General features: G+C 31.3%; 1 long non-coding RNA gene across 1 annotated transcript; it reads left to right on the top strand.

The window, feature by feature from the left end:
- Positions 1 to 16,803: 16,803 nt before the first annotated feature.
- LOC119767573 lies at positions 16,804 to 28,881 on the top strand. The gene is made up of 2 exons (XR_005277594.1): positions 16,804 to 17,044; positions 28,800 to 28,881. It is a non-coding gene; the product is annotated as an uncharacterized LOC119767573 (long non-coding RNA).
- The last annotated feature ends 43,208 nt before the right edge of the window (positions 28,882 to 72,089 follow it).

The raw sequence follows: 72,089 nt of genomic DNA, 5'->3' as shown, positions 1-72,089 counted from the left end.
GCTGCAAAAATTTATTATTTTTGATCAAATTTTCGAACAAATCAGCAACAAAGTTTGAGTCAAACTATACTTAAAAGTTAGTGTTGTTATTTGTTTTGCAAAACCGAAACGAAAGTGCCAAAAATATTCGTAATAGAGTTATCTAAGCCCGATCTCACACACACTAGCACACCATTTGTTTTGCTGGCTGGTACAAAATTTAACCTCACTTTTTTTCGTATACGTACACGCAATACATGCGCACGAGATCTGCAGAGAAGCCCTAGATTGGAACCCGCAAGGACAACGTGGTCGGGCAGACCAAGAGGCTCCTGGCGGAGAAGCCTCCACCAAGAAATCAGAGCTGTGGACGCTTCGTTGAGCTGGCGCCAAGTGAAGGCGAAAGCTGAGAACCGTCAACAGTGGAAATCCTTCAACGCGGCCCTATGCTCCACTGGGGAGCAGGACGCATAAGTAAGTAAGTAAAGCAAGTTGAATATCAGAACATACAAGAATGCATTGAATTGCATGCATGCAGGCGCATTTGCGCGCGCCTGGGCGACTGATAGAATTCATCCAATAAGAGATGAGAAGAATTGAAAGCTTTCCCATTAGAAATGAGAACTTACGAAGAATTCGAACAACAATGCAACGGTCTTTACCGCTCGCCTAGGGTGGATCCTCAGACAATTCACCTTCCCAAAAACCGTCCAACTCCAAGCGAAACTTACTTGAGGATACCGTGGAGATTTTCCCTTAATACTCTGAAAAAATTGAAGCATCAACACTTCCCGTCTTCCAAATCCCTTTCCTTGTCCCTGGTGCGCGGTGGAGATGGGAGCAACCTGCAATGGACGGCTGCCATGGTGGTGAGAATCTGGTTCAGGTGGAATTGGTTCTATTCCCAATTATCGATTCCTAGGCAACTTGGGCTTAGACAATCATCACATCACATGGCAAAAATCCAGTCTGCAATCCGTTAAATTCACCGTCTCCTAGCGAAGCGAACCCACACCAACAACTGCGTTACGTAATAAAAGAATGCTCTTTTACGCTGCGTGGTGGTATAGCTGCCTCGTTTATTACACTGTGAAAATATCTAGGATTACAACACAAAAGTGTGTAATCCTACTTGAACCTACTGCCCAGTCCACTCAATCGGAATTCTGAAACGGAATTCAGTTTGGTTGTTAGGTTTGAAACGGAATACTCAAACGATTCGAATTTAATTCCGATTGAGTTGACTGGGTAGTACCACGGCTATAGAGTTATCTACGTGCGCATGTATTGCGTGTACGTACACGAAAAAGATTGAGGTTAAATTTTGTACCCGCCAGCAAAACAAATGGGGTGCTGGTGTGCGTGAGCTCGGGCTTAGATAACTCTATTAATTCGTCCGCAAACATCGACCACACACATACTAATACAAAGCTCCACCAAGAGGCAAAAGGTAATTACGAATATATTTGGCACTTTCGTTTCGGTTTGGCAAAAACAAATAACAAAACTAACTTTTAAGTATAGTCTGATTCAGGGTTTGTTCAAATATTACGTCCAATGATTTTCGGGATTTTAGACCCCCTCCCTCCCCCCTGTCACGCACTTTTCCTATACCTTTAACATGGGCTGTCACAAACCCCAGACCCCCCCCCCTCCCTCTATTCATGGACGTAATTTTTGAACGAACCCTTCAAACTTTGTTGCTGATTTGTTCGAAAATCAATATGGCAACTTGTATTAGAAGAAAGTGAGGCATTTTCGCTAGTTTTAACTGTTCTGTGTTCTGCGTGCACATCCACAAACATCGACCACACACATACTAACACAACGCGCCACAAAGAGGCAAAAGGTAATTACGAATATTTTTGGCACTTTCGTTTCGGTTTTGCAAAACAAATAACAACACTAACTTTTAGGTATAGTTTGACTCAAACTTTGTTGCTGATTTGTTCGAAAATTTGATCAAAAAATAATAAGTTGTTTTGCAGCATCTCTTTTGAACGGACATTTCTTTTGCCACCTTTTGGTTCCTTAGATTAGCCATAGATATTTTCACAGTGTAATAAACAGGGCAGCTACCACCACGCAGCGCCACACTGAAAGCCCGACCATGGTAATTTTTAAAACATTAGCTAAAAATGCTGCTTATTAAATTAACTGCGGCTTTTTGGTAAAAGTAAACGCAAATATTGAGTTGACTGAGCAGTAGATTCAAGTAGGATTACACACTTTCGTGTAATCATAGCATAGCATTGGTGTCTACCCGTAGCTGCTACTTCGTTATTGACCAGGTCCCCCAAACATTGCTCCGTGAACCACAGATGAAAAGTAGGAACCAATCATCACCCCTTCGCAATTTTCAAAGGTCCCTATCATGCTGATCAATACCGACGCCGGCCACGACCAGAGGTAAGACACGGGGAAGTGGATGGGAATGTTAGTTCGATACTTGAGTGATGGGACCGCCAAATCGACTGCGTCTCCGACAAAGTATCACATGAGTTTTGAGGTGTTAGTAAGATGGGTATGAGGTCAGGATTCACTGTGGTAGGTGATGCGACCATAAGCAATTTGTTTATCGGTTGAAATTTTAAAAATCTTAGGCAGCCGGCTGCGGAAAGATAGCTATCTAGGGATTTAAATATAGTATTAATTCGACCGCGATTCTCCAGAAATTCTCCGTCGGCGTGCCTTCCGATCAACGGTGATGTAGGAAGGGCTTCATTCATTGAAATGATTATTGAAATGATATAGAAAGGGCTTAATCCAGCAATACGACTTGCTAGTCTCAAAAAAATAGGTGCGTTTTTATAGAAAACTATAAATATAGAACAACACAAAAAACTCATCGGCCAACGAACGCGAGTGGAAAAAAAACAATGAAAAAAAAAGAAGGTAAAAAAACAGAACTGCGCGTCCCGAAAAGCACCACACTACTGATGCCTTTATTTAATTATAATAGCGAATCACCCCATGCACTCGAACAGCGACACAAAAGAGACGGAAAATAACACGAAAAAACAGGACTGCGCGTCCACACAGGCACCGCACTACTAATGCCATTATTTAATTATAATAGCCAATCACCCCATGCACTCGAACAGCGACACAAAAGAGACGGAAAATAACACGAAAAAACAGGACTGCGCGTCCACACAGGCACCGCACTACTCTAAAATACTAAAATACTAAAATACTAAAATACTAAAATACTAAAATACTAAAATACTAAAATACTAAAATACTAAAATACTAAAATACTAAAATACTAAAATACTAAAATACTAAAATACTAAAATACTAAAATACTAAAATACTAAAATACTAAAATACTAAAATACTAAAATACTAAAATACTAAAATACTAAAATACTAAAATACTAAAATACTAAAATACTAAAATACTAAAATACTAAAATAAAAATGCTAAAATACTAAAATACTAAAATACTAAAATACTAAAATACTAAAATACTAAAATACTAAAATACTAAAAATACTAAAATACTAAAATACTAAACTAAAATACTAAAATACTAAAATACTAAAATACTAAAATACTAAAATACTAAAATACTAAAATACTAAAATACTAAAATGCTAAAATGCTAAAATGCTAAAATACTAAAATACTAAAATGCTAAAATACTAAAATACTAAAATACTAAAATACTAAAATACTAAAATACTAAAATACTAAAATACTAAAATACTAAAATACTAAAATACTAAAATACTAAAATACTAAAATACTAAAATACTAAAATACTAAAATACTAAAATACTAAAATACTAAAATACTAAAATACTAAAATACTAAAATACTAAAATACTAAAATACTAAAATACTAAAATACTAAAATACTAAAATACTAAAATACTAAAATACTAAAATACTAAAATACTAAAATACTAAAATACTAAAATACTAAAATACTAAAATACTAAAATACTAAAATACTAAAATACTAAAATACTAAAATACTAAAATACTAAAATACTAAAATACTAAAATACTAAAATACTAAAATACTAAAATACTAAAATACTAAAATACTAAAATACTAAAATACTAAAATACTGAAATACAAAAATAAGAAAATACTAAAATACTATAACACACTGAAATCCCGATGATTTGAAACCAACTGTTGTCAAAGATTACACACTTTCGTGTAATCATAGTTGAACTAAAAAAAGTGTAATGCTGTTACTCGGTGAAGTAATAACGTTGCCCAGGCACGAAATATTTTAGCAGAGCTGGTTTTGTAAGAATCCTGCTAGAATGTCACTACATTTCTGTTAGAATTCTATAAGAAAATGGAAACTGTGTTAGAACTCGGCTAGAAACCAACCAACGAATGCCTGCTCATTTAGGTACACTTCTTTTATTACGTAACGCTAAAATTTGGATTTTTTTGACCCCCTCGCCCTTCGTTTAAAATGTCCATACAAATTTAAAAAAAAAACTTAACTCGTTCGAATCCCCACCCTCTCAACCCACACCAACAACTGCGTTACGTAATAAAAGAAAGAAAGTGAGGCATTTTCGCTAGTTCTAACTGTTCTGTGTTCTGCGTGCACGTCCGCAAACATCGACCACACACATACTAATACAAAGCGCCATCAAGAGGCAAAAGATAATTACGAATATGTTTGTAACTTTTTTCAAAATAGTCGCAGTTTTTCATTTTTTTAAATTAGTGCACATGTTTGCTCACATATGAAAAAAATAATTATGAAAAGCTGAGAAAATTCTTTATATTTTGCTTCATCGGACTTTGTTGATACGACCTTTAGTTGCTGAGATATTGCAATGCAAAGGTTTAAAAACAGGAAAATTGATGTTATAATTGGCCTTTTTGAAATGTTAGTCTTGATTTGATAAAAATATTGTTTTTGAAAAGATCGGAAAATTTCACAAATGTTTCATACTTTAACATTGAAAATCGGACCCTTAGTTGCTGAGATATCGACATTGAAAAATGGTGGGCTGTTTGTGTGAGACTTAGAAAACATCAATTTTCCTATTTTTAAACCTTTGCATAGCAATATCTCGGCAACTAAAGGTCGTATTAACAAAGTCCGATGAAGCAAAATATAGAGAATTTTCTCAGCTTTTCAAAATATTTTTTCAAAAGTGAGCAAATATGTGCACTAATTTAAAAAAATGAAAAACTGCGACTATTTTGAAAAAAACTTACATAAAAATGGCTATAACTTGAAAACGGTACACTTTATCAAAATTTCACTTAAATACTTTTTGATTGCAAATTCAATTTTACATCAAAAAATGAAGTTGAAAAATTTTTGCGACCAAAATTTTTATTTTTGAAAAAATAGTAATGATTAAAAATTCATAACTCGGTCAATGATTTTTTGCACAACTTGGAAATTTCTGAAAAGTTGGCTTTTTATGTCCTCTAAAACGAGATATAGTATGTGCCCAAATACGTTAATACGCCTCTCTCGTATAGGTTGTTTATTTCGGCAGAAGTGGAGGCAGTTTGAAATTAACGCAAAAGTGTGTGTAATAAAATAATGCTCTTTTACGCTGGTAAACTGAAAACCCAACCATGGTAGTTGCTACCATATTAAAGGGTTAAATTGAGAACACGCACCGACGTATTTTTGCTAAAAACATTCTGTGCTTGGATTGACTAATTAACGCAGTCAGTTTTACTATGTCGTGAGCGAACCGGCTCCGTGGCTTAATGGTTACGGCTTCTGCCTCACAAGCAGATGGTTCAGGGATCAAATCCCGGTCGGAACATTTGAAATTTGGAATCAGGAATTTGAACTTTGAATATGAACAAAAACGAAAATGAATCAGGTGGGATTCGAACTCACGCCTTTGGATTGGTGGTCTTGGACGCTAAGCAGTCGGCCATCAGAAGGTTTACACCAGGGGTGCCCAACCTTTTAAAAATGAAAAACAGAGATTACATTCAAAATTGTGTTTATTTGACTTATTTTAATTTTTGTTTGTTTAAAATTGTATAGATATTGTTTTTGACGATTGCAATCAAATACGACATCCGAATCGTTGCAATTTTTGAAGCTTCTGAAACATTTTTTAATATTTTAAAAATATTTCCAGCGATCTATTTTCAGTATGAATAATTTGATTTTTAAACTTTTTGAAAAAACTTTTTGAAAAACTTTTTTAAAAACTTTTTTTAGTTGTTCTGGAAAAATACCTAAGTTTTGCTTGCTTATTTATTAAAAAAAAAGAAAATAGAAAAAAACTTCAAATTGAAGCAGTTGAAACTGAAAGAAATAACATTTAGTCTCTTTTTGTAAATTTTAAGACAACAATCCAAGTTTTTTCATAAATTTCACAATTTTACGAAATGGATTATTTTGTTTTCCTGTTAGTTGAAAAATATCAATATAAAAATTATAAGAATTAAATTCAAACATGAAGAATGTTCTTATAATATGTTAAAATTTGATCTCCAGCTTAATTTTTCAATTCATGCAATAATTTTATTTATTTAATACTTCATGAACAGCCTTAAGGGCCGGTCATAGAAATATTTTAAAAGCCGTCGCGGGCCGGATGAAATGGCTTCACGGGCCGGATCCGGCCCGCGGGCCGGACGTTGGGCAGGCCTGGTTTACACTCTAGCAGTGAAATGATTCGTAGTGTTGAAACATGTTATCTTCTCATATTAAATACGCGCTGATCCCTGATTTGCCTGACGGGATTGGAAGTCTAAATATAGATCGAGCTTCCTTCAGATGCTTGCTTCTATGTTTAGGCGGGGCCGAACAATGCCCAGCGACCTCAGAATTGGACCGCAAGGAGCTCTGTCATTCTGAAACGGGTCGTTGGAAGCAGCGCGAGGGCTATCACCACCTAATACCCGGGACTGAGATAAGTTGTATCAGCACTCGGCATATACAAAGTCTGATACAAATTATACTTTCCCATAATATCGCTACCGGTTAGCGGGTATTGGATTGGACACACACACACACACACAGTTTTACTATGTCGTGAGCGGTATAGTAATTTTTACCCTCCAATACGGAGAAAATGATAATGATTTTGTAATTGCTACCATGCAATTTTGTGGAAGCATGGTACATTTTACCATATTTGCGTTTACTTTTACCAAACAGCCACAGTTAATTTAATACGCAGCATTTTTAGCAAATGTTTTTTTTTTTTAAATTACCATGGTCATGGCTTTCAGTGTGGCGCTGCGTGGTGGTAGATGCCCTGTTTATTACGCTGTGAAAATATCTATGGCTAATTTAAGGAACCAACAGGTGGCAACAGAAATGTCCGTTCGAAAGAGGTGCTGCCTCGGGTGCTGCAAAAAAATTTATTATTTTTTGATCAAATTTTCGAACAAATCAGCAACAAAGTTTGAGTCAAACTATACTTAAAAGTTAGTGTTGTTATTTGTTTTGCAAAACCGAAACGAAAGTGCCAAAAATATTCGTAATAGAGTTATCTAAGCCCGATCTCACACACACTAGCACACCATTTGTTTTGCTGGCTGGTACAAAATTTAACCTCACTTTTTTTCGTATACGTACACGCAATACATGCGCACGTAGATTACTCTATTACCTTTTGAGCAGTTCTCTACGAAATCGGTCTTTTTTCTTCAATTTTAATTTTTGTATTTTTTAATCCGGCTGAAACTTTTTTGGTGCCTTCGAGTATGCCCAAAGAAGCCATTTTGCATCATTAGTTTGTCCATATAATTTTCCATACAAATTTGGCAGCTGTCCATACAAAAATGATGTATGAAAATTCAAAAATCTGTATCTTTTGAAGGATTTTTTTGATCGATTTGGTGTCTTCGGCAAAGTTGTAGGTATGGATACGGACTACACTGGAAAAAAATGGTACACGGTAAAAAAAAATTGGTGATTTTTTTATTTAACTTTTTATTACTAAAACTTGATTTGCAAAAAAAACACTATTTTTAATTTTTTTTATTTTTTGATATGTTTTAGAGGACATAAAAAGCCAACTTTTCAGAAATTTCCAAGTTGTGCAAAATTTTTTAATCAATACTATTTTTTCAAAAAATCAAAATTTTGGTCGCAAGAATTTTTCAACTTCATTTTTCGATGTAAAATTGAATTTGCAATCAAAAAGTATTTTAGTGAAATTTTGATAAAGTGTAAGTTTTTTCAAAATAGTCGCAGTTTTTCATTTTTTTAAATTAGTGCACATATTAGCTCACTTTTGAAAAAAATATTTTTGAAAAGCTGAGAAAATTCTCTATATTTTGCTTCATCGGACTTTGTTAATACGACCTTTAGTTGCTGAGATATTGCTATGCAAAGGTTTAAAAATAGGAAAATTGATGTTTTCTAAGTCTCACACAAACAGCCCACCATTTTTCAATGTCGATATCTCAGCAATTAAGGGTCCGATTTTCAATGTTAAAATATGAAACATTTGTGAAATTTTCCGATCTTTTCAAAAACAATATTTTCAAAATTTTTAAACCAACACCAACATTTTAAAAGGGCGAAATATTTAATAATTGGCCTTTTTGAAATGTTAGTCTTGATTTGATAAAAATATTGTTTTCGAAAAGATCGGAAAATTTCACAAATGTTTCATATTTTATCATTGAAAATCGGACCATTAGTTGCTGAGATATCGACATTGAAAAATGGTGGGCTGTTTGTGTAAGACTTAGATAACATCAATTTTCCTGTTTTTAAACCTTTGCATTGCAATATCTCAGCAACTAAAGGTCGTATCAACAAAGTTCGATGAAGCAAAATATAGAGAATTTTCTCAGCTTTTCAAAAATATTTTTTTCATAGGTGAGCAAACATGTGCACTAATTTAAAAAAATGAAAAACTGCGACTATTTTGAAAAAAGTTACAAAAAATGGCTGTAACTTGAGAACGGTGCATTTTATCAAAATTTCACTAAAGTACTTTTTGATTGCAAATTCAATTTTACATCGAAAAATGAAGTTGACCAATATTTTGATTTTATGAAAAAAATAGTATTGATTAAAAAATTCATAACTCGGTCAATGATTTTTTGCACAACCTGGAAATTTCTGAAAAGTTGGCTTTTTATGTCCTCTAAAACATATCAAAAAATAAAAAAAAATTAAAAATAGTGTTTTTTTGCAAATCAAGTTTTAGTGATAAAAAATTAAATAAAAAAATCACCAATTTTTTTTACCGTTTACCATTCTTTTCCAGTGTAGTCCGTATCCATACCTACAACTTTGCCGAAGACACCAAATCGATCAAAAAATTCCTTCAAAAGATACAGATTTTTGAATTTTCATACATCATTTTTGTATGGACAGCTGCCAAATTTGTATGGAAAATTATATGGACAAACTAATGATGTAAAATGGCTTCCAAAGGCACCAAAAAAGTTTCAGCCGAATTAAAACATACAAAAAAAAATCGAATGACCGAAATCCTAGAGAACTGCTCTTTTGCCTCTTGGTGGCGCTTTGTATTAGTATGTGTGTGGTTGATGTTTGCGGACGTGCACGCAAAACACAGAGCAGTTAGAACTAGCGAAAATGCCTCACTTTCTTCTGATGCAAGTCGCCATATTAAAATTACTTGAAAATTCATACCCGTGGTACTACCCAGTCAACTCAATCGGAATTAAACTCGAATCGTTTAAGTATTCCGTTTCAAACGCAACAACCGAACTGAATTCCGTTTCAGAATTCCGATTGAGTGGACTGGGCAGTAGGTTCAAGTAGGATTACACACTTTTGTGTAGTAATCCTGGATATTTTCACAGTGTAATAAACGAGGCAGCTATACCAAGGCTGTATATCAAAGGTACTCGTCATCTTGCTTTGCATTAGTGTGAGTGCATGACTCCGTGCCACTAAAACCAAAACAATAACAAAAGAACAAAGGACCGTGCCAGGAAAACCAAAACATAAACAATGTCAATGTCAGTGGAGTGAGAGAGTCAGAGATAGCGATTTTGACAACCGCACTGCTACACACTCAATCGCGAGTACCTTAGGTAGAAAGCCATGCAGCTATACCACCACGCAGCGTAAAAGAGCATTCTTTTATCACGTAACGCAGTTGTTGGTGTGGGTTGATAAATAACTAAAGTTGAACCTTAGTTGAACTAAAAAAAGTTTAATGCTGTTACTCGGTGAAGCAATAACGTTGCCCAGGCACGAAATATTATAGCAGAGCTGGTTATGTAAGAATCCTGCTAGAATGTCACTACATTTATATATCTATAAGAAAATGGAAACTGTGTTAGAACTCGGCTAGAAACCAACCAACGAATGCCTGCTCATTAAGGTACACTTCTTTTATTACGTAACGCTAAAATTTGGATTTTTTGACCCCTCCCCCTTCGTTTAAAATGTCCATACAAATTTCAAAAAAAATACTTAACTCGTTCGAACCTCCCACCCCCTCAACCTACACCATCAACTGCGTTACGTAATAAAAGATGCTCTTTTACGCTGGTAGCGCTGCGTGGTGGTAGAGGTAGCTGCCCTGTTCATAGAGTTATCTACGTGCGCATGTATTGCGTGAACATACACGAAAAACATTGAGGTTAAATTTTGTACCCGCCAGCAAAACAAATGGAGTGCTAGTGTGCGTTAGCTCGGGCTTAGATAACTCACTATTACACTATGAAAATATCCATGGCTAATCCAAGGAACCAAAAGGTGGCAACAGAAATGTTCGTCAAAAAGAGGTGCCGCAAAAAAACTTTTTTGATCAAATGTTCGAACAAATCAGCAACAATTACAAGTTTAACAGTCAACTATACTTGAAAGTTAGTTTTGTTATTTGTTTTTGCAAAACCGAAACGAAAGTGCCAAACATATTCGTAATTACCTTTTGCCTCTTGGTGGCGCTTTGTATTAGTATGTGTGTGGTCGATGTTTGCAGACGTGCACGCAGAACACAGAACAGTTAGAACTAGCGAAAATGCCTCACTTTCTTTCTTTTATTACGTAACGCAGTTGTTCGTGTGGGTTGAGAGGGTGGGGATTCGAACGAGTTAAGTTTTTTTTTGAAATTTGTATGGACATTTTAAACGAAGGGCGAGGGGGTCAAAAAAATCCAAATTTTAGCGTTACGTAATAAAAGAAGTGTACCTAAATGAGCAGGCATTCGTTGGTTGGTTTCTAGCTGAGTTCTAACACAGTTTTCATTTTCTTATAGAATTCTAACAGAAATGTAGTGTCATTCTAGCAGGATTCTTACAGAACCAGCTCTGCTAAAATATTTCGTGCCTGGGCAACGATATTACTTCACCGAGTAACAGCATTACACTTTTTTTAGTTCAACTATGATTACACGAAAGTGTGTAATCCTACTTGAATCTACTGCTCAGTCAACTCAATATTTGCGTTTACTTTTACCAAAAAGCCGCAGTTAATTTAATAAGCAGCATTTTTAGCTAATGTTTTAAAAATTACCATGGTCGGGCTTTCAGTGTGGCGCTGCGTGGTGGTAGCTGCCCTGTTTATTACACTGTGAAAATATCTATGGCTAATCTAAGGAACCAAAAGGTGGCAACAGAAATGTCCGTTCAAAAGAGGTGCTGCAAAACAACTTATTATTTTTTGATCAAATTTTCGAACAAATCAGCAACAAAGTTTGAGTCAAACTATACTTAAAAGTTAGTGTTGTTATTTGTTTTGCAAAACCGAAACGAAAGTGCCAAAAATATTCGTAATTACCTTTTGCCTCTTTGTGGCGCGTTGTATTAGTATGTGTGTGGTCGATGTTTGCGGATGTGCACGCAGAACACAGAACAGTTAAAACTAGCGAAAATGCCTCACTTTCTTCTAATACAAGTTGCCATATTGATTTTCGAACAAATCAGCAACAAAGTTTGAAGGGTTCGTTAAAAAATTACGTCCATGAATAGAGGGAGGGGGGGGGGGGGTCTGGGGTTTGTGACAGCCCATGTTAAAGGTATAGGAAAAGTGCGTGACAGGGGGAGGGAGGGGGTCTAAAATCCCGAAAATCATTGGACGTAATATTTGAACAAACCCTGAATCAGACTATACTTAAAAGTTAGTTTTGTTATTTGTTTTTGCCAAACCGAAACGAAAGTGCCAAATATATTCGTAATTACCTTTTGCCTCTTGGTGGAGCTTTGTATTAGTATGTGTGTGGTCGATGTTTGCGGACGAATTAATAGCCGTAGTACTACCCAGTCAACTCAATCGGAATTAAATTCGAATCGTTTGAGTACTCCGTTTCAAACCTTACAACCGAACTGAATTCCGTTTCAGAATTCCGATTGAGTGGACTGGGCAGTAGGTTCAAGTAGGATTACACACTTTTGTGTTGTAATCCTAGATATTTTCACAGTGTAATAAACGAGGCAGCTATACCACCACGCAGCGTAAAAGAACATTCTTTTATTACGTAACGCAGTTGTTGGTGTGGGTTCGCTTCGCTAGGAGACGGTGAATTTAGCGGATTGCAGACTGGATTTTTGCCATGTGATGTGATGATTGTCTAAGCCCAAGTTGCCTAGGAATCGATAATTGGGAATAGAACCAATTCCACCTGAACCAGATTCTCACCACCATGGCAGCCGTCCATTGCAGGTTGCTCCCATCTCCACCGCGCACCAGGGACAAGGAAAGGGATTTGGAAGACGGGAAGTGTTGATGCTCCAATTTTTTCAGAGTATTAAGGGAAAATCTCCACGGTATCCTCAAGTAAGTTTCGCTTGGAGTTGGACGGTTTTTGGGAAGGTGAATTGTCTGAGGATCCACCCTAGGCGAGCGGTAAAGACCGTTGCATTGTTGTTCGAATTCTTCGTAAGTTCTCATTTCTAATGGGAAAGCTTTCAATTCTTCTCATCGCTTATTGGATGAATTCTATCAGTCGCCCAAGCTATTTATAGCGAGGTAATGTAGGTTCATTTCAAATGCGCCTGCATGCATGCAATTCAATGCATTCTTGTATGTTCTGATATTCAACTTGCTTTACTTACATACTTATGCGTCCTGCTCCCCAGTGGAGCATAGGGCCGCGTTGAAGGATTTCCACTGTTGACGGTTCTCAGCTTTCGCCTTCACTTGGCGCCAGCTCAACGAAGCGTCCACAGCTCTGATTTCTTGGTGGAGGCTTCTCCGCCAGGAGCCTCTTGGTCTGCCCGACCACGTTGTCCTTGCGGGTTCCAATCTAGGGCTTCTCTGCAGATCTCGTGCGCATCCTTCCGTAGCGTGTGGCCAACCCATCTCCACTTCCGCTCCCGGATCTCGATGTGTATCGGCCTTTGCTGACACCGCCGGTGCAACTCTGAATTCGACACCCAGTTGTCGGGCCACCAAGCACGAATGATGTTGCGTAGGCAGCGGTTCACAAAGACTTGTAGTTTCGACGTATTCTGGCTCGATACGCACCAAGTCTCACTCCCGTAGAGTAACACCGACTTGACGTTCGAGTTGAAGATCCGTAATTTTGTGCGCAAGCGGATTTGGTTTGATCGCCACAGGTTGCGAAGACCCGCAAAAGCACCCCTGGCCTTCTTGATCCGTGTGGATATGTCGATCTTGGTGCCATCATCAGGACTACCAAGGTACTGGAAAGTGTCGACCTTCTCAACTTGTTCACCAGCTACAGTGAAGCTTTGTGCGCGTTCCGTGTTCACTGCCATCGACTTGGTCTTAGAGACATTGACTTTTAGACCTGCCGCAGAGGAGCACGCCGCTAGGTCGTCCAACTTGTTCTGCATGTCGTTTCCTCTCTGCGAGAACAGCACAATGTCATCGGCAAAGTCGAGGTCGTTGAGGTGCTCTATTCTTATCGGCTGCCACAGCAGCCCTCGGTTTTGCACACGGTCTAGCGCTCCAGCTAACACCTCATCGATGACGATGAGAAATAGCAAAGGTGACTGGATACATCCTTGCCTCACCCCGGCTACCACCCGGATTGGGTCAGACAAAACTCCGTTGTGTAAAACACGGCAAACGAAAGCTTCGTACTGCGCCTTGATGAGGACGCCCTTGCGCCCAAGAGCTTCCCAAAGGTTTTCGTGGTTGAGACGATCGAACGCTTTTTCATAATCGACGAACACCAGGTGAAGAGAATCCTGGATTTCGTTGACTTGTTCGAGGATGACACGAAGTGTCACAATGTGATCCACACATGACCGGCCAATCCGGAACCCTGCTTGCTGCCGTCGAAGAGTCTCGTCTATCTTCGACTTGATCCTGCACAAGATCACCTTGCAGAGAACCTTCAGGATTATGCACAGCAGCATGATGCCACGCCAGTTATCGCAGATGGCGAGATCCCCCTTCTTGGGAACCTTCACCAAGATGCCCTGCATCCAGTCGGCCGGAAATGTCACGGTGTCCCAGATTTTGCTAAATAGCCGATGCAGCATCCGAGCTGACAGTTGGGCGTCAGCTTTAAGCATTTCTGCGGTGATCCGATCCGAGCTTTTCCGGACTTCATACACCTCACAGCTTCCTCAATCTCTCTCAGCGTAGGTGGATTAGAATTCACCCGGTTGATACGCCTCACGTTAGGCGGTTGATACTGAGCGGTTGGACGTGGATTCGAGACTTGTAGCAGCTGCTCAAAATGCTCGAACCATCGTCTCAGCTGGTCAGCTGGATCGGTTATCAGCTGGCCGCTCCTGTCTTTCACCGGAATTTGTGTATTCGTCCTGGCACCACACAAGCGTTGCGATACGTCATAGAGGAGGCGCATGTCACCATTGTTGGCAGCTTTCTCTCCCTCGTCGGCAAGGGAATCTGTCCAGGCTCTCTTGTCCCGCCTACAAGAGCGTTTAACCGCCTATTCCAGATTAGCGTACTCTTGGCGGGTACGTGCCTTCGTCACTCTCGTTCTCGCATACACAATGGCTGCCTTTGCATTTTTCCTCTCCTCTATTTTCTCCCAGGTGCACCCCCAGAGTATTCTCGCTGGTAGCGATGAAGGCGTCCTTGATGCACTGCCATTCCTCCTCAACAGTGCCGTCCGGGATATCCGAAGCTCGGGCTAGAAGCTCACCGACAAAAGCCCTGTGCACTTCGGGATTCGCCAAACGTTGCACGTTGAACCTACAGCCGACTTTCTCTTCCTGCCGTACGACACGCGCTACCCGTAGTCGTATTTCGCCGACGAGAAGATGATGGTCGGATGCGATGTCAACGCTCCGCATATTCCTCACATCAAGGAAACTCCTTCTCCACTTGTGGCTGACACAGATGTGGTCTATCTGATTTTCAGTTCGCCCATCACGTGAAACCCACGTGACTTTATGTACTGATCGGTGGGGAAAGAGCGATCCCCCGATCACCATATCGTAATTTCCACAAAACTCTGTAAACAGCTCACCGTTCTCGCTCATCTCTCCGAGACCATGGCGCCCCATAATACGCTCAAGGTCCGTGTTGTCAGAGCCGATCTTCGCATTGAAGTCGCCCGCGAAGATCCGGATGTCACCTTTCGGGATCTTGTCGACTGTACCGCTCAGCTGACTGTAGAACCCCTCCTTCTCCTGCAAGTCGGCAGCGTCGGTTGGCGCGTAAACTTGGACAAAAGTCAGGTTCCTGACTCTCGTCCTAAATATGGCTACAATTATTCGCTCGCTTATTGGTTCCCACGTTAAGAGCGCCGATCGTGCATTCGGGCTCAGTAGGAATCCTACTCCTCGCACCCGATGTGCGCGTTGGCTGTCTTCGGCTTGCATACCAGAATACAGCAGAACTTGCCCGGTGGGCAACTTGTGTTCTGCTGAGTTCGGCCAACGGACTTCGCTAAGCCCCAAGATCTCAAGCTTCAGCCGAGCTGCCTCCTTCCCTAGCGTTGCTAACTTACCCTTCTGGGCAAGCGTCAATACGTTCCATGTTCCGATTCGTGTCCGTGTTTTCATGCTAAGGGTCGTTCCATTCCTCCAGTCTGGTTTCCTTCTCGCAGATTCAGTAGCCATCGTTTTGCTTTTGGACTCCATAGGTGGCTAGCCTAAGGAGCCCTAGCCTCGCGGTGGGACTACCACCTACGCTGCAAGGCCAGCGGTAGCCTCGTCGTTACGGTCGGTGAACACTCTAGCACTTTTACACCCATTTCAGTTTTTCTCAAAAACTTTCACAACATTTCCGACGACACGCGATTTTTTGGGCTCGCGTTGCGTCTAGAAAGCTGATCTATGCAACACACTCAACGCGCGCCGCGAACGAGCACTTTGCTGTGTGGCTTCTTCGGGCGCGATTGAAAGATTTTCGTCGGATTTTGTTGGCACTCGAACAGAGACGCACGGTAACGCGATATGCACCACCACTACTACCTTGCATTCAACTTTATTCTCGTCCGTTTCTTGGATTCAACTATATCAGTCTAAGTCCTACTGAAGCTACCAATGCTCCACGGTAAAGTGGAAAGCATTTTGTATGCCAATCCTACCCTGTTTGAAAAATGTCGCACGTCGTACGAGCTGTCGCACGGTTTTCATTTTACCGTTTCGATATCGATTGGTCAAAAGGACGACAAACGAACGACAAACACTTGACATGCCCGACATTGTTTTTTCCATCGATTTTCCTTCAATTTGACGTCACGATATTCGTCGACGCAGTTTGACAGTTCTCTTCAGTTGGTCTTGTTTGGACTTGATCAAATCAGAGAAACTTTGTACCGAATCGAACCAGTTTACGTTGTCGCAAGTTAGTGTGGATTTTGGCCGGTTGATTGGTAAGTTGTGTTGCTTTTGCGAGCTGCTTTATCATAGCAATATATTCCAGATTTCCTGATTTCGGCCTTCGTGATGGAGGAGGAGGAGGAGGAGGAGAACAGGTCACATCGTTGATCCGGCGGGCCATGCCGGAAGACGGGAAGGAAGCACCCGGTCTGCGATCGAGGAAGCGGATTGGTTTTTAACTTTCCGCGGGAGGTGGCGGTGCGTGCCATACCCAAGGAGGAGGACAATGAAACGGCAAGTAATGAATGTTTCCCCCAATGGAACAGAAGGAGGGAGAAAGACCATTCCCCTTCCCGTCAAGTCTTGGGGAGGTGTACAATGTTCCGTGTGAAAAGAAAGGTGGAGGAAGACGGCGTTTCTGATCCGCCGGAGGTTTTTATACGGTGAGTTGTGTTTTTGAAACGATAGAGGGGGTGTTGCATCCCATTTGGACGACGGAAAATAAATGAGGACGATGAAAGTGTGCTCGGGAGGGACTGGAGAATTAAAAACCTGAAACCATCACAAATTCTAAACAATAAAATTCTATTTTTCATAGCAATCTTTCCTGAATCTTTTCAATTCCCCAATTCAAATTTTCTAAGATTCACATAAATATAAAATAATCTATTAAAAGGTATAGTTTCGTTCAAATATATGAAAAAATATATTGAAATTATAAAATTGTTTCGATTCAATTCAATTCTATTTATTTCTTCGGTTATCTTGGTCATCTTTTAACAATACACTCAAACCCCGATGGTTTGACACCAACTGTTGTCAAACGAACGGGGTAACTTTTTAGTTTGACACCCCTTTTACACGGAGTTCACACACACTACCAAACGATTGAAAATTATAAAATTACAAAATTATAAAATTATAAAAATATAAAATTATAAAATTATAAAACTACAAAATTATAAAATTATAAAATTATAAAATTATAAAGTTATAAAACTATAAAATTATAAAATTATAAAATTATAAAATTATAAAATTATAAAATTATAAAATTATAAAATTATAAAATTATAAAATTATAAAATTATAAAATTATAAAATTATAAAATTATAAAATTATAAAATTATAAAATTATAAAATTATAAAATTATAAAATTATAAAATTATAAAATTATAAAATTATAAAATTATAAAATTATAAAATTATAAAATTATAAAATTATAAAATTATAAAATTATAAAATTATAAAATTATAAAATTATAAAATTATAAAATTATAAAATTATAAAATTATAAAATTATAAAATTATAAAATTATAAAATTATAAAATTATAAAATTATAAAATTATAAAATTATAAAATTATAAAATTATAAAATTATAAAATTATAAAATTATAAAATTATAAAATTATAAAATTATAAAATTATAAAATTATAAAATTATAAAATTATAAAATTATAAAATTATAAAATTATAAAATTATAAAATTATAAAATTATAAAATTATAAAATTATAAAATTATAAAATTATAAAATTATAAAATTATAAAATTATAAAATTATAAAATTATAAAATTATAAAATTATAAAATTATAAAATTATAAAATTATAAAATTATAAAATTATAAAATTATAAAATTATAAAATTATAAAATTATAAAATTATAAAATTATAAAATTATAAAATTATAAAATTATAAAATTATAAAATTATAAAATTATAAAATTATAAAATTATAAAATTATAAAATTATAAAATTATAAAATTATAAAATTATAAAATTATAAAATTATAAAATTATAAAATTATAAAATTATAAAATTATAAAATTATAAAATTATAAAATTATAAAATTATAAAATTATAAAATTATAAAATTATAAAATTATAAAATTATAAAATTATAAAATTATAAAATTATAAAATTATAAAATTATAAAATTATAAAATTATAAAATTATAAAATTATAAAATTATAAAATTATAAAATTATAAAATTATAAAATTATAAAATTATAAAATTATAAAATTATAAAATTATAAAATTATAAAATTATAAAATTATAAAATTATAAAATTATAAAATTATAAAATTATAAAATTATAAAATTATAAAATTATAAAATTATAAAATTATAAAATTATAAAATTATAAAATTATAAAATTATAAAATTATAAAATTATAAAATTATAAAATTATAAAATTATAAAATTATAAAATTATAAAATTATAAAATTATAAAATTATAAAATTATAAAATTATAAAATTATAAAATTATAAAATTATAAAATTATAAAATTATAAAATTATAAAATTATAAAATTATAAAATTATAAAATTATAAAATTATAAAATTATAAAATTATAAAATTATAAAATTATAAAATTATAAAATTATAAAATTATAAAATTATAAAATTATAAAATTATAAAATTATAAAATTATAAAATTATAAAATTATAAAATTATAAAATTATAAAATTATAAAATTATAAAATTATAAAATTATAAAATTATAAAATTATAAAATTATAAAATTATAAAATTATAAAATTATAAAATTATAAAATTATAAAATTATAAAATTATAAAATTATAAAATTATAAAATTATAAAATTATAAAATTATAAAATTATAAAATTATAAAATTATAAAATTATAAAATTATAAAATTATAAAATTATAAAATTATAAAATTATAAAATTATAAAATTATAAAATTATAAAATTATAAAATTATAAAATTATAAAATTATAAAATTATAAAATTATAAAATTATAAAATTATAAAATTATAAAATTATAAAATTATAAAATTATAAAATTATAAAATTATAAAATTATAAAATTATAAAATTATAAAATTATAAAATTATAAAATTATAAAATTATAAAATTATAAAATTATAAAATTATAAAATTATAAAATTATAAAATTATAAAATTATAAAATTATAAAATTATAAAATTATAAAATTATAAAATTATAAAATTATAAAATTATAAAATTATAAAATTATAAAATTATAAAATTATAAAATTATAAAATTATAAAATTATAAAATTATAAAATTATAAAATTATAAAATTATAAAATTATAAAATTATAAAATTATAAAATTATAAAATTATAAAATTATAAAATTATAAAATTATAAAATTATAAAATTATAAAATTATAAAATTATAAAATTATAAAATTATAAAATTATAAAATTATAAAATTATAAAATTATAAAATTATAAAATTATAAAATTATAAAATTATAAAATTATAAAATTATAAAATTATAAAATTATAAAATTATAAAATTATAAAATTATAAAATTATAAAATTATAAAATTATAAAATTATAAAATTATAAAATTATAAAATTATAAAATTATAAAATTATAAAATTATAAAATTATAAAATTATAAAATTATAAAATTATAAAATTATAAAATTATAAAATTATAAAATTATAAAATTATAAAATTATAAAATTATAAAATTATAAAATTATAAAATTATAAAATTATAAAATTATAAAATTATAAAATTATAAAATTATAAAATTATAAAATTATAAAATTATAAAATTATAAAATTATAAAATTATAAAATTATAAAATTATAAAATTATAAAATTATAAAATTATAAAATTATAAAATTATAAAATTATAAAATTATAAAATTATAAAATTATAAAATTATAAAATTATAAAATTATAAAATTATAAAATTATAAAATTATAAAATTATAAAATTATAAAATTATAAAATTATAAAATTATAAAATTATAAAATTATAAAATTATAAAATTATAAAATTATAAAATTATAAAATTATAAAATTATAAAATTATAAAATTATAAAATTATAAAATTATAAAATTATAAAATTATAAAATTATAAAATTATAAAATTATAAAATTATAAAATTATAAAATTATAAAATTATAAAATTATAAAATTATAAAATTATAAAATTATAAAATTATAAAATTATAAAATTATAAAATTATAAAATTATAAAATTATAAAATTATAAAATTATAAAATTATAAAATTATAAAATTATAAAATTATAAAATTATAAAATTATAAAATTATAAAATTATAAAATTATAAAATTATAAAATTATAAAATTATAAAATTATAAAATTATAAAATTATAAAATTATAAAATTATAAAATTATAAAATTATAAAATTATAAAATTATAAAATTATAAAATTATAAAATTATAAAATTATAAAATTATAAAATTATAAAATTATAAAATTATAAAATTATAAAATTATAAAATTATAAAATTATAAAATTATAAAATTATAAAATTATAAAATTATAAAATTATAAAATTATAAAATTATAAAATTATAAAATTATAAAATTATAAAATTATAAAATTATAAAATTATAAAATTATAAAATTATAAAATTATAAAATTATAAAATTATAAAATTATAAAATTATAAAATTATAAAATTATAAAATTATAAAATTATAAAATTATAAAATTATAAAATTATAAAATTATAAAATTATAAAATTATAAAATTATAAAATTATAAAATTATAAAATTATAAAATTATAAAATTATAAAATTATAAAATTATAAAATTATAAAATTATAAAATTATAAAATTATAAAATTATAAAATTATAAAATTATAAAATTATAAAATTATAAAATTATAAAATTATAAATTATAAAATTATAAATTATAAAATTATAAAATTATAAAATTATAAAATTATAAAATTATAAAATTATAAAATTATAAAATTATAAAATTATAAAATTATAAAATTATAAAATTATAAAATTATAAAATTATAAAATTATAAAATTATAAAATTATAAAATTATAAAATTATAAAATTATAAAATTATAAAATTATAAAATTATAAAATTATAAAATTATAAAATTATAAAATTATAAAATTATAAAATTATAAAATTATAAAATTATAAAATTATAAAATTATAAAATTATAAAATTATAAAATTATAAAATTATAAAATTATAAAATTATAAAATTATAAAATTATAAAATTATAAAATTATAAAATTATAAAATTATAAAATTATAAAATTATAAAATTATAAAATTATAAAATTATAAAATTATAAAATTATAAAATTATAAAATTATAAAATTATAAAATTATAAAATTATAAAATTATAAAATTATAAAATTATAAAATTATAAAATTATAAAATTATAAAATTATAAAATTATAAAATTATAAAATTATAAAATTATAAAATTATAAATTATAAAATTATAAAATTATAAAATTATAAAATTATAAAATTATAAAATTATAAAATTATAAAATTATAAAATTATAAAATTATAAAATTATAAAATTATAAAATTATAAAATTATAAAATTATAAAATTATAAAATTATAAAATTATAAAATTATAAAATTATAAAATTATAAAATTATAAAATTATAAAATTATAAAATTATAAAATTATAAAATTATAAAATTATAAAATTATAAAATTATAAAATTATAAAATTATAAAATTATAAAATTATAAAATTATAAAATTATAAAATTATAAAATTATAAAATTATAAAATTATAAAATTATAAAATTATAAAATTATAAAATTATAAAATTATAAAATTATAAAATTATAAAATTATAAAATTATAAAATTATAAAATTATAAAATTATAAAATTATAAAATTATAAAATTATAAAATTATAAAATTATAAAATTATAAAATTATAAAATTATAAAATTATAAAATTATAAAATTATAAAATTATAAAATTATAAAATTATAAAATTATAAAATTATAAAATTATAAAATTATAAAATTATAAAATTATAAAATTATAAAATTATAAAATTATAAAATTATAAAATTATAAAATTATAAAATTATAAAATTATAAAATTATAAAATTATAAAATTATAAAATTATAAAATTATAAAATAAATAAAATTATAAAATTATAAAATTATAAAATTATAAAATTATAAAATTATAAAATTATAAAATTATAAAATTATAAAATTATAAAATTATAAAATTATAAAATTATAAAATTATAAAATTATAAAATTATAAAATTATAAAATTATAAAATTATAAAATTATAAAATTATAAAATTATAAAATTATAAAATTATAAAATTATAAAATTATAAAATTATAAAATTATAAAATTATAAAATTATAAAATTATAAAATTATAAAATTATAAAATTATAAAATTATAAAATTATAAAATTATAAAATTATAAAATTATAAAATTATAAAATTATAAATTATAAAATTATAAAATTATAAAATTATAAAATTATAAAATTATAAAATTATAAAATTATAAAATTATAAAATTATAAAATTATAAAATTATAAAATTATAAAATTATAAAATTATAAAATTATAAAATTATAAAATTATAAAATTATAAAATTATAAAATTATAAAATTATAAAATTATAAAATTATAAAATTATAAAATTATAAAATTATAAAATTATAAAATTATAAAATTATAAAATTATAAAATTATAAAATTATAAAATTATAAAATTATAAAATTATAAAATTATAAAATTATAAAATTATAAAATTATAAAATTATAAAATTATAAAATTATAAAATTATAAAATTATAAAATTATAAAATTATAAAATTATAAAATTATAAAATTATAAAATTATAAAATTATAAAATTATAAAATTATAAAATTATAAAATTATAAAATTATAAAATTATAAAATTATAAAATTATAAAATTATAAAATTATAAAATTATAAAATTATAAAATTATAAAATTATAAAATTATATAAATTATAAAATTATAAAATTATAAAATTATAAAATTATAAAATTATAAAATTATAAAATTATAAAATTATAAAATTATAAAATTATAAAATTATAAAATTATAAAATTATAAAATTATAAAATTATAAAATTATAAAATTATAAAATTATAAAATTATAAAATTATAAAATTATAAAATTATAAAATTATAAAATTATAAAATTATAAAATTATAAAATTATAAAATTATAAAATTATAAAATTATAAAATTATAAAATTATAAAATTATAAAATTATAAAATTATAAAATTATAAAATTATAAAATTATAAAATTATAAAATTATAAAATTATAAAATTATAAAATTATAAAATTATAAAATTATAAAATTATAAAATTATAAAATTATAAAATTATAAAATTATAAAATTATAAAATTATAAAATTATAAAATTATAAAATTATAAAATTATAAAATTATAAAATTATAAAATTATAAAATTATAAAATTATAAAATTATAAAATTATAAAATTATAAAATTATAAAATTATAAAATTATAAAATTATAAAATTATAAAATTATAAAATTATAAAATTATAAAATTATAAAATTATAAAATTATAAAATTATAAAATTATAAAATTATAAAATTATAAAATTATAAAATTATAAAATTATAAAATTATAAAATTATAAAATTATAAAATTATAAAATTATAAAATTATAAAATTATAAAATTATAAAATTATAAAATTATAAAATTATAAAATTATAAAATTATAAAATTATAAAATTATAAAATTATAAAATTATAAAATTATAAAATTATAAATTATAAAATTATAAAATTATAAAATTATAAAATTATAAAATTATAAAATTATAAAATTATAAAATTATAAAATTATAAAATTATAAAATTATAAAATTATAAAATTATAAAATTATAAAATTATAAAATTATAAAATTATAAAATTATAAAATTATAAAATTATAAAATTATAAAATTATAAAATTATAAAATTATAAAATTATAAAATTATAAAATTATAAAATTATAAAATTATAAAATTATAAAATTATAAAATTATAAAATTATAAAATTATAAAATTATAAAATTATAAAATTATAAAATTATAAAATTATAAAATTATAAAATTATAAAATTATAAAATTATAAAATTATAAAATTATAAAATTATAAAATTATAAAATTATAAATTATTATAAAATTATAAAATTATAAAATTATAAAATTATAAAATTATAAAATTATAAAATTATAAAATTATAAAATTATAAAATTATAAAATTATAAAATTATAAAATTATAAAATTATAAAATTATAAAATTATAAAATTATAAAATTATAAAATTATAAAATTATAAAATTATAAAATTATAAAATTATAAAATTATAAAATTATAAAATTATAAAATTATAAAATTATAAAATTATAAAATTATAAAATTATAAAATTATAAAATTATAAAATTATAAAATTATAAATTATAAAATTATAAAATTATAAAATTATAAAATTATAAAATTATAAAATTATAAAATTATAAAATTATAAAATTATAAAATTATAAAATTATAAAATTATAAAATTATAAAATTATAAAATTATAAAATTATAAAATTATAAAATTATAAAATTATAAAATTATAAAATTATAAAATTATAAAATTATAAAATTATAAAATTATAAAATTATAAAATTATAAATTATAAAATTATAAAATTATAAAATTATAAAATTATAAAATTATAAAATTATAAAATTATAAAATTATAAAATTATAAAATTATAAAATTATAAAATTATAAAATTATAAAATTATAAAATTATAAAATTATAAAATTATAAAATTATAAAATTAATTATAAAATTATAAAATTATAAAATTATAAAATTATAAAATTATAAAATTATAAAATTATAAAATTATAAAATTATAAAATTATAAAATTATAAAATTATAAAATTATAAAATTATAAAATTATAAAATTATAAAATTATAAAATTATAAAATTATAAAATTATAAAATTATAAAATTATAAAATTATAAAATTATAAAATTATAAAATTATAAAATTATAAAATTATAAAATTATAAAATTATAAAATTATAAAATTATAAAATTATAAAATTATAAAATTATAAAATTATAAAATTATAAAATTATAAAATTATAAAATTATAAAATTATAAAATTATAAAATTATAAAATTATAAAATTATAAAATTATAAAATTATAAAATTATAAAATTATAAAATTATAAAATTATAAAATTATAAAATTATAAAATTATAAAATTATAAAATTATAAAATTATAAAATTATAAAATTATAAAATTATAAAATTATAAAATTATAAAATTATAAAATTATAAAATTATAAAATTATAAAATTATAAAATTATAAAATTATAAAATTATAAAATTATAAAATTATAAAATTATAAAATTATAAAATTATAAAATTATAAAATTATAAAATTATAAAATTATAAAATTATAAAATTATAAAATTATAAAATTATAAAATTATAAAATTATAAAATTATAAAATTATAAAATTATAAAATTATAAAATTATAAAATTATAAAATTATAAAATTATAAAATTATAAAATTATAAATTATAAAATTATAAAATTATAAAATTATAAAATTATAAAATTATAAAATTATAAAATTATAAAATTATAAAATTATAAAATTATAAAATTATAAAATTATAAAATTATAAAATTATAAAATTATAAAATTATAAAATTATAAAATTATAAAATTATAAAATTATAAAATTATAAAATTATAAAATTATAAAATTATAAAATTATAAAATTATAAAATTATAAAATTATAAAATTATAAAATTATAAAATTATAAAATTATAAAATTATAAAATTATAAAATTATAAAATTATAAAATTATAAAATTATAAAATTATAAAATTATAAAATTATAAAATTATAAAATTATAAAATTATAAAATTATAAAATTATAAAATTATAAAATTATAAAATTATAAAATTATAAAATTATAAAATTATAAAATTATAAAATTATAAAATTATAAAATTATAAAATTATAAAATTATAAAATTATAAAATTATAAAATTATAAAATTATAAAATTATAAAATTATAAAATTATAAAATTATAAAATTATAAAATTATAAAATTATAAAATTATAAAATTATAAAATTATAAAATTATAAAATTATAAAATTATAAAATTATAAAATTATAAAATTATAAAATTATAAAATTATAAAATTATAAAATTATAAAATTATAAAATTATAAAATTATAAAATTATAAAATTATAAAATTATAAAATTATAAAATTATAAAATTATAAAATTATAAAATTATAAAATTATAAAATTATAAAATTATAAAATTATAAAATTATAAAATTATAAAATTATAAAATTATAAAATTATAAAATTATAAAATTATAAAATTATAAAATTATAAAATTATAAAATTATAAAATTATAAAATTATAAAATTATAAAATTATAAAATTATAAAATTATAAAATTATAAAATTATAAAATTATAAAATTATAAAATTATAAAATTATAAAATTATAAAATTATAAAATTATAAAATTATAAAATTATAAAATTATAAAATTATAAAATTATAAAATTATAAAATTATAAAATTATAAAATTATAAAATTATAAAATTATAAAATTATAAAATTATAAAATTATAAAATTATAAAATTATAAAATTATAAAATTATAAAATTATAAAATTATAAAATTATAAAATTATAAAATTATAAAATTATAAAATTATAAAATTATAAAATTATAAAATTATAAAATTATAAAATTATAAAATTATAAAATTATAAAATTATAAAATTATAAAATTATAAAATTATAAAATTATAAAATTATAAAATTATAAAATTATAAAATTATAAAATTATAAAATTATAAAATTATAAAATTATAAAATTATAAAATTATAAAATTATAAAATTATAAAATTATAAAATTATAAAATTATAAAATTATAAAATTATAAAATTATAAAATTATAAAATTATAAAATTATAAAATTATAAAATTATAAAATTATAAAATTATAAAATTATAAAATTATAAAATTATAAAATTATAAAATTATAAAATTATAAAATTATAAAATTATAAAATTATAAAATTATAAAATTATAAAATTATAAAATTATAAAATTATAAAATTATAAAATTATAAAATTATAAAATTATAAAATTATAAAATTATAAAATTATAAAATTATAAAATTATAAAATTATAAAATTATAAAATTATAAAATTATAAAATTATAAAATTATAAAATTATAAAATTATAAAATTATAAAATTATAAAATTATAAAATTATAAAATTATAAAATTATAAAATTATAAAATTATAAAATTATAAAATTATAAAATTATAAAATTATAAAATTATAAAATTATAAAATTATAAAATTATAAAATTATAAAATTATAAAATTATAAAATTATAAAATTATAAAATTATAAAATTATAAAATTATAAAATTATAAAATTATAAAATTATAAAATTATAAAATTATATATAAAATTATAAAATTATAAAATTATAAAATTATAAAATTATAAAATTATAAAATTATAAAATTATAAAATTATAAAATTATAAAATTATAAAATTATAAAATAATAAAATTATAAAATTATAAAATTATAAAATTATAAAATTATAAAATTATAAAATTATAAAATTATAAAATTATAAAATTATAAAATTATAAAATTATAAAATTATAAAATTATAAAATTATAAAATTATAAAATTATAAAATTATAAAATTGTAAAATTCTAAAATCGTTAAAAAAATTGTCTTATTCTTAAAATTCTTGATATTTTCAAAACGTTTTTTCGAAATATCAAAGATTTTATTTTAATTTTAAAATTATTCAGATATTTTAGATTTTAACGATTCTAACATTCGAACATATCATAATTGTTCGAAAACTTTAAAGTTCATTGCTTCTTTAAAGCATGGACTTCAGAGTCCCAAGAAACACATGCACTTTAAATTTAAAAAATAAATCAAATTCTCCATACAAATTTTGGATAAAAAATCAACATAAGTTGATTTTGATTTTTTATCTTAAATTTAAAATGTTTCAATGAAATATTATGTTATGCTTAACATTTTTTTTGTCTTTTTTTCCCAAAAACTTACAAGTTTAGAGACTACTTTTTTTTTAATTTTACATTGAAAGTTAAATTTCACATTTCTAGTTATATTTTGGATGATTTAGCCGAATGACGTAATCTTTTTTCAGGTAACCAAAAATATTCCAATCGAATCCTGCTGACAACCCAGCGTTTCCGTGTTGTCCCACGGAACGGAAGCTGTAACGATCGCAAAAACACTTGTACCGGAAGTGCGTAAACCGACCTTGTCCGGACTCCGGTGGCCATCCATTTGTGGGATGCCGAGGCGACGAGATGAGCTGAAAGGCCAACTGGAAGACAACGCCAAAAACCACGTGAAGATCGCGACACACAACAAGTAAAATTAATGAATGTTTGTGAAATCGAGTGAAAAAGATTAATTTACAGAAAAAATACATATAAACATAATTTAAAAATAAAAAAAATGTTTATTTTTACTGCCACATAACCTCAAAATCCGAAAAAAAACAGCATACGACAAAGGCACGACAACCTAAATAACAAAACCGTGCGACGTCGGTCGAATGTCGTACGACAATGTCGAACAATTTCGATGATCGATCGCACGACAAATACGACATTTTGGTGCAAAAACGTATGACATTCGTGCGAATGTCGCACGACATTGTCGTGCGACGTCGTACGATTGCACGAACGACAAACGACGGACGTCCGACGGACTTTTCAGTCAGGGTAAGGACAGGGGATTGAACCCCGCCGTGAGCTTCATGTTTTTCATTAATTTCCAAATTCAATGAGTCCAGAACTTTCTCGTTGGAAGCAGATGGGTATCGAACCCAGGACCATTCTATAAGAAAATGGAAACTGTGTTAGAACTCGGCTAGAAACCAACCAACGAATGCCTGCTCATTTAGGTACACTTCTTTTATTACGTAACGCTAAAATTTGGATTTTTTGACCCCTTCGCCCTTCGTTTAAAATGTCCATACAAATTGTTTTGCAAAACCGAAACGAAAGTGCCAAAAATATTCGTAATTACCTTTTGCCTCTTGGTGGCGCTTTGTATTAGTATGTGTGTGGTCGATGTTTGCGGATGTGCACGCAGAACACAGAACAGTTAAAACTAGCGAAAATGCCTCACTTTCTTCTGATACAAGTCGCCATATTGATGTTCGAACAAATCAGCAACGAAAATTGAATCAGACTATACTTTAGTTAGTTTTTTTTATTTGTTTTTGCAAAACCGAAAAGAAAGTGCCAAAAATATTCGTAATTACCTTTTGCCTCTTTGAGGCGCTTTGTATTAGTATGTGTGTGGTCGATTTTTGCGGACGTGCACGCAAAACACAGATCAGTTAGAACTAGCGAAAATGCCTCACTTTCTTCTGATGCAAGTCGCCATATTGAACTTACTTGAAAATTCATACCCGTGGTACTACCCAGTCAACTCAATCGGAATTAAATTCGAATCGTTTAAGTATTCCGATTCAAACGCAACAACCGAACTGAATTCCGTTTCAGAATTCCGATTGAGTGGACTGGGCAGTAGGTTCAAGTAGGATTACACACTTTTGTGTAGTAATCCTGGATATTTTCACAGTGTAATAAACGAGCCCAGTCAAATCAATCCGAATTCTGAAACGGAATCTAATTAGAATCGTATACAAATTCCGTTTCAAACGCAACAACCGGTTCCGTGTTCGAACCGGTTGTTGCGTTTGAAACGGAATTTGTATACAATTCTAATTAGATTCCGTTTCAGAATTCGGATTGATTTGACTGGGAGGCAGCTATACCACCACGCAGCGTATTGTATTGACATTATATGTATATGTATTCACATTATACCGCATCCGCAGCCGCAGCCGCATCCGCACAAAATTTGACAGTACGGACGCACAGTGCGGACGCGATTTCTCCAATGCATTTCTTATGCAGCCATTCACACTGTTCCGCACCCGTATGCGCATCCGTGCTCCGTACGTCCGCACTACGCGTCCGTCGAAAATAAGATTTCTTCCAAGCAAAGTATCCGCAGAAAAGACGTCCGTGATGAATGTTGGTGATTTTGTTTCTGTTTTGTATTCACTATCTTACAAAATATTTTGCCATTAGTTTCATTTAAAAATTTACGTGTTGTACCTCAAATCAATTTCAGCATTTTAAAAAAAGTCATTCAAGAGCTATTTGAAAAAAATGGATAACTGTAGAGTTATCTACGTGCGCGTGTATTGCACGTACGTACACGAAATAGATTGAGGTTAAATTTTGTACCAATCAGCAAAACAAATGGAGTACTAGTGTGCGTGAGCTCGGGCTTTGATACCTCTATAGAGTTATCTAAGCCCAAGCTCACGCACACTAGCACACCATTTGTTTTGCTGGACGGTACAAAATTTAACCTCACTTTTTTTCGTGTACGTACACGCAATACATGCGCACGTAGATAACTCTATGGTTGTCAACAAACAGAAATTTCCACTGACATGTTGAAGTTTTTGAACTTGTGTTCTGCTGAGTTCGGCCAACGGACTTCGCTAAGCCCCAAGATCTCAAGCTTCAGCCGAGCTGCCTCCTTCCCTAGCGTTGCTAACTTACCCTTCTGGGCAAGCGTCAATACGTTCCATGTTCCGATTCGTGTCCGTGTTTTCATGCTAAGGGTCGTTCCATTCCTCCAGTCTGGTTTCCTTCTCGCAGATTCAGTAGCCATCGTTTTGCTTTTGGACTCCATAGGTGGCTAGCCTAAGGAGCCCTAGCCTCGCGGTGGGACTACCACCTACGCTGCAAGGCCAGCGGTAGCCTCGTCGTTACGGTCGGTGAACACTCTAGCACTTTTACACCCATTTCAGTTTTTCTCAAAAACTTCCACAACATTTCCGACGACACGCGATTTTTTGGGCTCGCGTTGCGTCTAGAAAGCTGATCTATGCAACACACTCAACTCGCGCCGCGAACGAGCACTTTGCTGTGTGGCTTCTTCGGGCGCGATCGGAAAGATTTTCGTCGGATTTTTTTTTGGCACTCGAACAGAGACGCACGGTAACGCGATATGCACCACCACTACGACGCACTACTACCTTGCATTCAACTTTATTCTCGTCCGTTTCTTGGATTCAACTATATCAGTCTAAGTCCTACTGAAGCTACTAATGCTCCACGGTAAAGTGGGAAGCATTTTGTTTGCCAATCCTAAGGACAGGGGATTGAACCCCGCCGTGAGCTTCATGTTTTTCATTAATTTCCAAATTCAATGAGTCCAGAACTTTCTCGTTGGAAGCAGATGGGTATCGAACCCAGGACCATTCTATAAGAAAATGGAAACTGTGTTAGAACTCGGCTAGAAACCAACCAACGAATGCCTGCTCATTTAGGTACACTTCTTTTATTACGTAACGCTAAAATTTGGATTTTTTGATCCCCTCCCCCTTCGTTTAAAATGTCCATACAAATTTCAAAAAAATACTTAACTCGTTCGAACCTCCCACCCCCCTCAACCTACACCACCAACAGCGTTACGTAATAAAAGATGCTCTTTTACGCTGGTGGCGCTGCGTGGTGGTAGCTGCCCTGTTCATAGAGTTATCTACGTGCGCATGTATTGCGTGAACGTACACGAAAAACATTGAGGTTAAATTTTGTACCCGCCAGCAAAACAAATGGAGTGCTAGTGTGCGTGAGCTCGGGCTTAGATAACTCACTATTACACTATGAAAATATCCATGGCTAATCCAAGGAACCAAAAGGTGGCAACAGAAATGTTCGTCAAAAAGAGGTGCCGCAAAAAAACTTTTTTATCAAATGTTCGAACAAATCAGCAACAATTATCTCATCAATACCGAACCGGCGCCGGCTCAGGTGCACAGAACGTCCTCGCTGGCAACGTTCTCTCTCTGATTTTTCTTCGCGATTGCGTCAAAGAACTTGGACATCATCCTAGAAGCTGCTTATGGAATTGAGCTTCGGCAAGGAGCAAACCGCTTCTACTGAAACTTAACAGGTCACCCCACATTCGGTATCGGACGGAAGTTTGATTTGTTAATATGGTGTCAGTCGAAGTACAAGTACTTGCCCTTTATTTAAAAATATGCTTAATGAAAAAATAATAATAAATATACAAAATTATTGTTTAAGTGATGTTCTCGCTATCATGTTAGAATAGATTTTTTATTTATATTTATTATATTTCACAACTTGACTTTGCGCATGATGAATAAAAGCACAATTCCCCGGCACAAGCATCTACGAATCGCACCTCACAATCCTTTTTAGTAAACGTCTTTATAAGTTTTACATTAAAATCGCGATCCAAATGAAAACTGTTCAGGTTAAGCAAATTATACCAGGCAGAGTCGATGCTTGGAAGAACTGAGTCGCGCTGAGCGAACGGAACTGGTACTGCTTCTTCTGCACCTGCGGTTTGCGGTATTTGAACGCGTTCAGCACGTAACCAAGAAGATTTCAACTGATTTCCCGACGAGCAGTACTCCTAGCACCAGCCTTTGACCTTTGACCAGATCACCCATCGACATTGTCCCGACGCATGTTGAACGGCCGCGGCACCCACAGCAACAACATCCCGTTTGGAGGAAGCAGTCCTTCAAGAGGAATGCAACACTTCCAATTAAAACCTGGAGGGGGTGGAACAAAATAATGTCTTTAATCACAGAAAAAACAACTGGTTCGAAAGATGATCGTTTTTTAAACAACTGATAGTTGAAACAAGAATTGCCTATTTAACTTGAAAAGTTTGAAAAGAATATTGAAACTCACCATGCGAGAACGATGCTTAGCGGAACAATCTGTCCAGCTGAGATGAACAAGTTTCCACTTGCGGTGGAATTCGATGGCGTTGGATGTTCCGATGCTCTCCGGCAGTTTGTCCTTTTCCGGTGCTGCTCCATAAACTTTTCCTGCGTTGCAGCTTGCTGCATCACAAAATTAATTCAAAACAAACTTGACAGTCGAGCGCGAAAGAGACACAAAGCAAACCAACGTTTTCAATAAAGCAGGTGTGGTTCTGTAAAATGTCAAATGGCAAGAGGAATTTAATTCCTTAATATATTAAATGCCAAAATTAATTTATTAAGGCCATTGTCACGCCCCTCGGTTTAAACCGAACAGCGCAATACTCAAAGCATGTGATTTACTATGGATTACATTTTTTTTTGAACTGTAAATATTAATTTAAAACAATAAAAAAACATTTTCCTAATAAAATTTAATGCTTAAAGAAATTATGAAAAATTACAATAGATGGCAGCACTGTTTCAACAAAACAAAATTGACTCATAGATGTCGCTAGTGAGCGCGCCGCTCCATGGCCACCCAGTCAAATCAATCCGAATTCTGAAACGGAATCTAATTAGAATCGTATACAAATTCCATTTCAAACGCAACAACCGGTTCCGTGTTCGAACCGGTTGTTGCGTTTGAAACGGAATTTGTATACGATTCTAATTATATTCCGTTTCAGAATTCGGATTGATTTGACTGGGCAGTATCCTTTTAAAGGGTACTGGGCCAGTACCCTTTTGAAGGGTTTCGCCCTCGTACCCTTTCAAAAGGGTGAAGACGGGTAAACTTGAAAAAAGGATAAAAACCCTTTTAAGGGTTATTCTGATTTTGAGTGCAGGCACGAAATATTTTAGCAGAGCTGGTTTTGTAAGAATCCTGCCAGAATGTCGCTACATTTCTGTTAGAATTCTATAAGAAAATGTAAACTGTGTTAGAACTCGGCTGGAAACCAACCAACACTTCTTTTATTACGTAACGCTAAAATTTGGATTTAAATACAAATTTTAGCGTAACGTAATAAAAGAAGTGTACCTTAATGAGCAGGCATTCGTTGGTTGGTTTCTAGCCGAGTTCTAACACAGCCCAGTCACGAAATATTCTAGCAGAGCTGGTTCTGTCAGAATTCTGCTAGAACGGTGGAACATTTCTTCTAGAATGCTGTAAGAATATCCAGCTCTGTAAGAACTCTGTTAGAATCCTGCTAGAACGTCGTGACTGGGAGTTTCCATTTTCTTATAGAATTCTAACAGAAATGTAGCGACATTCTAGCAGGATTCTTACAGAACCAGCTCTGCTAAAATATTTCGTGCCTGGGCAACGTTATTGCTTCACCGAGTAACAGCTTTAAACATTTTTTAGTTCAACTATTGGTACGTTCGTTTGATGGCTAGTTTCACACTGAGTGCCGCACTCAGAGCTGTCAAAGTGTTCTTTGAAGAAACTCGCGCTAGTTCCGCACGAGTTTCGCCGCCATGTTGGAACTGAAACTCTAGTGCCGCACTCAATATTTTTTCAGTTTCATTCGAGTTCCACGCGCACTGACAAATGACGTTCGATTGAACCAAAACTGGCACCGACGAGTGCGGCACTCAGTGCCACACCGGCATTTCAAACGAACGTACCATATGATTACACAAAAGTGTGTAATCCTACTTGAACCTACTGCCCAGTCAACTCAATCGGAATTCTGAAACGGAATTCAGTTCGGTTGTTGCGTTTGAAACGGAATGCTTAAACGATTCGAATTTAATTCCGATTGAGTTGACTGGGTAGTACCACGGGTATGAATATTCAAGTAATTTCAATATGGCGACCACCACCAATTGCGTTACGTAATAAAAGAATGCGGCAACTTGTATCAGAAGAAAGTGAGGCATTTTCGCTAGTTTTAACTGTTCTGTGTTCTGCGTGCACATCCGCAAACATCGACCACACTCATACTAATAAAAAGCGCCACCAAGAGGCAAAAGGTAATTACGAATATTTTTGGCACTTTATTTTCGGTTTTGCAAAAACAAATAACAAAACTAACTTTTAAGTATAGTTTGATTATCAAACTTGTAATTGTTGCTGATTTGTTCGAAAATTTGATCAAAAAAGAATACGTTTTTTTGCAGCACCTCTTTTGAACGGACATTTCTGTTGCCACCTGTTGGTTCCTTAGATTAGCCATAGATATTTTCACAGTGTAATAAACAGGGCAGCTACCACCACGCAGCGCCACCACCGTAAAAGAGCATTATTTTATTACGTAACGCAGTTGGTGGTGTACACACACTTTTGTGTTAGTTTCAAACTGCCTCCACTTGTGCCGAAATTTACAACCGTATACGAGAGAGGCGTATTGACGTATTTGGGCACATACTATATTTCGGATTAGTATTCAAAAATACGTAAGAGCCAATAGTAAACAAAGCCTTTTTTGCCTCCCACCTCCTCAACCCACACCACCAACTGCGTTACGTTACTCAATCGGATTCTAAAACAGAATTCAGTTCGGTTGTTGCGTTTGAAACGGAATACTTAAACGATTCGATTTTTATTCCGATTGAGTTGACTGGGTAGTACCACGGGTATGAATTTTCAAGTAATTTCAATATGGCGACTTGCATCAGAAGAAAGTGAGGCATTTTCGCTAGTTCTAACTGCTCTGTGTTTTGCGTGCACGTCCGCAAACATCGACCACACACATACTAATACAAAGCGCCACAAAGAGGCAAAAGGTAATTACGAATATTTTTGGCACTTTCTTTTCGGTATTGCAAAAACAAATAAAAAAACTAACTTTAAAGTATAGTCTGATTCAATTTTCGTTGCTGATTTGTTCGAACATCAATATGGCGACTTGTATCGGAAGAAAGTGAGGCATTTTCGCTAGTTTTAACTGTTCTGTGTTCTGCGTGCACATCCGCAAACATCGACCACACACATACTAATACAAAGCGCCACCAAGAGGCAAAAGGTAATTACGAATATGTTTGGCACTTTCGTTTCGGTTTTGCAAAACAAATAACAACACTAACTTTTAAGTATAGATTGACTCAAACTTTGTTGCTGATTTGTTCGAAAATTTGATCAAAAAATAATAAGTTTTTTTGCAGCACCTCTTTTGAACGGACATTACTGTTGCCACCTTTTGGTTCCTTAAATTAGCCACAGATATTTTCACAGCGTAATAAACAGGGCATCTACCACCACGCAGCGCCACACTGAAAGCCCGACAATGGTAATTTTAAAAAACATTTGCTAAAAATGCTGCTTATTAAATTAACTGTGGCTTTTTAGTAAAAGTAAACGCAAATATGGTAAAATGTACCATGCTTCCACAAAATTGCATGGTAGCAATTACAACATCATTATCATTTTCTCCGTATTGGAGGGTTAAAATTACTATACCGCTCACGACATAGTAAAACTGACTGCGTTAATTAGTCAATCCAAGCACAGAATGTTTTTAGCAAAAATACGTCGGTGCGTGTTCTCAATTTAACCCTTTAATATGGTAGCAACTACCATGGTTGGGTTTTCAGTTTACCAGCGTAAAAGAGCATTATTTTATTTTTTCCAAATCCCTTTCCTTGTCCCTGGTGCGCGGTGGAGATGGGAGCGGCCGGCAATGGACGGCTGCCATGGTGGTGAGAATCTGGTTCAGGTAGAATTGGTTCTATTCCCAATTATCGATTCCTAGGCAACTTGGGTTTAGACAATCATCACATCACATGGCAAAAATCCAGTCTGCAATCCGCTAAATTCACCGTCTCCTAGCGAAGCGAACCCACAACTGCGTTACGTAATAAAATAATGCTCTTTTACGCTGCGTGGTGGTATAGCTGCCTCGTTTATTACACTGTGAAAATATCCAGGATTACTACACAAAAGTGGTATGGTAAAATGTACCATGCTTCCACAAAATTGCATGGTAGCAATTACAACATCATTATCATTTTCTCCGTATTGGAGGGTTAAAATGACTATACCGCTCACGACATAGTAAAACTGACTGCGTTAATTAGTCAATCCAAGCACAGAATGTTTTTAGCAAAAATACGTCGGTGCGTGTTCTCAATTTAACCCTTTAATATGGTAGCAACTACCATGGTTGGGTTTTCAGTTTACCAGCGTAAAAGAGCATTATTTTATTACGTAACGCAGTTGGTGGTGTACACACTTTTGCGTTAATTTCAAACTGCCTCCACTTCTGCCGAAATAAACAACCGTATACGAGAGAGGCGTATTAACGTATTTGGGCACATACTATATCTCGGATTGGTTTTCAAAATACGTAAGAGCCAATGGTAAACAAAGCCTTTTTGCCTCGGTATCCGACCCACTTACGAAAAACCAATTTCAAAAATGCTTAAGATTGTTCATCTACACGTCTTTCAAGTGACCCAAACTAAAAATGAATGAAATTTTATTACAATTTGGAGAAAAACGAATATTAATGTCGGAGATCACTATGGCTCTTACGGCTATTTGAAAACTCACCCGAGATATATACTATATATACTAAGACAATTCGAATTTAATTCCGATTGAGTTGACTGAATGGTACAGCGTAAAAGAGCATTATTTTATTACGTAACGCAGTTGGTGATGTGGGTTGAGGGTGTGGGGGGTTCGAACGAGTTATATATATACAGCAATTCCCCACGAAAACAGCATGGAAAAAAACAAAAGTGCTCGGATCGGGCTCAAAATTTTTCTGGGGGTTCCCTGGCCGAAATAATTAGACCCGTATTTTTTTGTTTGGCCATTAGGGTGACCTACGCCATGTTAGGGTGGTCTAAAAAATGGCCAGTTTCGTCGATTTTCGCAAAAACCACTTTTTTCGAAAAATCATAACTCCTCGCCATTTTAACCGATTTCAATTGTCTTATACGCAAATGAAAGGTGATAAGTTGGCTTTTCAAAGAAAAATAGTAAGAAGTTTCAAAAATCTAGCCTAACATATGAAAAGGGCAAATGAAACTTTAAAATGCTGTTTTGGCGGTGTCTGGACCAAAGAGCTTATGACTGGAAATATTTTTATCGGATTCCCCGGACATTTTTACATAACATACTAAAAAATGGGAGGAGTTCATTAACAGATTCGAGATATGATTTGAAAATAAAATCCGTGTTTTTGCGCCGCGCGCAAAAACCGGAGAATGACGAAATTGGCAAAAAATCAACTTTTTTCACTAAAACTGCGATAACTTAAAAATTTCAGCGATGACCAATAGATGTTTGGGTACCAAAATTTTCGTAATTAAAAGACGCAACTTTTGGTACCCAGACATGTATAGGTCATTGCTGAAATTTTTAAGTTATCGCAGTTTTAGTGAACAAAGTTGATTTTTTGCCAATTTCGTCATTCTCCGGTTTTTGCGCGCGGCGCGTCAAAAAACACGGATTTTATTTTCAAAAAATCATATCTCGGAATCCTGTTAATGAACTCCTTCCATTTTTTAGTATGTTATGTAAAAATGTCCGGGGAATCCGATAAAAATATTTCCAGACATAAGCTCTTTGGTCCAGACACCGCCAAAACGGCATTTTAAAGTTTCATACGCCCTTTTCATATGTTAGGCTAGATTTTTGAAACTTCTTACTATTTTTCTTTGAAAGGCCAACTTATCACCTTTCATTTGCGTATAAGACAATTGAAATCGGTTAAAATGGCGAGGAGTTATGATTTTCGAAAAAGTGGTTTTTGCGAAAATCGACGAAAATGGCCATTTTTTAGACCACCCTAACATGGCGTAGGTCACCCTAGTGGCCAAACAAAAAAATACGGGTCTAATTATTTCGGCAAGGGAACCCCCAGAAAAATTTTGAGCCCGATCCGAGCACTTTTGTTTTTTTCCATGCTGTTTTCGTGGGGAATTGCTGTATATATATACGATATATATTATTTTTTGATCAAATTTTCGTTAAAATCAGCAACAATTTCAAGTTTGATAGTCAAACTATACTTAAAAGCTAGTTTTGTCATTTGTTTTTGCAAAACCGAAACGAAAATGCCAAAAATATGTGTAATTACCTTTTGCCTCTTGGTAGCGCTTTGTATTAGTATGTGTGTGGTCGATGTTTGCGGAGGTGCACGCAGAACACAGAACAGTTACAACTAGCGAAAATGCCTCACCTTCTTCTGATACAAGTCGCCATATTGAAATTACCTGAATATCCATACCCAGTCAACTCAATCGGAATTAAAATCGAATCTTTTTTGACTTTTGGCTTTCAGCAAAATTGATATGAGCCAAGAAGAAATTGTTAAACAAATATATATATGATTGTGAAAAATTAGAAAGATGTATACATAATTATTATTATTTATGTTATTTATGTTATTTATGTTATTTATGTTATTTATGTTATTTATGTTATTTATGTTATTTATGTTATTTATGTTATTTATGTTATTTATGTTATTTATGTTATTTATGTTATTTATGTTATTTATGTTATTTATGTTATTTATGTTATTTATGTTATTTATGTTATTTATGTTATTTATGTTATTTATGTTATTTATGTTATTCCCATTAGAAATGAGAACTTACGAAGAATTCGAACAACAATGCAACGGTCGTTAGCGCTCGCCTAGGGTGGATCCTCAGACCATTCACCTTCCCAAAAACCGTCCAACTCCAAGCGAAATATATATATATACAGCAATTCCCCACGAAAACAGCATGGAAAAAAACAAAAGTGCTCGGATCGGGCTCAAAATTTTTCTGGGGGTTCCCTGGCCAAAATAATTAGACCCGTATTTTTTTGTTTGGCCATTAGGGTGACCTACGCCGTGTTAGGGTGGTCTAAAAAATGGCCATTTTCGTCGATTTTCGCAAAACCACTTTTTCGAAAATCATAACTCCTCGCCATTTAACGATTTCAATTGTCTTATACGCAATGAAAGGTGATAGTTGGCCTTTCAAAGAAAATAGTAAGAAGTTTCAAAATCTAGCCTAACGTATGAAAGGGCGTATGAAACTTTAAAATGCCGTTTTGGCGGTGTCTGGACCAAAGAGCCTATGTCTGGAAATATTTTTATCGGATTCCCCGGACATTTTTACATAACATACCAAAAAATGGGAGGAGTTCATTAACAGGATTCCGAGATATGATTTTTTGAAAATAAAATCCGTGTTTTTCGACGCGCCGCGCGCAAAAACCGGAAAATGACGAAATTGGCAAAAAATCAACTTTTTTCACTAAAACTGCGATAACTTTAAAATTTCAGCGATGACCTAATGGCGATGACCAATAGATGTTTGGGTACCAAAATTTTCGTAATTAAAAGACGCAACTTTTGGTACCCAGACATGTATAGGTCATTGCTGAATTTTTTAAGTTATCGCAGTTTTAGTGAACAAAGTTGATTTTTTGCCAATTTCGTCATTCTCCGGTTTTTGCGCGCGGCGCGTCAAAAAACACGGATTTTATTTTCAAAAAATCATATCTCGGAATCCTGTTAATGAACTCCTCCCATTTTTTAGTATGTTATGTAAAAATGTCCGGGGAATCCGATAAAAATATTTCCAGACATAAGCTCTTTGGTCCAGACACCGCCAAAACGGCATTTTAAAGTTTCATACGCCCTTTTCATATGTTAGGCTAGATTTTTGAAACTTCTTACTATTTTTCTTTGAAAGGCCAACTTATCACCTTTCATTTGCGTATAAGACAATTGAAATCGGTTAAAATGGCGAGGAGTTATGATTTTTCGAAAAAAGTGGTTTTTGCGAAAATCGACGAAAATGGCCATTTTTTAGACCACCCTAACATGGCGTAGGTCACCCTAATGGCCAAACAAAAAAATACGGGTCTAATTATTTCGGCAAGGGAACCCCCAGAAAAATTTTGAGCCCGATCCGAGCACTTTTGTTTTTTTCCATGCTGTTTTCGTGGGGAATTGCTGTATATATATACGATATATATTATTTTTTGATCAAATTTTCGTTAAAATCAGCAACAATTTCAAGTTTGATAGTCAAACTATACTTAAAAGCTAGTTTTGTCATTTGTTTTTGCAAAACCGAAACGAAAATGCCAAAAATATGTGTAATTACCTTTTGCCTCTTGGTAGCGCTTTGTATTAGTATGTGTGTGGTCGATGTTTGCGGAGGTGCACGCAGAACACAGAACAGTTACAACTAGCGAAAATGCCTCACCTTCTTCTGATACAAGTCGCCATATTGAAATTACCTGAATATCCATACCCAGTCAACTCAATCGGAATTAAAATCGAATCTTTTTTGACTTTTGGCTTTCAGCAAAATTGATATGAGCCAAGAAGAAATTGTTAAACAAATATATATATGATTGTGAAAAATTAGAAAGATGTATACATAATTATTATTATTTATGTTATTTATGTTATTTATGTTATTTATGTTATTTATGTTATTTATGTTATTTATGTTATTTATGTTATTTATGTTATTATTATTATTTATGTTATTTATGTTATTTATGTTATTTATGTTATTTTTGTTATTTATGTTATTTATGTTATTTATGTTATTTATGTTATTTATGTTATTTATGTTATTTATGTTATTTATGTTATTTATGTTATTTATGTTATTTATGTTATTTATGTTATTTATGTTATTTATGTTATTTATGTTATTTATGTTATTTATGTTATTTATGTTATTTATGTTATTTATGTTATTTATGTTATTTATGTTATTTATGTTATTTATGTTATTTATGTTATTTATGTTATTTATGTTATTTATGTTATTTATGTTATTTATGTTATTTATGTTATTTATGTTATTTATGTTATTTATGTTATTTATGTTATTTATGTTATTTATGTTATTTATGTTATTTATGTTATTTATGTTATTTATGTTATTTATGTTATTTATGTTATTCCCATTAGAAATGAGAACTTACGAAGAATTCGAACAACAATGCAACGGTCGTTAGCGCTCGCCTAGGGTGGATCCTCAGACCATTCACCTTCCCAAAACCGTCCAACTCCAAGCGAAACTTACTTGAGGATACCGTGGAGATTTTCCTTAATACTCTGAAAAAATGGAGCATCAACACTTCCCGTCTTCCAAATCCCTTTCCTTGTCCCTGGTGCGCGGTGGAGATGGGAGCGGCCGGCAATGGACGGCTGCCATGGTGGTGAGAATCTGGTTCAGGTGGAATTGGTTCTATTCCCAATTATCGATTCCTAGGCAACTTGGGCTTAGACAATCATCACATCACATGGCAAAAATCCAGTCTGCAATCCGCTAAATGCACCGTCTCCTAGCGAAGCGAACCCACACCAACAACTGCGTTACGTAATAAAATAATGCTCTTTTACGCTGCGTGGTGGTATAGCTGCCTCGTTTATTACACTGTGAAAATATCCAGGATTATACACAAAAGTGTGTAATCCTACTTGAACCTACTGCCCAGTCCACTCAATCGGAATTCTGAAACGGAATTCAGTTCGGTTGTTGCGTTTGAAACGGAATACTTAAACGATTCGAATTTAATTCCGATTGAGTTGACTGGGTAGTACCACGGGTATGAATTTTCAAGTAATTTCAATATGGCGACTTGCATCAGAAGAAAGTGAGGCATTTTCGCTAGTTCTAACTGCTCTGTGTTTTGCGTGCACGTCCGCAAACATCGACCACACACATACTAATACAAAGCGCCACAAAGAGGCAAAAGGTAATTACGAATATTTTTGGCACTTTCTTCTCGGTTTTGCAAAAACAAATAAAAACTAACTTTAAAGTATAGTCCGATTCAATTTTCGTTGCTGATTTGTTCGAACATCAATATGGCGACTTGTATCAGAAGAACACTTCTGCGATCGAGTTGGTCTTCGACTTCTCCGAACACTTCTGCGATCGAGTTGGTTTGGGTGGCAGTACACCTTACCTCGAAAACCGTTTACATTTGCGTTGTTTACATACCGGCAGATCGGTCTAAAGACGAATCTCTCTTCGAACAGTATCTAAGTTCATTGTCGTGGGTGGTGTCTCGCATGAAGACCAACGACAGCTTGTGTATTTTGGGTGACTTTAACCAGAGTCAGCTCCGATGGTCTCCTGCCTTAAGTGGACATTTTTTCGTTGATAGCAACAACTCCACCGTAGCCCCCCTAGCAGCTCGGTTATTGGATGAACAACACATGGCAGACCTTCTTCAAATTAACGGTGTTACAAACGAGAACAACTCGATCCTCGACCTATGTCTCATCAGCAGCGATATGGTGGGAAGGTCCAAAATCTGCAGAGCCCCAGAACCTCTCGTCAAGGAAGTCAGATATCATCCCCCATTACACCTGTGCATCGATGATTGTCAGCCGCTTGAGTTTTCCGATGTCAATGCAAAAACCTACTACGACTACAAGAATGCTGATTTCCAACGCATAAACATCTTTTTTAACACCATTAACTGGGACGCTACCATCTCCAGCAGCGATGTGCACTCTGCAGCGTTGAAGCTATCCCATGTGGTTCTGTACGCAGTCGACCAATTTGTTCCTAAAAAGACCCACATTCCCCCTGCCACTCCCGAATGGTCTACCCCAGCCCTCAAAAAGCTGAAATCCTCCAAGAGAGCTGCTTTGAAAAAGTTTTCCAAGTGCCCTATTAGTGTCAATCGCTTAAATTTGAATCAGATCAGCAACGACTACAGGCGGTTGAATAAGTCACTGTTCCTCGCTCACCAATCTCGTGTTCAGAACCGCCTCAAACAAAATCCTAAAGGCTTCTGGAAGGAGTCTGGTCTTCCGTCAACTATGATCCGTGACGGGGTGGAAGTCAACAAATCAGCAACAATTTCAAGTTTGATAGTCAAACTATACTTAAAAGCTAGTTTTGTCATTTGTTTTTGCAAAACCGAAACGAAAATGCCAAAAATATTCGTATTTACCTTTTGCCTCTTGGTAGCGTATTTGTATTAGTGTGTGGTCGATGTTCGCGGAGGTGCACGCAGAACACAGAACAGTTACAACTAGCGAAAATGCCTCACCATCTTCTGATACAAGTCGCCATATTGAAATTACCTGAATATCCATACACAGTCAACTCAATCGGATTTAAAATCGAATCATTTTTGACTTTTGGCTTTCAGCAAAATTGATATGAGCCAAGAAGAAATTGTTAAACAAATATATATATGATTGTGAAAAATTAGAAAGATGTATACATAATTATTATTATTTATGTTATTTATGTTATTTATGTTATTTATGTTATTTATGTTATTTATGTTATTTATGTTATTTATGTTATTTATGTTATTTATGTTATTTATGTTATTTATGTTATTTATGTTATTTATGTTATTTATGTTATTTATGTTATTTTTAACATAAATAACATTAACTGGGACGCTACCATCTCCAGCAGCGATGTGCACTCTGCAGCGTTGAAGCTATCCCATGTGGTTCTGTACGCAGTCGACCAATTTGTTCCTAAAAAGACCCACATTCCCCCTGCCACTCCCGAATGGTCTACCCCAGCCCTCAAAAAGCTGAAATCCTCCAAGAGAGCTGCTTTGAAAAAGTTTTCCAAGTGCCCTATTAGTGTCAATCGCTTAAATTTGAATCAGATCAGCAACGACTACAGGCGGTTGAATAAGTCACTGTTCCTCGCTCACCAATCTCGTGTTCAGAACCGCCTCAAACAAAATCCTAAAGGCTTCTGGAAGGAGTCTGGTCTTCCGTCAACTATGATCCGTGACGGGGTGGAAGTCAACAAATCAGCAACAATTTCAAGTTTGATAGTCAAACTATACTTAAAAGCTAGTTTTGTCATTTGTTTTTGCAAAACCGAAACGAAAATGCCAAAATATTCGTATTTACCTTTGCCTCTTGGTAGCGTATTTGTATTAGTGTGTGGTCGATGTTTGCGGAGGTGCACGCAGAACACAGAACAGTTACAACTAGCGAAAATGCCTCACCATCTTCTGATACAAGTCGCCATATTGAAATTACCTGAATATCCATACACAGTCAACTCAATCGGATTTAAAATCGAATCGTTTTTGACTTTTGGCTTTCAGCAAAATTGATATGAGCCAAGAAGAAATTGTTAAACAAATATATATATGATTGTGAAAAATTAGAAAGATGTATACATAATTATTATTATTTATGTTATTTATGTTATTTATGTTATTTATGTTATTTATGTTATTTATGTTATTTATGTTATTTATGTTATTTATGTTATTTATGTTATTTATGTTATTTATGTTATTTATGTTATTTATGTTATTCATGTTATTTATGTTATTTATGTTATTTATGTTATTTATGTTATTTATGTTATTTATGTTATTTATGTTATTTATGTTATTTATGTTATTTATGTTATTTATGTTATTTATGTTATTTATGTTATTTATGTTATTTATGTTATTTATGTTATTCCCATTAGAAATGAGAACTTACGAAGAATTCGAACAACAATGCAACGGTCGTTAGCGCTCGCCTAGGGTGGATCCTCAGACCATTCACCTTCCCAAAAACCGTCCAACTCCAAGCGAAACTTACTTGAGGATACCGTGGAGATTTTCCCTTAATACTCTGAAAAAATTGGAGCATCAACACTTCCCGTCTTCCAAATCCCTTTCCTTGTCCCTGGTGCGCGGTGGAGATGGGAGCGGCCGGCAATGGACGGCTGCCATGGTGGTGAGAATCTGGTTCAGGTGGAATTGGTTCTATTCCCAATTATCGATTCCTAGGCAACTTGGGCTTAGACAATCATCACATCACATGGCAAAAATCCAGTCTGCAATCCGCTAAATGCACCGTCTCCTAGCGAAGCGAACCCACACCAACAACTGCGTTACGTAATAAAATAATGCTCTTTTACGCTGCGTGGTGGTATAGCTGCCTCGTTTATTACACTGTGAAAATATCCAGGATTATACACAAAAGTGTGTAATCCTACTTGAACCTACTGCCCAGTCCACTCAATCGGAATTCTGAAACGGAATTCAGTTCGGTTGTTGCGTTTGAAACGGAATACTTAAACGATTCGAATTTAATTCCGATTGAGTTGACTGGGTAGTACCACGGGTATGAATTTTCAAGTAATTTCAATATGGCGACTTGCATCAGAAGAAAGTGAGGCATTTTCGCTAGTTCTAACTGCTCTGTGTTTTGCGTGCACGTCCGCAAACATCGACCACACACATACTAATACAAAGCGCCACAAAGAGGCAAAAGGTAATTACGAATATTTTTGGCACTTTCTTCTCGGTTTTGCAAAAACAAATAAAAAAACTAACTTTAAAGTATAGTCCGATTCAATTTTCGTTGCTGATTTGTTCGAACATCAATATGGCGACTTGTATCAGAAGAACACTTCTGCGATCGAGTTGGTCTTCGACTTCTCCGAACACTTCTGCGATCGAGTTGGTTTGGGTGGCAGTGCACCTTACCTCGAAAACCGTTTACATTTGCGTTGTTTACATACCGGCAGATCGGTCTAAAGACGAATCTCTCTTCGAACAGTATCTAAGTTCATTGTCGTGGGTGGTGTCTCGCATGAAGACCAACGACAGCTTGTGTATTTTGGGTGACTTTAACCAGAGTCAGCTCCGATGGTCTCCTGCCTTAAGTGGACATTTTTCGTTGATAGCAACAACTCCACCGTAGCCCCCTAGCAGCTCGGTTATTGGATGAACAACACATGGCAGACCTTCTTCAAATTAACGGTGTTACAAACGAGAACAACTCGATCCTCGACCTATGTCTCATCAGCAGCGATATGGTGGGAAGGTCCAAAATCTGCAGAGCCCCAGAACCTCTCGTCAAGGAAGTCAGATATCATCCCCATTACACCTGTGCATCGATGATTGTCAGCCGCTTGAGTTTTCCGATGTCAATGCAAAAACCTACTACGACTACAAGAATGCTGATTTCCAACGCATAAACATCTTTTTTAACACCATTAACTGGGACGCTACCATCTCCAGCAGCGATGTGCACTCTGCAGCGTTGAAGCTATCCCATGTGGTTCTGTACGCAGTCGACCAATTTGTTCCTAAAAAGACCCACATTCCCCCTGCCACTCCCGAATGGTCTACCCCAGCCCTCAAAAAGCTGAAATCCTCCAAGAGAGCTGCTTTGAAAAAGTTTTCCAAGTGCCCTATTAGTGTCAATCGCTTAAATTTGAATCAGATCAGCAACGACTACAGGCGGTTGAATAAGTCACTGTTCCTCGCTCACCAATCTCGTGTTCAGAACCGTCTCAAACAAAATCCTAAAGGCTTCTGGAAGGAGTCTGGTCTTCCGTCAACTATGATCCGTGACGGGGTGGAAGTCAACAAATCAGCAACAATTTCAAGTTTGATAGTCAAACTATACTTAAAAGCTAGTTTTGTCATTTGTTTTTGCAAAACCGAAACGAAAATGCCAAAAATATTCGTATTTACCTTTTGCCTCTTGGTAGCGTATTTGTATTAGTGTGTGGTCGATGTTTGCGGAGGTGCACGCAGAACACAGAACAGTTACAACTAGCGAAAATGCCTCACCATCTTCTGATACAAGTCGCCATATTGAAATTACCTGAATATCCATACACAGTCAACTCAATCGGATTTAAAATCGAATCGTTTTTGACTTTTGGCTTTCAGCAAAATTGATATGAGCCAAGAAGAAATTGTTAAACAAATATATATATGATTGTGAAAAATTAGAAAGATGTATACATAATTATTATTATTTATGTTATTTATGTTATTTATGTTATTTATGTTATTTATGTTATTTATGTTATTTATGTTATTTATGTTATTTATGTTATTTATGTTATTTATGTTATTTATGTTATTTATGTTATTTATGTTATTTATGTTATTTATGTTATTTATGTTATTTATGTTATTTATGTTATTTATGCTAATTTATGTTATTTATGTTATTTATGTTATTTATGTTATTTATGTTATTTATGTTATTTATGTTATTTATGTTATTTATGTTATTTATGTTATTTATGTTATTTATGTTATTTATGTTATTTATGTTATTCATGTTATTTATGTTATTTATGTTATTTATGTTATTTATGTTATTTATGTTATTTATGTTATTTATGTTATTTATGTTATTTATGTTATTTATGTTATTTATGTTATTTATGTTATTTATGTTATTTATGTTATTTATGTTATTTATGTTATTTATGTTATTTATGTTATTTATGTTATTTATGTTATTTATGTTATTTATGTTATTTATGTTATTTATGTTATTTATGTTATTTATGTTATTTATGTTATTTATGTTATTTATGTTATTTATGTTATTTATGTTATTTATGTTATTTATTTTATTTATGTTATTTATGTTATTTATGATATTTATGTTATTCCCATTAGAAATGAGAACTTACGAAGAATTCGAACAACAATGCAACGGTCGTTACCGCTCGCCTAGGGTGGATCCTCAGACCATTCACCTTCTTAAAAACCGTCCAACTCCAAGCGAAACTTACTTGAGGATACCGTGGAGATTTTCCCTTAATACTCTGAAAAAATTGGAGCATCAACACTTCCCGTCTTCCAAATCCCTTTCCTTGTCCCTGGTGCGCGGTGGAGATGGGAGCGGCCGGCAATGGACGGCTGCCATGGTGGTGAGAATCTGGTTCAGGTGGAATTGGTTCTATTCCCAATTATCGATTCCTAGGCAACTTGGGCTTAGACAATCATCACATCACATGGCAAAAATCCAGTCTGCAATCCGCTAAATTTACCGTATCCTAGCGAAGCGAACCCACACCAACAACTGCGTTACGTAATAAAATAATGCTCTTTTACGCTGCGTGGTGGTATAGCTGCCTCGTTTATTACACTGTGAAAATATCCAGGATTACCTCACAAAAGTGTGTAATCCTACTTGAACCTACTGCCCAGTCCACTCAATCGGAATTCTGAAACGGAATTCAGTTCGGTTGTTGCGTTTGAAACGGAATACTTAAACGATTCGAATTTAATTCCGATTGAGTTGACTGGGTAGTACCACGGGTATGAATTTTCAAGTAATTTCAATATGGCGACTTGCATCAGAAGAAAGTGAGGCATTTTCGCTAGTTCTAACTGCTCTGTGTTTTGCGTGCACGTCCGCAAACATCGACCACACACATACTAATACAAAGCGCCACAAAGAGGCAAAAGGTAATTACGAATATTTTTGGCACTTTCTTCTCGGTTTTGCAAAAACAAATAAAAACTAACTTTAAAGTATAGTCCGATTCAATTTTCGTTGCTGATTTGTTCGAACATCAATATGGCGACTTGTATCAGAAGAACACTTCTGCGATCGAGTTGGTCTTCGACTTCTCCGAACACTTCTGCGATCGAGTTGGTTTGGGTGGCAGTACACCTTACCTCGAAAACCGTTTACATTTGCGTTGTTTACATACCGGCAGATCGGTCTAAAGACGAATCTCTCTTCGAACAGTATCTAAGTTCATTGTCGTGGGTGGTGTCTCGCATGAAGACCAACGACAGCTTGTGTATTTTGGGTGACTTTAACCAGAGTCAGCTCCGATGGTCTCCTGCCTTAAGTGGACATTTTTTCGTTGATAGCAACAACTCCACCGTAGCCCCCCTAGCAGCTCGGTTATTGGATGAACAACACATGGCAGACCTTCTTCAAATTAACGGTGTTACAAACGAGAACAACTCGATCCTCGACCTATGTCTCATCAGCAGCGATATGGTGGGAAGGTCCAAAATCTGCAGAGCCCCAGAACCTCTCGTCAAGGAAGTCAGATATCATCCCCATTACACCTGTGCATCGATGATTGTCAGCCGCTTGAGTTTTCCGATGTCAATGCAAAAACCTACTACGACTACAAGAATGCTGATTTCCAACGCATAAACATCTTTTTTAACACCATTAACTGGGACGCTACCATCTCCAGCAGCGATGTGCACTCTGCAGCGTTGAAGCTATCCCATGTGGTTCTGTACGCAGTCGACCAATTTGTTCCTAAAAAGACCCACATTCCCCCTGCCACTCCCGAATGGTCTACCCCAGCCCTCAAAAAGCTGAAATCCTCCAAGAGAGCTGCCTTGAAAAAGTTTTCCAAGTGCCCTATTAGTGTCAATCGCTTAAATTTGAATCAGATCAGCAACGACTACAGGCGGTTGAATAAGTCACTGTTCCTCGCTCACCAATCTCGTGTTCAGAACCGCCTCAAACAAAATCCTAAAGGCTTCTGGAAGGAGTCTGGTCTTCCGTCAACTATGATCCGTGACGGGGTGGAAGTCAACAAATCAGCAACAATTTCAAGTTTGATAGTCAAACTATACTTAAAAGCTAGTTTTGTCATTTGTTTTTGCAAAACCGAAACGAAAATGCCAAAATATTCGTATTTACCTTTTGCCTCTTGGTAGCGTATTTGTATTAGTGTGTGGTCGATGTTTGCGGAGGTGCACGCAGAACACAGAACAGTTACAACTAGCGAAAATGCCTCACCATCTTCTGATACAAGTCGCCATATTGAAATTACCTGAATATCCATACACAGTCAACTCAATCGGAATTAAAATCGAATCGTTTTTGACTTTTGGCTTTCAGCAAAATTGATATGAGCCAAGAAGAAATTGTTAAACAAATATATATATGATTGTGAAAATTAGAAAGATGTATACATAATTATTATTATTTATGTTATTTATGTTATTTATGTTATTTATGTTATTTATGTTATTTATGTTATTTATGTTATTTATGTTATTTATGTTATTTATGTTATTTATGTTATTTATGTTATTTATGTTATTATTATGTTATTATTATTATTTATGTTATTTATGTTATTTATGTTATTTATGTTATTTATGTTATTTATGTTATTTATGTTATTTATGTTATTTATGTTATTTATGTTATTTATGTTATTTATGTTATTTATGTTATTTATGTTATTTATGTTATTTATGTTATTTATGTTATTTATGTTATTTATGTTATTTATGTTATTTATGTTATTTATGTTATTTATGTTATTTATGTTATTTATGTTATTTATGTTATTTATGTTATTTATGTTATTTATGTTATTTATGTTATTTATGTTATTTATGTTATTTATGTTATTTATGTTATTTATGTTATTTATGTTATTTATGTTATTTATGTTATTTATGTTATTTATGTTATTTATGTTATTTATGATATTTATGTTATTCCCATTAGAAATGAGAACTTACGAAGAATTCGAACAACAATGCAACGGTCGTTACCGCTCGCCTAGGGTGGATCCTCAGACCATTCACCTTCCCAAAACCGTCCAACTCCAAGCGAAACTTACTTGAGGATACCGTGGAGATTTTCCTTAATACTCTGAAAAATTGGAGCATCAACACTTCCCGTCTTCCAAATCCCTTTCCTTGTCCCTGGTGCGCGGTGGAGATGGGAGCGGCCGGCAATGGACGGCTGCCATGGTGGTGAGAATCTGGTTCAGGTGGAATTGGTTCTATTCCCAATTATCGATTCCTAGGCAACTTGGGCTTAGACAATCATCACATCACATGGCAAAAATCCAGTCTGCAATCCGCTAAATTCACCGTATCCTAGCGAAGCGAACCCACACCAACAACTGCGTTACGTAATAAAATAATGCTCTTTTACGCTGCGTGGTGGTATAGCTGCCTCGTTTATTACACTGTGAAAATATCCAGGATTATACACAAAAGTGTGTAATCCTACTTGAACCTACTGCCCAGTCCACTCAATCGGAATTCTGAAACGGAATTCAGTTCGGTTGTTGCGTTTGAAACGGAATACTTAAACGATTCGAATTTAATTCCGATTGAGTTGACTGGGTAGTACCACGGGTATGAATTTTCAAGTAATTTCAATATGGCGACTTGCATCAGAAGAAAGTGAGGCATTTTCGCTAGTTCTAACTGCTCTGTGTTTTGCGTGCACGTCCGCAAACATCGACCACACACATACTAATACAAAGCGCCACAAAGAGGCAAAAGGTAATTACGAATATTTTTGGCACTTTCTTCTCGGTTTTGCAAAAACAAATAAAAACTAACTTTAAAGTATAGTCCGATTCAATTTTCGTTGCTGATTTGTTCGAACATCAATATGGCGACTTGTATCAGAAGAACACTTCTGCGATCGAGTTGGTCTTCGACTTCTCCGAACACTTCTGCGATCGAGTTGGTTTGGGTGGCAGTACACCTTACCTCGAAAACCGTTTACATTTGCGTTGTTTACATACCGGCAGATCGGTCTAAAGACGAATCTCTCTTCGAACAGTATCTAAGTTCATTGTCGTGGGTGGTGTCTCGCATGAAGACCAACGACAGCTTGTGTATTTTGGGTGACTTTAACCAGAGTCAGCTCCGATGGTCTCCTGCCTTAAGTGGACATTTTTTCGTTGATAGCAACAACTCCACCGTAGCCCCCCTAGCAGCTCGGTTATTGGATGAACAACACATGGCAGACCTTCTTCAAATTAACGGTGTTACAAACGAGAACAACTCGATCCTCGACCTATGTCTCATCAGCAGCGATATGGTGGGAAGGTCCAAAATCTGCAGAGCCCCAGAACCTCTCGTCAAGGAAGTCAGATATCATCCCCATTACACCGGTGCATCGATGATTGTCAGCCGCTTGAGTTTTCCGATGTCAATGCAAAACCTACTACGACTACAAGAATGCTGATTTCCAACGCATAAACATCTTTTTTAACACCATTAACTGGGACGCTACCATCTCCAGCAGCGATGTGCACTCTGCAGCGTTGAAGCTATCCCATGTGGTTCTGTACGCAGTCGACCAATTTGTTCCTAAAAAGACCCACATTCCCCCTGCCACTCCCGAATGGTCTATCCCAGCCCTCAAAAAGCTGAAATCCTCCAAGAGAGCTGCCTTGAAAAAGTTTTCCAAGTGCCCTATTAGTGTCAATCGCTTAAATTTGAATCAGATCAGCAACGACTACAGGCGGTTGAATAAGTCACTGTTCCTCGCTCACCAATCTCGTGTTCAGAACCGCCTCAAACAAAATCCTAAAGGCTTCTGGAAGGAGTCTGGTCTTCCGTCAACTATGATCCGTGACGGGGTGGAAGTCAACAAATCAGCAACAATTTCAAGTTTGATAGTCAAACTATATTTAAAAGCTAGTTTTGTCATTTGTTTTTGCAAAACCGAAACGAAAATGCCAAAATATTCGTAATTACCTTTTGCCTCTTGGTAGCGCTTTGTATTAGTATGTGTGTGGTCGATGTTTGCGGAGGTGCACGCAGAACACAGAACAGTTACAACTAGCGAAAATGCCTCACCTTCTTCTGATACAAGTCGCCATATTGAAATTACCTGAATATCCATACACAGTCAACTCAATCGGAATTAAAATCGAGTCGTTTTTGACTTTTGGCTTTCAGCAAAATTGATATGAGCCAAGAAGAAATTGTTAAACAAATATATATATGATTGTGAAAAATCAGAAAGATGTATACATAATTATTATTATTTATGTTATTTATGTTATTTATGTTATTTATGTTATTTATGTTATTTATGTTATTTATGTTATTCATGTTATTTATGTTATTTATGTTATTTATGTTATTTATGTTATTTATGTTATTTATGTTATTTATGTTATTTATGTTATTTATGTTATTTATGTTATTTATGTTATTTATGTTATTTATGTTATTTATGTTATTTATGTTATTTATGTTATTTATGTTATTTATGTTATTTATGTTATTTATGTTATTTATGTTATTTATGTTATTTATGTTATTTATGTTATTTATGTTATTTATGTTATTTATGTTATTTATGTTATTTATGTTATTTATGTTATTTATGTTATTTATGTTATTTATGTTATTTATGTTATTTATGTTATTTATGTTATTTATGTTATTTATGTTATTTATGTTATTTATGTTATTTATGTTATTTATGTTATTTATGTTATTTATGTTATTTATGTTATTTATGTTATTTATGTTATTTATGTTATTTATGTTATTTATGTTATTTATGTTATTTATGTTATTTATGTTATTTATGTTATTTATGTTATTTATGTTATTTATGTTATTTATGTTATTTATGTTATTTATGTTATTTATGTTATTTATGTTATTTATGTTATTTATGTTATTTATGTTATTTATGTTATTTATGATATTTATGTTATTCCCATTAGAAATGAGAACTTACGAAGAATTCGAACAACAATGCAACGGTCGTTAGCGCTCGCCTAGGGTGGATCCTCAGACCATTCACCTTCCCAAAAACCGTCCAACTCCAAGCGAAACTTACTTGAGGATACCGTGGAGATTTTCCCTTAATACTCTGAAAAAAAAATGGAGCATCAACACTTCCCGTCTTCCAAATCCCTTTCCTTGTCCCTGGTGCGCGGTGGAGATGGGAGCGGCCGGCAATGGACGGCTGCCATGGTGGTGAGAATCTGGTTCAGGTGGAATTGGTTCTATTCCCAATTATCGATTCCTAGGCAACTTGGGCTTAGACAATCATCACATCACATGGCAAAAATCCAGTCTGCAATCCGCTAAATTCACCGTATCCTAGCGAAGCGAACCCACACCAACAACTGCGTTACGTAATAAAATAATGCTCTTTTACGCTGCGTGGTGGTATAGCTGCCTCGTTTATTACACTGTGAAAATATCCAGGATTACTACACAAAAGTGTGTAATCCTACTTGAACCTACTGCCCAGTCCACTCAATCGGAATTCTGAAACGGAATTCAGTTCGGTTGTTGCGTTTGAAACGGAATACTTAAACGATTCGAATTTAATTCCGATTGAGTTGACTGGGTAGTACCACGGGTATGAATTTTCAAGTAATTTCAATATGGCGACTTGCATCAGAAGAAAGTGAGGCATTTTCGCTAGTTCTAACTGCTCTGTGTTTTGCGTGCACGTCCGCAAACATCGACCACACACATACTAATACAAAGCGCCACAAAGAGGCAAAAGGTAATTACGAATATTTTTGGCACTTTCTTCTCGGTTTTGCAAAAACAAATAAAAACTAACTTTAAAGTATAGTCCGATTCAATTTTCGTTGCTGATTTGTTCGAACATCAATATGGCGACTTGTATCAGAAGAACACTTCTGCGATCGAGTTGGTCTTCGACTTCTCCGAACACTTCTGCGATCGAGTTGGTTTGGGTGGCAGTACACCTTACCTCGAAAACCGTTTACATTTGCGTTGTTTACATACCGGCAGATCGGTCTAAAGACGAATCTCTCTTCGAACAGTATCTAAGTTCATTGTCGTGGGTGGTGTCTCGCATGAAGACCAACGACAGCTTGTGTATTTTGGGTGACTTTAACCAGAGTCAGCTCCGATGGTCTCCTGCCTTAAGTGGACATTTTTTCGTTGATAGCAACAACTCCACCGTAGCCCCCCCTAGCAGCTCGGTTATTGGATGAACAACACATGGCAGACCTTCTTCAAATTAACGGTGTTACAAACGAGAACAACTCGATCCTCGACCTATGTCTCATCAGCAGCGATATGGTGGGAAGGTCCAAAATCTGCAGAGCCCCAGAACCTCTCGTCAAGGAAGTCAGATATCATCCCCCATTACACCGGTGCATCGATGATTGTCAGCCGCTTGAGTTTTCCGATGTCAATGCAAAAACCTACTACGACTACAAGAATGCTGATTTCCAACGCATAAACATCTTTTTTTAACACCATTAACTGGGACGCTACCATCTCCAGCAGCGATGTGCACTCTGCAGCGTTGAAGCTATCCCATGTGGTTCTGTACGCAGTCGACCAATTTGTTCCTAAAAAGACCCACATTCCCCCTGCCACTCCCGAATGGTCTACCCCAGCCCTCAAAAAGCTGAAATCCTCCAAGAGAGCTGCCTTGAAAAAGTTTTCCAAGTGCCCTATTAGTGTCAATCGCTTAAATTTGAATCAGATCAGCAACGACTACAGGCGGTTGAATAAGTCACTGTTCCTCGCTCACCAATCTCGTGTTCAGAACCGCCTCAAACAAAATCCTAAAGGCTTCTGGAAGGAGTCTGGTCTTCCGTCAACTATGATCCGTGACGGGGTGGAAGTCAACAAATCAGCAACAATTTCAAGTTTGATAGTCAAACTATATTTAAAAGCTAGTTTTGTCATTTGTTTTTGCAAAACCGAAACGAAAATGCCAAAAATATTCGTAATTACCTTTGCCTCTTGGTAGCGCTTTGTATTAGTATGTGTGTGGTCGATGTTTGCGGAGGTGCACGCAGAACACAGAACAGTTACAACTAGCGAAAATGCCTCACCTTCTTCTGATACAAGTCGCCATATTGAAATTACCTGAATATCCATACACAGTCAACTCAATCGGAATTAAAATCGAGTCGTTTTTGACTTTTGGCTTTCAGCAAAATTGATATGAGCCAAGAAGAAATTGTTAAACAAATATATATATGATTGTGAAAAATTAGAAAGATGTATACATAATTATTATTATTAATGTTATTTATGTTATTTATGTTATTTATGTTATTTATGTTATTTATGTTATTTATGTTATTTATGTTATTTATGTTATTTATGTTATTTATGTTATTTATGTTATTTATGTTATTTATGTTATTTATGTTATTTATGTTATTTATGTTATTTATGTTATTTATGTTATTTATGTTATTTATGTTATTTATGTTATTTATGTTATTCATGTTATTTATGTTATTTATGTTATTTATGTTATTTATGTTATTTATGTTATTTATGTTATTTATCAGCAATTCCCCACGAAAACAGCAAAAAAATCGCTGAAATTTTAAAGTTATCGTAGTTTTAGTGAATTTTTTCGATTTTTTCCCGTTTTCGTCATTTTCCAATTTGTGCGCGTGGCGCGTCGAAAAACACAGTTTTTATTTTCAAAAAATCGTATCTCAGAGTATCGAAAACATAACTTCACCATTTTTTGATATGTTATGTGAAATTTTCCGAGAAATCCGATAAAAATATTTTCATACATAGGCTCTTTGGTCCCGAGACCTTCAAAACAGCATTTTAAGTTTTCATATGACCTTTTCAAATGTTAAGCTAGATTTTCGAAACCTCTTACTATTTTTCCCAAATAGCCAAACTAATCACCTTTCTTTTGCGTCTAGGACAGCTAAAATCGGATGAAATGGCGCGGAGATATGATTTTTTGAAAAAAAGTGGTTTTTGCGAAAATCGACGAAAATTGCCATTTTTCGGACCACCCTAACACGGCGTAGGTCACCCTAATGGCCAAACAAAAAAATACGGGTCTAATTATTTCGGCCAAGGATCCCCCAGAAAAATTTTGAGCCCGATCGGAGTACTTTTTTTTCGAATCATGCTGTTTTCGTGGGGAATTGCTGTTATGTTATTTATGTTATTTATGTTATTTATGTTATTTATGTTATTTATGTTATTTATGTTATTTATGTTATTTATGTTATTTATGTTATTTATGTTATTTATGTTATTTATGTTATTTATGTTATTTATGTTATTTATGTTATTTATGTTATTTATGTTATTTATGTTATTTATGTTATTTATGTTATTTATGTTATTTATGTTATTTATGTTATTTATGTTATTTATGTTATTTATGTTATTTATGTTATTTATGTTATTTATGTTTCAATTCAATTGTGTTTTTATTTGAATTTAACAGTTCTGCTCCAGGATGTTACATTTGCAATTCAGAGATTTGGAGAACCTTTCAACTGAGATCAATTCATAAGCCTTTGCAGGGAGGATACATATTTCTAAGTTTAGATTTTGCTAACTGGGTGTTCTTTTAGGGAAAATAAATTTTGAGAAAAAACCCTAGATCTATATGTTTGGCTTAAAAACTAATATCACAGTTGTTGACGGAGGAGTGCTTCGAAGAGCGGATTCGTTGACATCCCACATGAAGTCCTGAAGGTTCTCGTTGCCCTTTCGATGCTTGCGTCGATGGTGTCGACGCCGGCCAGCTTGTGTAGATCGTCGGTCGGGTACCACGGGTCCAGGTTGTGCACCATCTTGAGCAGCTTGTTCTGCTTCACCTGGAGTCGGTTTCGGTGCGATTTGGCGCAGTTGCCCCAGACCGCAGCAGCGTAGGTCAGCATTGGACGGATGATGCACTTTATCAGTTATTTATGTTATTTATGTTATTTATGTTATTTATGTTATTTATGTTATTTATGTTATTTATGTTATTTATGTTATTTATGTTATTTATGTTATTTATGTTATTTATGTTATTTATGTTATTTATGTTATTTATGTTATTTATGTTATTTATGTTATTTATGTTATTTATGTTATTTATGTTATTTATGTTATTTATGTTATTTATGTTATTTATGTTATTTATGTTTTTATGTTATTTATGTTATTTATGTTATTTATGTTATTTATGTTATTTATGTTATTTATGTTATTTATGTTATTTATGTTATTTATGTTATTTATGTTATTTATGTTATTTATGTTATTTATGTTATTTATGTTATTTATGTTATTTATGTTATTTATGTTATTTATGTTATTTATGTCATTTATGTTATTTATGTTATTTATGTTATTTATGTTATTCCCATTAGAAATGAGAACTTACAAAGAATTCGAACAACAATGCAACGGTCGTTACCGCTCGCCTAGGGTGGATCCTCAGACCATTCACCTTCCCAAAAACCGTCCAACTCCAAGCGAAACTTACCTGAGGATACCGTGGAGATTTTCCCTTAATACTCTGAAAAAATTGGAGCATCAACACTTCCCGTCTTCCAAATCCCTTTCCTTGTCCCAGGTGCGCGGTGGAGATGGGAGCGGCCGGCAATGGACGGCTGCCATGGTGGTGAGAATCTGGTTCAGGTGGAATTGGTTCTATTCCCAATTATCGATTCCTAGGCAACTTGGGCTTAGACAATCATCACATCACATGGCAAAAATCCAGTCTGCAATCCGCTAAATTCACCGTCTCCTAGCGAAGCGAACCCACACCAACAACTGCGTTACGTAATAAAATAATGCTCTTTTACGCTGCGTGGTGGTATAGCTGCCTTGTTTATTACACTGTGAAAATATCCAGGATTACTACACAAAAGTGTGTAATCCTACTTGAACCTACTGCCCAGTCCACTCAATCGGAATTCTGAAACGGAATTCAGTTCGGTTGTTGCGTTACTACGGAATACTTAAACAATTCGAATTTAATTCCGATTGAGTTGACTGGGTAGCACCACGGGTATGAATTTTCAAGTAATTTCAATATGGCGACTTGCATCAGAAGAAAGTGAGGCATTTTCGCTAGTTCTAACTGCTCTGTGTTTTGCGTGCACGTCCGCAAACATCGACCACACACATACTAATACAAAGCGCCACAAAGAGGCAAAAGGTAATTACGAATATTTTTGGCACTTTCTTCTCGGTTTTGCAAAAACAAATAAAAAAAACTAACTTTAAAGTATAGTCCGATTAAATTTTCGTTGCTGATTTGTTCGAACATCAATATGGCGACTTGTATCAGAAGAACACTTCTGCGATCGAGTTGGTCTTCGACTTCTCCGAACACTTCTGCGATCGAGTTGGTTTGGGTGGCAGTACACCTTACCTCGAAAACCGTTTACATTTGCGTTGTTTACATACCGGCAGATCGGTCTAAAGACGAATCTCTCTTCGAACAGTATCTAAGTTCATTGTCGTGGGTGGTGTCTCGCATGAAGACCAACGACAGCTTGTGTATTTTGGGTGACTTTAACCAGAGTCAGCTCCGATGGTCTCCTGCCTTAAGTGGACATTTTTTCGTTGATAGCAACAACTCCACCGTAGCCCCCCCTAGCAGCTCGGTTATTGGATGAACAACACATGGCAGACCTTCTTCAAATTAACGGTGTTACAAACGAGAACAACTCGATCCTCGACCTATGTCTCATCAGCAGCGATATGGTGGGAAGGTCCAAAATCTGCAGAGCCCCAGAACCTCTCGTCAAGGAAGTCAGATATCATCCCCCATTACACCGGTGCATCGATGATTGTCAGCCGCTTGAGTTTTCCGATGTCAATGCAAAAACCTACTACGACTACAAGAATGCTGATTTCCAACGCATAAACATCTTTTTTAACACCATTAACTGGGACGCTACCATCTCCAGCAGCGATGTGCACTCTGCAGCGTTGAAGCTATCCCATGTGGTTCTGTACGCAGTCGACCAATTTGTTCCTAAAAAGACCCACATTCCCCCCTGCCACTCCCGAATGGTCTACCCCAGCCCTCAAAAAGCTGAAATCCTCCAAGAGAGCTGCCTTGAAAAAGTTTTCCAAGTGCCCTATTAGTGTCAATCGCTTAAATTTGAATCAGATCAGCAACGACTACAGGCGGTTGAATAAGTCACTGTTCCTCGCTCACCAATCTCGTGTTCAGAACCGCCTCAAACAAAATCCTAAAGGCTTCTGGAAGGAGTCTGGTCTTCCGTCAACTATGATCCGTGACGGGGTGGAAGTCAACAAATCAGCAACAATTTCAAGTTTGATAGTCAAACTATATTTAAAAGCTAGTTTTGTCATTTGTTTTTGCAAAACCGAAACGAAAATGCCAAAAATATTCGTAATTACCTTTTGCCTCTTGGTAGCGCTTTGTATTAGTATGTGTGTGGTCGATGTTTGCGGAGGTGCACGCAGAACACAGAACAGTTACAACTAGCGAAAATGCCTCACCTTCTTCTGATACAAGTCGCCATATTGAAATTACCTGAATATCCATACACAGTCAACTCAATCGGAATTAAAATCGAGTCGTTTTTGACTTTTGGCTTTCAGCAAAATTGATATGAGCCAAGAAGAAATTGTTAAACAAATATATATATGATTGTGAAAATTAGAAAGATGTATACATAATTATTATTATTTATGTTATTTATGTTATTTATGTTATTTATGTTATTTATGTTATTTATGTTATTTATGTTATTTATGTTATTTATGTTATTTATGTTATTTATGTTATTTATGTTATTTATGTTATTTATGTTATTTATGTTATTTATGTTATTTATGTTATTTATGTTATTTATGTTATTTATGTTATTTATGTTATTTATGTTATTTATGTTATTTATGTTAATTATGTTATTTATGTTATTTATGTTATTTATGTTATTTATGTTATTTATGTTATTTATGTTATTTATGTTATTTATGTTATTTATGTTATTTATGTTATTTATGTTATTTATGTTATTTATGTTATTTATGTTATTTATGTTATTTATGTTATTTATGTTATTTATGTTATTTATGTTATTTATGTTATTTATGTTATTTATGTTATTTATGTTATTTATGTTATTTATGTTATTTATGTTATTTATGTTATTTATGTTATTTATGTTATTTATGTTATTTATGTTATTTATCAGCAATTCCCCACGAAAACAGCAAAAAAAATCGCTGAAATTTTAAAGTTATCGTAGTTTTAGTGAATTTTTTCGATTTTTTCCCGTTTTCGTCATTTTCCAATTTGTGCGCGTGGCGCGTCGAAAAACACAGTTTTTATTTTCAAAAAATCGTATCTCAGAGTATCGAAAACATAACTTCACCATTTTTTGATATGTTATGTGAAATTTTCCGAGAAATCCGATAAAAATATTTTCATACATAGGCTCTTTGGTCCCGAGACCTTCAAAACAGCATTTTAAGTTTTCATATGACCTTTTCAAATGTTAAGCTAGATTTTCGAAACTTCTTACTATTTTTCCCAAATAGCCAAACTAATCACCTTTCTTTTGCGTCTAGGACAGCTAAAATCGGATGAAATGGCGCGGAGATATGATTTTTTGAAAAAAGTGGTTTTTGCGAAAATCGACGAAAATTGCCATTTTTCGGACCACCCTAACACGGCGTAGGTCACCCTAATGGCCAAACAAAAAAATACGGGTCTAATTATTTCGGCCAAGGATCCCCCAGAAAAATTTTGAGCCCGATCGGAGTACTTTTTTTTCGAATCATGCTGTTTTCGTGGGGAATTGCTGTTATGTTATTTATGTTATTTATGTTATTTATGTTATTTATGTTATTTATGTTATTTATGTTATTTATGTTATTTATGTTATTTATGTTATTTATGTTATTTATGTTATTTATGTTATTTATGTTATTTATGTTATTTATGTTATTTATGTTATTTATGTTATTTATGTTATTTATGTTATTTATGTTATTTATGTTATTTATGTTATTTATGTTATTTATGTTATTTATGTTATTTATGTTATTTATGTTATTTATGTTATTTATGTTATTTATGTTATTTATGTTATTTATGTTATTTATGTTATTTATGTTATTTATGTTATTTATGTTATTTATGTTATTTATGTTATTTATGTTATTTATGTTATTTATGTTATTTATTTTATTTATGTTATTTATTTTATTTATGTTTTTTATGTTATTTATGTTATTTATGTTATTTATGTTATTTATGTTATTTATGTTATTTATGTTATTTATGTTATTTATGTTATTTATGTTATTTATGTTATTTATGTTATTTATGTTATTTATGTTATTTATGTTATTTATGTTTCAATTCAATTGTGTTTTTATTTGAATTTAACAGTTCTGCTCCAGGATGTTACATTTGCAATTCAGAGATTTGGAGAACCTTTCAACTGAGATCAATTCATAAGCCTTTGCAGGGAGGATACATATTTATAAGTTTAGATTTTGCTAACTGGGTGTTCTTTTAGGGAAAATAAATTTTGAGAAAAAACCCTAGATCTATATGTTTGGCTTAAAACTAATATCACAGTTGTTGACGGAGGAGTGCTTCGAAGAGCGGATTCGTTGACATCCCACATGAAGTCCTGAAGGTTCTCGTTGCCCTTTCGATGCTTGCGTCGATGGTGTCGACGCCGGCCAGCTTGTGTAGATCGTCGGTCGGGTACCACGGGTCCAGGTTGTGCACCATCTTGAGCAGCTTGTTCTGCTTCACCTGGAGTCGGTTTCGGTGCGATTTGGCGCAGTTGCCCCAGACCGCAGCAGCGTAGGTCAGCATTGGACGGATGATGCACTTTATCAGTTATTTATGTTATTTATGTTATTTATGTTATTTATGTTATTTATGTTATTTATGTTATTTATGTTATTTATGTTATTTATGTTATTTATGTTATTTTTGTTATTTATGTTATTTATGTTATTTATGTTATTTATGTTATTTATGTTATTTATGTTATTTATGTTATTTATGTTATTTATGTTATTTATGTTATTTATGTTATTTATGTTATTTATGTTATTTATGTTATTTATGTTATCTATGTTATTTATGTTATTTATGTTATTTATGTTATTTATGTTATTTATGTTATTTATGTTATTTATGTTATTTATGTTATTTATGTTATTTATGTTATTTATGTTATTTATGTTATTTATGTTATTGATGTTATTTATGTTATTTATGTTATTTATGTTATTTATGTTATTTATGTTATTTATGTTATTTATGTTATTTATGTTATTTATGTTATTTATGTTATTTATGTTATTTATGTTATTTATGTTATTTATGTTATTTATGTTATTTATGTTATTTATGTCATTTATGTTATTTATGTTATTCCCATTAGAAATGAGAACTTACAAAGAATTCGAACAACAATGCAACGGTCGTTACCGCTCGCCTAGGGTGGATCCTCAGACCATTCACCTTCCCAAAAACCGTCCAACTACAAGCGAAACTTACTTGAGGATACCGTGGAGATTTTCCCTTAATACTCTGAAAAAATTGGAGCATCAACACTTCCCGTCTTCCAAATCCCTTTCCTTGTCCCAGGTGCGCGGTGGAGATGGGAGCGGCCGGCAATGGACGGCTGCCATGGTGGTGAGAATCTGGTTCAGGTGGAATTGGTTCTATTCCCAATTATCGATTCCTAGGCAACTTGGGCTTAGACAATCATCACATCACATGGCAAAAATCCAGTCTGCAATCCGCTAAATTCACCGTCTCCTAGCGAAGCGAACCCACACCAACAACTGCGTTACGTAATAAAATAATGCTCTTTTACGCTGCGTGGTGGTATAGCTGCCTTGTTTATTACACTGTGAAAATATCCAGGATTACTACACAAAAGTGTGTAATCCTACTTGAACCTACTGCCCAGTCCACTCAATCGGAATTCTGAAACGGAATTCAGTTCGGTTGTTGCGTTTGAAACGGAATACTTAAACGATTCGAATTTAATTCCGATTGAGTTGACTGGGTAGCACCACGGGTATGAATTTTCAAGTAATTTCAATATGGCGACTTGCATCAGAAGAAAGTGAGGCATTTTCGCTAGTTCTAACTGCTCTGTGTTTTGCGTGCACGTCCGCAAACATCGACCACACACATACTAATACAAAGCGCCACAAAGAGGCAAAAAGTAATTACGAATATTTTTGGCACTTTCTTCTCGGTTTTGCAAAAACAAATAAAAAAAACTAACTTTAAAGTATAGTCCGATTCAATTTTCGTTGCTGATTTGTTCGAACATCAATATGGCGACTTGTATCAGAAGAACACTTCTGCGATCGAGTTGGTCTTCGACTTCTCCGAACACTTCTGCGATCGAGTTGGTTTGGGTGGCAGTACACCTTACCTCGAAAACCGTTTACATTTGCGTTGTTTACATACCGGCAGATCGGTCTAAAGACGAATCTCTTCGAACAGTATCTAAGTTCATTGTCGTGGGTGGTGTCTCGCTTGAAGACCAACGACAGCTTGTGTATTTTGGGTGACTTTAACCAGAGTCAGCTCCGATGGTCTCCTGCCTTAAGTGGACATTTTTCGTTGATAGCAACAACTCCACCGTAGCCCCCTAGCAGCTCGGTTATTGGATGAACAACACATGGCAGACCTTCTTCAAATTAACGGTGTTACAAACGAGAACAACTCGATCCTCGACCTATGTCTCATCAGCAGCGATATGGTGGGAAGGTCCAAAATCTGCAGAGCCCCAGAACCTCTCGTCAAGGAAGTCAGATATCATCCCCATTACACCTGTGCATCGATGATTGTCAGCCGCTTGAGTTTTCCGATGTCAATGCAAAACCTACTACGACTACAAGAATGCTGATTTCCAACGCATAAACATCTTTTTTAACACCATTAACTGGGACGCTACCATCTCCAGCAGCGATGTGCACTCTGCAGCGTTGAAGCTATCCCATGTGGTTCTGTACGCAGTCGACCAATTTGTTCCTAAAAAGACCCACATTCCCCCTGCCACTCCCGAATGGTCTACCCCAGCCCTCAAAAAGCTGAAATCCTCCAAGAGAGCTGCCTTGAAAAAGTTTTCCAAGTGCCCTATTAGTGTCAATCGCTTAAATTTGAATCAGATCAGCAACGACTACAGGCGGTTGAATAAGTCACTGTTCCTCGCTCACCAATCTCGTGTTCAGAACCGCCTCAAACAAAATCCTAAAGGCTTCTGGAAGGAGTCTGGTCTTCCGTCAACTATGATCCGTGACGGGGTGGAAGTCAACAAATCAGCAACAATTTCAAGTTTGATAGTCAAACTATACTTAAAAGCTAGTTTTGTCATTTGTTTTTGCAAAACCGAAACGAAAATGCCAAAAATATTCGTAATTACCTTTTGCCTCTTGGTAGCGCTTTGTATTAGTATGTGTGTGGTCGATGTTTGCGGAGGTGCACGCAGAACACAGAACAGTTACAACTAGCGAAAATGCCTCACCATCTTCTGATACAAGTCGCCATATTGAAATTACCTGAATATCCATACACAGTCAACTCAATCGGAATTAAAATCGAATCGTTTTTGACTTTTGGCTTTCAGCAAAATTGATATGAGCCAAGAAGAAATTGTTAAACAAATATATATATGATTGTGAAAAATTAGAAAGATGTATACATAATTATTATTATTTATGTTATTTATGTTATTTATGTTATTTATGCTATTTATGTTATTTATGTTATTTATGTTATTTATGTTATTTATGTTATTTATGCTATTTATGTTATTTATGTTATTTATGTTATTTATTTTATTTATGTTATTTGTGTTATTTATGTTATTTATTTTATTTATGTTATTTGTGTTATTTATGTTATTTATGTTATTTATGTTATTTATGTTATTTATGTTATTTATGTTATTTATGTTATTTATGTTATTTATGTTATTTATGTTATTTATGTTATTTATGTTATTTATGTTATTTATGTTATTTATGTTATTTATGTTATTTATGTTATTTATGTTATTTATGTTATTTATGTTATTTATGTTATTTATGTTATTTATGTTATTTATGTTATTTATGTTATTTATGTTATTTATGTTATGTATGTTATTTATGTTATTTATGTTATTTATGTTATTTATGTTATTTATGTTATTTATGTTATTTATGTTATTTATGTTATTTATGTTATTTATGTTATTTATGTTATTTATGTTATTTATGTTATTTATGTTATTTATGTTATTTATGTTATTTATGTTATTTATGTTATTTATGTTATTTATGTTATTTATGTTATTTATGTTATTTATGTTATTTATGTTATTTATGTTATTTATGTTATTTATGTTATTTATGTTATTTATGTTATTTATGTTATTTATGTTATTTATGTTATTTATGTTATTTATGTTATTTATGTTATTTATGTTATTTATGTTATTTATGTTATTTATGTTATTTATGATATTTATGTTATTCCCATTAGAAATGAGAACTTACGAAGAATTCGAACAACAATGCAACGGTCGTTACCGCTCGCCTAGGTGGATCCTCAGACCATTCACCTTCCCAAAACCGTCCAACTCCAAGCGAAACTTACTTGAGGATACCGTGGAGATTTTCCTTAATACTCTGAAAAATTGGAGCATCAACACTTCCCGTCTTCCAAATCCCTTTCCTTGTCCCTGGTGCGCGGTGGAGATGGGAGCGGCCGGCAATGGACGGCTGCCATGGTGGTGAGAATCTGGTTCAGGTGGAATTGGTTCTATTCCCAATTATCGATTCCTAGGCAACTTGGGCTTAGACAATCATCACATCACATGGCAAAAATCCAGTCTGCAATCCGCTAAATTCACCGTATCCTAGCGAAGCGAACCCACACCAACAACTGCGTTACGTAATAAAATAATGCTCTTTTACGCTGCGTGGTGGTATAGCTGCCTCGTTTATTACACTGTGAAAATATCCAGGATTACTACACAAAAGTGTGTAATCCTACTTGAACCTACTGCCCAGTCCACTCAATCGGAATTCTGAAACGGAATTCAGTTCGGTTGTTGCGTTTGAAACGGAATACTTAAACGATTCGAATTTAATTCCGATTGAGTTGACTGGGTAGTACCACGGGTATGAATTTTCAAGTAATTTCAATATGGCGACTTGCATCAGAAGAAAGTGAGGCATTTTCGCTAGTTCTAACTGCTCTGTGTTTTGCGTGCACGTCCGCAAACATCGACCACACACATACTAATACAAAGCGCCACAAAGAGGCAAAAGGTAATTACGAATATTTTTGGCACTTTCTTCTCGGTTTTGCAAAAACAAATAAAAAAACTAACTTTAAAGTATAGTCCGATTTAATTTTCGTTACTGATTTGTTCGAACATCAATATGGCGACTTGTATCAGAAAAACACTTCTGCGATCGAGTTGGTCTTCGATGTCAAAATTGTCAAAATTGTCAAAATTGTCAAAATTGTCAAAATTGTCAAAATTGTCAAAATTGTCAAAATTGTCAAAATTGTCAAAATTGTCAAAATTGTCAAAATTGTCAAAATTGTCAAAATTGTCAAAATTGTCAAAATTGTCAAAATTGTCAAAATTGTCAAAATTGTCAAAATTGTCAAAATTGTCAAAATTGTCAAAATTGTCAAAATTGTCAAAATTGTCAAAATTGTCAAAATTGTCAAAACTGTGCATGAGAGATCACCCATGGTTGCCCCTCCGTTGCTGAACAGAACCGTAATATCCTTTCAGGACTACTGATTACAGGCTTCGATAATCTAGTCGTGCTTCCCTTATCAACAGCATGAAAAGATAAAACACCATGATTGCTAAAGCTAGATCAGTTGCGATTAGGTAACAGTCATTGGCCACCAACGGCGCCCGCCATGTCAGTTTGTAGACCTCGATTTAAAGGGACGGGAATGTTAGTTAGCGCAGGTTGCTACTAGAGCAGCTGATTTACTCTGTGCTTACACCCCACAAGCGGAACATGAAAACTTGCTAGTAGGATAGGGTGCTTGGTCAGAATTCATTATAGAAGATGATGATGCGACTTAAAATCATAGTGTTTGTTGAAAGTTATTATATATTATTCTCAAGCCAAGCAATCGGATGCTGCGGATGAGACATTCCCCGTTTATCTGTTGTTAAATTTTAAATAAAATAGTTTAGTCTTTGACAGCCGGCTGTGGACGACAGAGCCAAAATCATTTGAAATGAATGAATGAAGGATTGAACAGTGTAATTTTTAACTTGAGATGATTTTAAGAGATTTAAATGATTGATGCTTAGTGAGGTACTGGTTAACGTTGCGAACGACAAGTTACAATGTTTATCTAGCTGAAATGGTATGATAGAGTTTTGTTGTTGTTGAACACCGACAACGGACGCGAAAAATTTGCGAACCAACGAAAGGCATCGCAAATCGAACTGGCTAGCTGTCATCGGGACAGCCAAAGCCAGCAGCCCCTTCACAAACACGCGGAAAAAAAACGAAAAGCAAACTTGTCAAAATTGTTATTTATGTTATTTATGTTATTTATGTTATTTATGTTATTTATGTTATTTATGTTATTTATGTTATTTATGTTATTTATGTTATTTATGTTATTTATGTTATTTATGTTATTTATGTTATTTATGTTATTTATGTTATTTATGTTATTTATGTTATTTATGTTATTTATGTTATTTATGTTATTTATGTTATTTATGTTATTTATGTTATTTATGTTATTTATGTTATTGTGGTAATATTCAAATTGTCAAAATTGTCAAAATTGTCAAAATTGTCAAAATTGTCAAAATTGTCAAAATTGTCAAAATTGTCAAAATTGTCAAAATTGTCAACATTGTCAAAATTGTCAAAATTGTCAAAATTGTCAAAATTGTCAAAATTGTCAAAATTGTCAAAATTGTCAAAATTGTCAAAATTGTCAAAATTGTCAAAATTGTCAAAATTGTCAAAATTGTCAAAATTGTCAAAATTGTCAAAATTGTCAAAATTGTCAAAATTGTCAAAATTGTCAAAATTGTCAAAATTGTCAAAATTGTCAAGATTGTCAAAATTGTCAAAATTGTCAAAATTGTCAAAATTGTCAAAATTGTCAAAATTGTCAAAATTGTCAAAATTGTCAAAATTGTCAAAATTGTCAAAATTGTCAAAATTGTCAAAATTGTCAAAATTGTCAAAATTGTCAAAATTGTCAAAATTGTCAAAATTGTCAAAATTGTCAAAATTGTCAAAATTGTCAAAATTGTCAAAATTGTCAAAATTGTCAAAATTGTCAAAATTGTCAAATTGTCAAAATTGTCAAAATTGTCAAAATTGTCAAAATTGTCAAAATTGTCAAAATTGTCAAAATTGTCAAAATTGTCAAAATTGTCAAAATTGTCAAAATTGTCAAAATTGTCAAAATTGTCAAAATTGTCAAAATTGTCAAAATTGTCAAAATTGTCAAAATTGTCAAAATTGTCAAAATTGTCAAAATTGTCAAAATTGTCAAAATTGTCAAAATTGTCAAAATTGTCAAAATTGTCAAAATTGTCAAAATTGTCAAAATTGTCAAAATTGTCAAAATTGTCAAAATTGTCAAAATTGTCAAAATTGTCAAAATTGTCAAAATTGTCAAAATTGTCAAAATTGTCAAAATTGTCAAAATTGTGAAAATTGTCAAAATTGTCAAAATTGTCAAAATTGTCAAAATTGTCAAAATTGTGAAAATTGTCAAAATTGTCAAAATTGTCAAAATTGTCAAAATTGTGAAAATTGTCAAAATTGTCAAAATTGTCAAAATTGTCAAAATTGTCAAAATTGTCAAAATTGTCAAAATTGTCAAAATTGTCAAAATTGTCAAAATTGTCAAAATTGTCAAAATTGTCAAAATTGTCAAAATTGTCAAAATTGTCAAAACTGTGCATGAGCATGAGCATGAGAGATCACCCATGGTTGCCCCTCCGTTGCTGAACAGAACCGTAATATCCTTTCAGGACTACTGATTACAGGCTTCGATAATCTAGTCGTGCTTCCTTATCAACAGCATGAAAAGATAAAACACCATGATTGCTAAAGCTAGATCAGTTGCGATTAGGTAACAGTCATTGGCCACCAACGGCGCCCGCCATGTCAGTTTGTAGACCTCGATTTAAAGGGACGGGAATGTTAGTTAGCGCAGGTTGCTACTAGAGCAGCTGATTTACTCTGTGCTTACACCCCACAAGCGGAACATGAAAACTTGCTAGTAGGATAGGGTGCTTGGTCAGAATTCATTATAGAAGATGATGATGCGACTTAAAATCATAGTGTTTGTTGAAAGTTATTATATATTATTCTCAAGCCAAGCAATCGGATGCTGCGGATGAGACATTCCCCGTTTATCTGTTGTTAAATTTTAAATAAAATAGTTTAGTCTTTGACAGCCGGCTGTGGACGACAGAGCCAAAATCATTTGAAATTAATGAATGAAGGATTGAACAGTGTAATTTTTAACTTGAGATGATTTTAAGAGATTTAAATGATTGATGCTTAGTGAGGTACTGGTTAACGTTGCGAACGACAAGTTACAATGTTTATCTAGCTGAAATGGTATGATAGAGTTTTGTTGTTGTTGAACACCGACAACGGACGCGAAAAAATTTGCGAACCAACGAAAGGCATCGCAAATCGAACTGGCTAGCTGTCATCGGGACAGCCAAAGCCAGCAGCCCCATCACAAACACGTGGAAAAAAAACGAAAAGCAAACTAGTCAAAATTGTTATTTATGTTATTTATGTTATTTATGTTATTTATGTTATTTATGTTATTTACGTTATTTATGTTATTTATGTTATTTATGTTATTTACGTTATTTATGTTATTTATGTTATTTATGGGTCATTGCACCTGAAGTGTGCAAGAAAAAATGCAAATTTGAAAATTACCATCTCCGATTCTGCTCAAATTTGGCAGAGCTGTTGAGACTATCAAAACATGCAAAAATACCGAATTTCATCCAAATCGGACCACCCCCTCCATTTTTGTACCCTCCCAAAAACGACTTTTGGCGATTTTTGAGCAAAACCCTATCTTCAAACGACGATAACTCAGGAACCACAAATCTTAGAGGGTCGGACTTAGACTCAATTTTGAAGGAAATTGGACGTAGAATCCATTTCCGTGATCAAAATTTAGATTAAAATATGTTTTCTACCTGTATTGCGCAATTGAAAACTTTAAATGGCCGTATCTCAAAACAGCCCAATTTATTTTTTAAATTTGACCTCACCATCGTATTCCCCGTCCAATTTTACATGAGAATCACTTATCGACAGAAAGGAATATGTTTCGTTCCAGAGATATCGAATTTTAAAGTTTTTAGTTTTTGAGATTACCTACATTAGCTTCATTCGCCGCATATGCTAGAAGCACTCAGAAG

This window comes from Culex quinquefasciatus, chromosome 2 (assembly GCF_015732765.1).
Source record: "Culex quinquefasciatus strain JHB chromosome 2, VPISU_Cqui_1.0_pri_paternal, whole genome shotgun sequence".
Taxonomy (NCBI): domain Eukaryota; kingdom Metazoa; phylum Arthropoda; class Insecta; order Diptera; family Culicidae; genus Culex; species Culex quinquefasciatus.
This window is presented reverse-complemented; position numbering and strand designations above follow the sequence as displayed.